Genomic DNA, 60,948 nt, shown 5'->3' on the forward strand with positions numbered 1-60,948 from the left:
AACAGGCTTGAAAAACATTTTATGTTTCCAGAGTTCTGAATCCAAACGTTTACATGAAGTAGTGACACAGTTTGAGTGTAACACACTTCTTTTATTTTTGTTAGTATATTTCTTGTAGTAGGTGTACAAGTTTTTTAAATACCCCTCTTGCTTTTTGGGATAAACATCCCCCTTCTCAGAGCAGATTTCGGTCAGAGGTGGGGAAAGGGAAATGTGTACTTCCTTAAATAAATACCTATATGTGGTTTTAGTATTTCTGGGTATTTTATTTTTTCAAGCAGAAGCTTGCCCTTTTTTATAACCATCGTTTAGTACTATGGAAAATGTACAAAGTTGTTTTGGCTGGATGAAGCAAAGCAGTGGGTTAAATTTTAGCACATTTAGTAGCACAGAGATTTCTCTTCTGTGAAAGACAGGATTGTATTATGTAACAGTCCGGCTGCCAAATACTTCTGCTGGCAGTGGTTGGCCTTCTATGCACCATTGACATCAAAACCCAATGAGGTTTGATCCAGAGAAGGGATTTGAAAGGACGTCTTGTTTTTCTTCAATCTTTACAAACTGAACTTGTTTAAGAAGACGGAGGAAAAAAAAAAAGATACAGAGTCTTGTTTGATAAATGAGGAAAAACAGTGTTTTTTCTCCAAAGTTTTGGATGTTTATTGGTTTAACAGCCATTGCTCAGAACAAGTCACTTCTATTTACGTTGTTTATCATATCAGCAAACCCGGTGTGATGGATCCAGGGGGGCTGGAGGTTGGGCCTGCATGTGTTCACTCCACAGGGGATTTCTGACAGCTAACCTTAGTGTCTGCTGGGCCCAGTATTTACACATAGTCATATTGACCATTCAATAAACACAGGACTGAACAAGTGTCCTGCTCCCTGTGATGTGCATGCTACATAAAATGTATCATCAAGTAAGTGGGGACAAGAAACATGGGAACATAACAACATGCAGGGGTACTGAGCTCTGTGGAAGCTGCCACAGTGCTAGAAGCAATATAGTATGGTATTGTGCCAGAAGTAATAATCTTTTGCTGAACAGCAATTCTTACTAGTTCACCTAAAAATGTAAGGGATGTATATTACCAAGTGAGAGTAAAGGTTTGTCTAACCTGACACACTCTCTGACAGTGACTGGCAACAAAGGCTGGTAGCAAGAGATCAGGGAGTAGGGCATGTGTTCAGTGGTCTTTCCCTTGACAGAACAGTCACTGGAAGGTTAATTCAGGATATCCTGAGTTGGAGATTTTAATAGACTGAGACTGTAAATGTGTTTAATCCCATTTTGAGCTCCTGTGGTCACAGGCTCCACAGTTTGTGTTGTGTGGAAAACTTCTTCCTCTGATTGGTATCAAACTTGCTCTCAGCTGACTTTGACTCAGGCTACTTTCTCTCAGTTGTTGTGTACAGGAACACAGGAACACACTGACTCACACGTGTGGAGCAGTGCTGGTTCGGAAATCTCCCTTTCATGTTTCCACTGCAGTGCAGACATAGCTGATTTTGGCACAACACAAGAAGCTCAGCTTATGAGCTTGTCTCATCATTATCATGTTTTAGGGTGATTTCATGGCAGAGTTAGTTTAAAGTAAGGATTTAAATAAAGAATGAGGTAGATTTACAGGTGTTTATTAGAAGCCCATGAGGGGCAGTATAGTTTGTGCATCCATGGAAAAAGGAATATGAAGCTTCTAATTCGAAATAAATCGCAGAGACAGGAATTAACATGTGGGTAACGTATTAATTATTTTACATAAGTAGAGTGCTTGCCTTGGGAATATATGGCAGAACACATCCACTAACCTTAGCCTCACTCAGGAATTTCAACATCCTCCTATTCATTTGCCAGTGGGGAAAGTGGTGTAACCAGGGGTTAAATACCCCGAATGAAATCACTGAACGAGTCAGTGGCAGAGCTGCGATTACAGTCCAGGAGCCATGTCTTTCAGTTACATATTTAGTCTCATGCCTGCATTTCTCTGGAAAAGTATTTCTGGTCGCAATGTTAGAGGTGTTAATTCAAATGAAGTTTGACAGTTTTGCTTGTATTTCTGCTTTCATCTTGAAAGTGCCAGGACACTCCTGTCTGTTCAACAAGTCCTGTCAAAGCTGTTTAAGAGAAAACTACAGAGTCCGGGATTATTGGTACTTTTTTCTTGTTCATTGCTTTAGCTGCTGGCAAAGCTCTTTGATGAGGGTCACGTGTAGGAAAAGTGCCGATAGAGTCCAACTTTGGTGTCTGTGCATATTACCAATAGTGCAGGAGTGGAATGTGAATGATAAACAGCATTGCCATCCATATGATGGACTGCATTTTGCAAGCAGGTCTCAGCATTCACTTCTCTCCCCTAGAATAGCTCCCAGTCTGCAGGATCCTGGGTAGCTACAGGGAGCTGGTTGCTTATAAGGTAACCTGTTAGAGGAATGAGGTTGTCTTCCCTGCTCTTTTTTCTCTCCCTAGATATTCCTCCAAAGGCCCAGCATGTTTCAGGCCCAGCATCAATCAGAGGAATCAATATGTGCCAATGAAAACATATCTGTATCTGAAAGTGGCATATGGTAAATGTAGTCTGATGTCACAACACTGGGGATTTCTCCTGTTAGAATGGAGTAATTCTGCTGAAAGTCTTCTGGTCCACTCAGAAAGAACCAAGTAAGACCTCCAAACCCTGACGTGATTTGGATTTTTTGAAGCGCACAACTTCACGTGGCTTTCAGGAAAGTCTCAGCACCTGTGAAGACAATGTAAATTAACAAAAAATTCCACAGAGACCATCTTGGAGGAGGGGCTCTCATGATAGGTCAGGGAACAGTGACTACAGGGGCAAGAACCTACGGAGTGCCTTGGAAAATTGTGTGCAGTTGTCTCCATTTTGCTGTTGCATCCATATCTGCTTTGCTATTCTAATCAAGATAGGGATAAACAGAGGGATTAGCAGGTTATGCTTTTATATCCTAAAAATAGTGGGTGTACCCTTATTTCAACAGCTCCTGCATTTGTAGGGATGAGTAGTTTTAAGAACAGATATGTCTGAAAACCAAGCCAAATTTATTTATCTAAAGATCAAATCTTGAAGTTTTCTTGTCCTTTGAGAAAGCTGGATGGGAACACAGTTCTTAAACTCATTCTCGTTTCTCAGCCTGCATTCACAGCAGAAGATCTTGGGGTAGGGAGGCTTGTTAAACTTCATGCCCTGCTTGCGGTTTGCTTAGGTTTGTGTGTGGGTTTAGTTCAGTCTCAAGGAATCCACACTTGGATTTTGAGATTTTTGATAATAAACGTCTTGGAATGGAATAATTTTGTAGTTCAGTCTTGTCATCTTAGTAGAAGTAGGAACTGATTAGAGGATGGACTTATTAAAAAATGTGTTGCTGAAAAGCCAGTTTTAGAACCTCAGTTTGGTCTGGCTCCACTGATTGTGGAGGAGTTGTATTCATGTCAAAATGCAGTGACAAGAGGATGAATCATGTTCTGGAATTTTTAATGCAGAAAATAAAATCACAATTTAAGTTGGAGTGATTTATAGCATGAACCTATTCCATCAGGGAAATTTGAAGAAATAAGGGTGTCCTCTTGCTTACAGTACATGGGCCAAAACCAGAGAGCGTGGTGTCCAAATTGTTTTTCACAAACCTGGCACGACACCCTATTTTTGATGCCTCTTGACAACTAGACTCTGCTAATTGGTTATATTAATGTACAGTGACACAGGAAAATGGTTGGGTTTTTCTTGGTAATTAATCCAAAAATGTTGACGTCTGTAAAACCTTTACAAGATATTATTCAACACATGTATTGCAGCAGAACATGAGAGGATATTTGTATAACACCTTGAATGCGCTCAAACTTTTCTCAAATACGTATATTGATGTGGCTACCATGGGCTTGGGAAAGTGAAGGAAAAGCACCAGACTTGGCAAAGCCCAGAATACAGGTTTGGCTTCCAATATCTGCAAACTAGCTTTAGACAGTGCCCAGTTTTCAAGGCAGGCAGTGTGCCTAGGCCCCCAGTATTTTGTTCTGCCCTCGTTCTGGGAACATGGCATGTCCCAGAAGCCAAGGCAAACATGGTGTTCACTTTTGCATGGTTATGTTTGGCTGACATTTCCTGAAGGAAAGAGTTCAGGCAAATAAATCCTAATTTTTATTGGGCATCATAATAATAGCAGCTCATTAAACAGAGCAGTTGGATTTACCTTACTTCTGAGAGGCTAGTGGGAGAAACCTGCAGCGTGCATTAGAATGGGGAACAGAGATCAGTGCTTCATGTGCCATTAGAAAGTAACAGTTTACGCAAAATTGTTTTGGGAATATAATTTACTTCTGTATCTAAAAGCCTGAGTAGGTAACCCAGATTTTGTGTAGTTTTTAAGGGAAAAAAACAACTTTCCATTACTTAGTTCTGCCTTTCAACCATTTAAAATGGCCACTTCGTAGCATGTGGCTTCCACAGGGAGCCAAATGCTAGGGCTGTTTCCAGTACCCAAGGAATTCAGTAGAAGGACACAATTTGTTGTTGATTTGAGCCTCAGACAAAGCAAATGAGGGGGTACATTATGTGGCAGTGTGGCATCTAGATTTCACGGTGATTTGTTTATTGTGAGTACTGCAGAATAAAGAATTATAATTATATATATAATTAACAATAACTGCAGGTGAATTCTGTGATAGCTGTAAATTCACCTCTTTCAACAACACGGATGCAGTAGAACACCTGGAAAGAACCATGTGTTCCACAAGCAAGACCTGCTTACCTGAATCAGAGGTGCAGTGTATGAGTCAGCCTACACCTCATCAGTTGAATTCTCAAGATTAGTTTAGCAGCTGGAATTATCTGCCCCTTCTCCTGGATGTGCTCTGTGTTTGCTTCTGCAGTGGTACCTTTGTAATTTAGATGCCACCAGATTTTACTTAAAAGACTTAATTCTCTGAGTCCTTTGTACTTACTATGTGAGGAACTCTGGATGAAAAACAGGGGAAAAAAAAAACAAGACAAATGACCAAACAAAAGAGGAAAATTATATTTTGGGTAATACATGTTATTTATTGCTATGGTGGCTCTAGAAGGGTTTGCACAGAAAAGGGATCAGGAGCTAAATCCAGTAAAAGCTGCAAACACCTTTGCCTTGTATAATTGTCCTTGTAGCTGTTTAAATCCAGTATTAACAGCCCCCCGAGGGACAAAAATTAGGCATTTATGATTTCCTATGAGCTAACATAGGCAATTCTGCACTGATCATAGTGGCTTTCATGAATCTCACTGTTGTATGTACATCCATTTAACATCTACCCAATGGTAAGCACTACAGAGATGGCCTTTGCTGTTGGGAAACAGAAGGTAAAATCTTTGTGTTTAGCAAATGTATAAATAGGCAGGATAGTAGAACTTACACTGTGCCTTCTGAAAGGGATCACAAATTAATCAGGATTTTAATTTGTGGGTTTTTTAATTTTTATTCTGCAATTCTGCCTTTAACAGTACTATGTGTTTATTCTTGGAAAGTTTGCCCTCTTACAATGTTTCAGGTTAGATGCACTGAAATTAAGTCACACTTCTCTCAACTGTATCTTCTGAATTTCAAATGAAATCCTGATGTATCTATAATTGGGGTGTGTGGGGGGAGCCCAAACCCAGCTGTGACAAATTCTTCCCTTCATGATACCACGAAGTATAAACTTTTATTGGTTTATGAGTTTGCTTCCCCCTTGTCACTTGGCTGCTTCTCAGGGTCGTAATCAGTACCTTTTAACACTAGATTGAAGCAGATTTGCTCCATATGTTTCATACTGAATATTGCTACACTATCTGTTCTAGCTGTGCCCATAGCCCAGTGACTCCCCTGTCAGCGCTGCAAGAGCCAGTGAACTGCAAGCACTTGGCAACAGCAGCAACTATCCCCCCTGAAAATATTGCATTATATTCCCTGGCAAAAGAGAACATCTAATGGAGTACAGATGATATGAATTAATCTTTGAATAACCATTTAATTTGTTGGCCGGGATCTGATTACCCTTTTTTTTTGTAGTATCCTCATAATGAACATAAAAAGATTACAAGATTTGTGAATGTAGTCAGTCCTCTGGAAGCTCTGGCAGCTGGCTAAGGTTTAACTTCATTTTTTTTTCCCCTTAGTAATTAAAAACACTTCTACAAACTGAGAACCCAACTATAATTAAGGGCACTTCCAGAGCAAGTTGTAAGATTCAGAACTAAATCACCTCACTTAGTCCCTTCTTGCCAGAGATGCTGAAGAAAAGTATCCTACTGAGAATTTGTTTGAAAAATTTATTTCTTGCACAGGCCATCAGAATTGAACAGGTTGGCTTGTCTACAAACATATGAATTAAAAGTATTGCTATAGCTGAGATACAAGACACTTAAATTAATCCCTCCTCTTGGGAAAATCCTGCTTTCATTAGGCTCAACGCAGAGACCACTGCCATGGCCTAGAATCAGTCTTGCCCCCAAACCAGTTCCAGAATGATGAACAGGATAGCAGAGAATACATGCTAGTAATCACATAAAGCTTTGGTTAAAAATACTTGGAATGTATTTGAGTGTTCACAAACTCATTTGCAAAGAAGAAGAGGAAGACTCTGTGGCTTTTGGGCAAATGAAAGGCCTTGCACCAGCAGTGCCTTTACATCATGATGGAGAGGAACTGGGAATTGAGGGGGCAATGAAAGAGAGAGGAGTAGAAAATCCAAAATGATTATTTTGAACCGGATCCCAGAAACAAATAGGATATAGGTAAGATATTGTAGGCAAGGCTTGTCTTGGATAAAAGACTTGGTGGTGATATCACGGGGCTGTGGGTGCTGGCCTGGATCCCACTAGCACTGTATGAGACCATCCTGTTACATGTAGAATCTCATATTCCTGATGCAGTTGCACCTACAAGGCTCTGATTGGGGTGGGGTTGGCCTCATTTTGCCCTTCTGTGTGGGGCAAGGAGGTGGAAAATTATGCTGCACCTGGTAGGGTCAGTGTCATGGGCAACTGGGGAGGGTCCATGGGAGAAGTGGAGTTTGCTGTTCTCCGTGGCCAGAAGTGATCGTGGCCTGCAGGAATGGGGCTGCAGTCCAGATCTTGGCACTTAAAAAAGGAGGTGGTGACAGGAAGATTTGCAGGCAACAGATGTGAAAGGAGAAGGAGAGTTCAGGGACAAGAAGGATGGTGTGGTTGGTTCAGGTGCAAAAAGAAGGTGGCTGGAGACAGGGTGGCAGGCACTGGGCCATATTTGAAAGTGTCTTTTCAAAAGGCTGCAAGTTTTGTTATTTTTTTTCTCATTGTTAGAGCATGTGGCAGGTTGGCAGAGTTCAGACCTAGGTTTACAGCTGGGGGTTCTTAGTTGCAGGGGAAGGTTGTCTTCTTGAGCACATTTCTGCAGGACTTGTTTTAAGAGGTGAAAAAATATGGTCTTGGGCTAAAGCCAAGGACTGGAGCAAAGATAGCTGGGTTTTATATCTGATCCCAGCATGGGTGTAAAGTTTGCAGGAGTCATTTAATCTCCTGTTTCCCTTAATGTAAAATAGAATAGCTAAAAGGATATTTTAAGGCTTAATTCCTTAGTAAAGCACTGCTAAGGTAAATGATGCTGGTGAGAGATGAAGAGAATTGAAAGCAGTGTTCACACATCTGGGAGACTTTTAACTCTGCCCCAAAGGACATCCACATTTTGGCATCTGTATGCCTGTTTTACAAAGTTTGTGCCAGTGTTGCATTTGCTGTTTTCCTGGTTAAACTCACGCGTCAAGGTCAGATAACCTCTCGTCTGATCCAGAAATATCAGACTGACTTTGACAGCAAACTGCAGCAGGGCCCAGCCGTGGACATCAGGTACCTTCTTATGGATTTCCCTACTTTGTAACAGAGTGCTCAATATGACACAACTAGGTCTGGATTTGGGGCAGTTTAGCTGACAGATGACTGAAAACATTGAGGAAAAGGAAAACAGAGCAACTAATTTACAGCAGGTAGGGTGACAATTTACCCATTGCCCCTGTGAATCTCTTAGGTCAGAAAAATTCCCAGAACACATGCTGCATGATTTTCAAGGATGCTGAGCACTCGTGTTTCCTTTTCTTTCCAATGGAGAATCAATCCACTAATTTATTTACTGATAGAGTGACTTCTAGCAAGAAACTACAGAAAAATGCAATGGCAATGTGATTGTCACAGATTGATATGATGCAGGAAAATCTTAAACCTTTTGAATACCTCTTTTTCTGTCAAAATTAGCATTTTTCATGTTTAGCAGGGTCCTCATTGTTCTGCAGCATTTTGGGGAAGGAAAAAGTACAGTCAGTCCAGTTTGCATTATGGACTTTGGTTTGTGTACCTTGCAACGGTACATTCACCTCGTACAGGTCTCTCACATGTCTGTCCTCTCCCAAATATAAAAACAGGTTCAAGTACCAACCAGACACTGTTGTGTGTCAGGAGTGGTCAGTGTCCTGCTGGGCTGATTACCTCAGTAGGTCAGAGAAGCAACCTGAGCCAGAAAGAAGCACTTTTGTCCAGTTGTATAAATGGGAAAGAGAGGCCCAAAACTTATGTGACTTTCTTGGGATTGTGCTGGATGTGTGTGGCAGAGCTCCATACTTGTTCTCCCCTGAGGCCTCGGCAGTGGCTAGTAGTTTTAAATCATTACTCAAACAGGTTGATTAAATTCCAGATATCAGGATCTATTTTGCTATTAGTAGAGCTGCTGAGTGTTTCTCTGGGACTCGTCTCCTCTCTCCACCCCTCCAGATTTGCTGTGTGCAGTTATGTATCCCTTAAGTTTTTCTTGAAAACTCAGATTCATTCAGTTCCATGAATGCACAATTCACAGTGGAGCTGACACATTTCATTAAGCTCAGCACATTGTGTAGAAGCTTGGCAGAGGGTCCCTGGGCTTTATTCAACCCAGACACACCGTGTGACCAGCTGTCACAGACTGATTGTAAAATTAGAATAAAACCATAAAACACAGTTGAGGGAAGGGAAAAAATTGCCCCTCCCTGGGGATGACACTTTTAGCTGTGACAAAAGATTCACAGAGCACATCAGACACAGACATACACAAAAGCTTTGTGCAGAACTCAGCTGGTTTTATTTTTCATGCTTGCACATTACACCGTGAGTAGGTGCCACAGTATAAAGGATTCACCTTGTTCCAGCTTCAGCAAGAAGTTCTGCTTTTAGCTTTGCTGTCCAGGGCATGCACCATTTTTAGTGGAACAGTGAATCCTTTTAACCAGGCTGCAGGATTAAAAACAAGCTGTGAAAGCATTGGGTTTTGCTCTGCTACATGAGAAAACAGCACAAGAATGGAGAGTTGTGCAGCCCTTTTCCATGAAGGGACTAAAATCTGTTTGTGTTCATTAGATCTGCCAGAGCCTGTGCGAGGTAGACACGTGCACTGGTTGTGACTGTTTTGCAGAGCTCTCTTTTCCCTCACTTTGTATAAGGCAGCACACTGTGGGACTCTTCACAGATGCACCTGGGAATGTTTTTTTGTGGCTCCTCTGGCCTCAGGGCTGTTAAGTGGCCCAACCCCAAGCAAAGCTCTGACTTTTCCTCTTGTCTTCACATAAGAAATAAAGCTGGGTGACTATCACAGTGTATTGAATGCATGGGAAGCAGGATCAGGAGAGAGGGATCTGCACTGCAGCTGTTCCAGGCATCTTTTGAGTGGAACACCAGGTAGTAATCAGCTGGTGCATGAACCTTGTTGTATCTGATTATATGGCTAAAGTACCATTAGAGAGTTGAATTGTAATTCAACTGCATTTGGGAGCTTGTTTGGAGTCACTGAGGGACTGATTTTTTTTGAGCATCCATATTTTCTCTTGGTGTCAGATGGAGATCTTGATTGTAATAGGACTCCCCAGATTAGTGGATATGAAAAGACTGTGACCTGAGTTGGCAGAAACAAAAGTGAGTAACAGAGCTGGGACAAAATTTCTATTTCCTGACTTTCACTGTTGCAGTTTAACTACCTGGTGTTATTTTTATTGCCATTGTTAGGTAATTGGATAATGTATAAGTAGGTCATAACTTTGGCAGAGAAATAATTCGAGACTTCAAGCCCCTGGTAGGTGACTACTGTAGATGCTAACAAAATTAGTTAATTAACAGTGATGAAATTATATCAGCATCCAGTAAGTGAAGCGTGCAACACCATGACTGGAATCTGTTCAGTGCCTGCTGTTTACCTTGATTTGTGCCAATTTATAAAATGGGTTAAGCTATTTCCATTCCAGTATCATGTTCTCTATGTGCTTGTCTAATGAAATGCTTTCAACTGAAATATTGTTTTTTGAGGCTCCTTAATCTCTTTCCTCTGTGATAAGGAGATGCAGTTCTATGTCCATGCTGAATTCTGACTGCTCTGGAGCCGAGAGGGTAGCAAAGTATACAACATGGAAATTAAATGCATGTTAAGTTCTCATTTTTTATGTGCCACACATAACCTTGGATAGAAGAACAGCTTTTTGAGGCATCTGCAATGACTTTTCCTTGCAATGTTACAAGTTGCACTCATCTCTTAAAATCAGGTCAGTATGTTGAAAAGACAGAGAGATGAGGCTGCTGAGATGTGTCAGCACAGTAAATGAAGGTTTGGGTTCAGGTCTGTTCTCTGTTGGACTCAAGAGTCACATCAGGTTCCTGTTCTGAACAGTGACACAGCCCAGTACTAGAGATGGAAAGCCCCCACAGGTTTCATGATAGCGCTGGTTCTGCTCTGGGATGGATGGATAGATGGATGTATGGATGGATTTGGGTTTGGAAAAGGCCAGGCAGCTCTGTTTCTGTAGGTACCCTGCATTTTGTTCTTCCTAAGCGTAGTAAAATGCTTTGAGTCTGATTTACAGCAGAATTTATTAGCCTAATCCTGCACAATTCACTGTGTGGGAACAGATGTGCCTTCTTGCAATATATAGACAGAGGTCCCACTTGCAGCATAATTTATCGATAAATGTGTTAAAAAACCCCACGAAACACCTCTGATATTGGGAGGCAATAGCCTTGTACCTCAATCCAAAGAGAGTGTCTTGAGTATGGGTATAAGGCTACTATGAGGAAAACTAAATTATGACATTGATATTTTAATTGCCATATTAATAAAAAGGTGGCAGTGTTCGGCATCTCAGGATTTAACCCAAGAGGGGATATCTGGCATTTCTCTTTATTTCTACTGTGTTTCTGTAAATCCTAAGCATAAGATTTTTTTTTTTTATAAAAACTTTTTTAATGGCTTTTATAAAAACAAATTTCAGGTACAGACACACTTTTACCTGATGAGTTTACGATTTCACAGCCTTTTTCCCCCCTTTTTTCATTTTTTTTTTTCCTTCCCCCCCCCTTTATTACAGCCAGGGATCTGAGGAACAAGGCTGTTTGTCAAGCAGCATTTTTGTCTAAAGTGGAATGTGACCAGCCTTCTCAATGAAAGGCTTTCAAATGGGCTGCCTGTGGGATCTCACAGCAAACTCACCCTCACTGCAATAGTAAAAGAGTGGCTCTGCTTTAGCTGGCCTGGCAAGATGGATACACAGGAGTGAAGGCCTCTCAAGGGAGTGAAGCCAGCTGGAGTGTCCTCTTGACTGAGCAAATCATAAAGGGAGTCCTTATTCTGCTGGGAAGAAATTGTGGGATTGGCTTTACTCCCAGCCTCTGGCAAGAGGGACATGTCTATGGCGGTGCTTTTGTCCCTAAGCACTGTGTGGCTTCACTCTGTCTTCAGAACAGGACTTTCTTGCTGTCTAAGGGGACTAGGGGAGACAGACTTGAAGGGAGAGTGGTCCTAAAATAGTTTCAGTGGCAACATGAGCTCAACTAGGTCCCAAAAGTATGGATGTACCTTTATGCTACTTTTCCTTCTCTCCTTTGCTTGCTCTTCTCTCTCAAAGCATTTGCAGAAAAGCCCTCAGGGGTTTTTTTACCGTCCATTTGCTGCCCTTTATTTTTTCTGACAGGTGTTTGTATTGATTTTGACATGATCAAGTGGTTAGTGTCATTCTCAGTCCTGTTATTAGGCATTTTAAGTGCTTTAAACTGCCTGCCCGATGCCTGCAGTATTGCACTGCATGTAGATTCAGATGTTGAGTTTGCATCTTCTGAAGCATCTTACCCAAGAAGATAATAGATGCACTTTTACCTTTAAACAGATAATAGCTCCAGGAAAAAAAAGAAAATGCTAATGCTGCTGTTCCCTTGAGGGTTCATATCCTGAAGGGCCTCTCACCAAATAAACTGCTGCCAGCCTGGGAAGGAGGGTTGGATCTTCAACTGTGTGATGGCTCAGGCCTTTTAAATGCAAATCCATGTTTCTGGGATCTGATTTAACAGAAAAAGATTGTGTGAAAGCGACATCTTTAAGTACATGCAGTTTTTAAAATCTGTTAACCTGAAGGGTAGTTTAGCTTTGGTAACTGGCTGTTCATATGACAATTAATTTTTCATGGTAATAGCTACTTTCTTCTAACTGGAAAAAAAATTTGATGCTTCTGTTAAGCAGGGATACCACAGACTCAGTCTAGTGTATGTGAACTTTTTGATTTCTAAGGGACATCTTGAGAATTGTCACTAGCATTAAAGAGTACGTAAGATGAAATTCTGCTTTCAGTATATTCAAGGTTTGAATATAGAGGATTACTTACAATTGCTGTTTAAGTAATAATCCCACTGGACAAAAGTCACAGGCACAAAAGCATTTGCACAGACCTGCTGTGAGAGTAAGGTATCCCTGAGTGTGCAAATACTCCCCCTGGCCCCCTAAGGCAAGAACAGAGATCAAAGCAGGGCAAGTGCATGGGAAGCCATGAGCTACACCTGTCATTTGACTTTCTGTTTCGCTACCTCAGTGTTTCCATCTGTAAGCTGGGAACAAGTAGCTCCACACTTCTCAAAACAGTTGTGAAACTTCATGCATGGGAATTTATAGAATGATTTGAGGTCCTCTGGCAGTGAGGTGGCATATTATTAGATCGGAACTGGGCCAAATACTGAGTTCATGCACGGACCCTGGGGACCATAGCTTGAGTCAGATGCTGTAGGTAAATTTAAATCCGTGCCACAGTTGCTATGTCTGCAAAGAATGGCTGTTTTCCTTTTAATCTGCTGTTCTTCAATGGGTTTCCAGCCTTTGCTAGCCTGTCTTTGTGAAATGAATTTTCACCATTCAAAAGCAGCAGTGTTTTATTTTTGTTTTAGCTGTGCTTGGGAATGCAGAGCAATTCAATCAAGAGGAAAATACACCATGAAAAGCTCTGAAAGCCCTGAGGTCAAGGATCTGAAGTTACCCACAATATTAATGACAAACCAGTGGCTGCACCATGGCAACGGACAGAAGAATATGTGGCGTGGAAACCATAAGTAGTGTGGGGCTTTGAAATAGCACAAACGGGAGAAAAATGGAAATTACATCATGTTCTCTCTGTTCTGTGCTAGGACAGCCATGTACAGTCTAATCCCTAATGCTGGTGAGCCCAAGACTTTCAAGAGGACCCTGTGAGAGACAGAGAAAGGAGCTGGAGCTGGAATTAGACTGCTGAAAAGTTTTATTGAAAGGGGGAAAGGTTTGGATGAGAGCAAGTTAGATGAAGTTACTTTAAAAAAAAAAAAGGATGCTGATGCTGTGGGATCTCAATTCTTGGGTTCTCCTCTGGGATTCCCTGCTGAGTCCAAGTGAGTCACTGAAAAACCAAACATGGGTGGTGGAGCTGATTAGCCGTATGAACCTTAGCATCTTATTTTGCATAAATACCTTTTTTTCCTCTTTTCTTCAACTGTATGAACACTTCAACCATGTAACTATTCATGGAGCTCTCTATACATGTGTTTGTTTTTTTTTTTTAAATGAAGCCTCTACTTTTCAGAACATCAGTGAGATAGATGGTGGCTCAAAACCAGGTCATGGTAAACTGGATCACTGAACAGCCCACAACTCTGTGTCGATGTAACATCTGTTGCTGCAGGATTTGTTGTGTGCACTTGCAACCAGATGACCTAATTCTCTTTGTGTGAACAGGGAGGGCACTTGGGCAGGGAGAGGGCTGAGATCTGAGGACAATCCTGTGCAGGAATCTGTCCATTCAGTCTAGTTGGCTAGAGGAACTTGGTTGCAACGACTGAATGAGAAGAGAAGCATTTAAAGCAGCAAGACTTACAAGGCTTTGTGGAAGAACATTAAACATCAGTGGGGGAGTGGGCAAGGGAAGGAAAGCCATTTAAAATCAGAAGAGGAAGATTTTAAAGTTAAAAAAAAAACCAACTTCCCTGCATAAAGGCAAGAAATGGAGAAGCACTGAACTTATTGCAGTAAATGCTGCAAAGGATCACTTAGTACCTAAAATATACCCACAAGACCCTTTTAATGGTATGAAAGGCAGTAGCTCAGGAGGTGTTAAATTTGAGAGGGGAGGGCTTTGTTGCTTCTGGGCACTCTGGTGAACAGTTTTCTTTGAAGCATTCTGATGACTTGGGAAAAGCAGGGATTAAATGACAGAAGAGGACACAAAGTTCAGCTGCCGGGACATGAGTCTGAGAAATGTGACTGTTTTCTTCAGTTGGTTGGCATTTCTTGAGTACCTTTTAATTTCTTTTTCGGTGTATCATTCAGTGGCTATTCAGCTGACCTTGAGTGTTTTTCTTCTGAACACCAGTTGCATCTTTCCATATTTTCTAATGCTTTGTGGTGTTGTAGCTCCAACCACACAGCGAACATAAATAGGATGAAGCTGCCTAGTCGTTAGTACTCTTATTTCCTGAGGGCGTTCTAGTTTCCAAAATAATCCTAATTTTACCAGTTTAACTATTTTTTAACTGCCTCCCTTGCATGGATCCTTTTCTCCTCATAGCTAGTTTAAATGTTTAACATGGTTGTGAATAGCTGGAAATGGCACTGAAGAGCGAGTGGAGGAGGGAGGGTGAAATATGCGTGTGTGCAGTCAGGGTGATCCAGTTTCTGTGGAATTGTTTTGCTGACTAGTGTCTCCAGGGCAGAGGCATGCTCTGGATTCCCTTTCTATGACTAGCCAGGACTGGCTGGCAGCAGATTATAGTCCCATGAAAGATCTTCAGGAGCTCGTCATCTGCCTTAGAGAGTGTGAACAGGACGAGACTGATGGCCAGGTTTGGGGCAGAAAAGAAATATTGTCTTTGCTGTTTACTACTGGAGGAACCTGTGTGGCCTTGGGATCCTGTTGCTTTCAAAAACTTTTAACAAAGGGATCTTCTAGGAGAATTTGCTTCCATGCAGGGTAGCTGGTGGAGAGGAGCTGGGTCCATCCATGCAAGACTGATCTCTGTGCCACTGAACATGATTAGTGTGATGGATGTCCCTATCCTTTGGACACCCTTAATCACAGAGTCACAGATTGGGTCAGCTTGAAGGGACCACAGTGGGTCTCCTTGTCCCACCTTAAGCAGCTCTAGGGTCATCCTAGACCGTATGGTGCAAGATTGCATCCAGACAGTTCTGGAATATTGCCAGTGAGAGAGACTCCACAACCTCTCTGGGCCATGTGTTCCAGTGCACTGTAAAGAAGTTCACAAAATCACAGAATTGTTACGACTGGAAGGGACCTCTGGAGATCATCCAGTCCAACTCCTCTGCCAAGGCAGGGTCATCTAAACCAGATTACTCAGGAATGCATCCAGATGGGGTTTGAATGTCTCCAGGGAGGGAGACTCCATGACCTCCCTTGGCAGCCTGTTCCAGTGCTCTGCATTAAGCTCTTCCTCATGTTCAGGTAGAACTTTTCATTGAGAGATATTTAGGCATCTTGGCTAAGCTGAGAGATGTACAAGTAGTTGGTTCCACTAAGGTTTAGGTTGAAGGCTAAATGCAATGCTGATGTGATGGAGAGAGAAAGGTAGAAATAGTGGGTGCCCCATTTTAAGTGACTTTGTAGAAGGTTGCAACAGGCAACATGGGGAGAAGTTTGTGTAACATCCTTCGTTTTCTTGTGCTATTGCTTTCTCCAGGGGCTATTTTGCTGGTCAAACCAGATATTGAAAACTCTGAGCTACTTTCTCCTCAAAAATGGCACAGATGTTACACTTGGACTAAGAACTGCGAATCTGCCTCTCTTTGGCTGCTTACTTGTCTCCTCTTGTTAATGTCTTGATCTTTTTCAAGATGGTTGTGTGGCTATGGAGCCACAGCTGCTCATAAGTACAACTCCTCACGCACTGACTATGTCACATAAGCAGCAGTGGGGGGCCATAGGGCTCTGGAGGCTTTTCTGTGACTTCAGATCTATCTGGAAATAAGTCAGGAAGGGGCTAAGCCTGCTATCACTGCATGTACAACCTGGTGCCAGCACACACGAGAGCAGTGAGACCCCAGAGGAGCTGCTATCCTTGTCTCTCTGACATATTCCTGGGTTTGCAGAATGATGTCTTGTGGGTTTGGGCTGCACAAAACTTTCAGTATGCAAAGGAGGTTTGGCCACTGCTCCTCCAGCTGTTTGTGAAGTGTTACGTGTCAGTGGTAACCCTGTGTGTAATGTCAGAAACAGCAGCTACAGATGGAAAATCACCAAAGTGCAAGTCGTACTGACATGCTCAATGCCTGACATCAGATTCCTCGGAAAGGATCCTGAGGAATCTGGGAACTGTGGCACATGATGGATTATTTCTGGTTTGGCCTGTCTCCTCTGTGCAGCTTATTGCTGTCAGTCTCTGCTCCTCTTGACAGCTGGTGGGTTGTGGAACTGCAACTCGTCTCTTGCTGCCTCTACTATTCCAGCTCTGCTAACAGGCTGGCATAAGTCTCAGTGTGACACATGCGAGTGGTGATCATATGACCTAAGGTGACAAAGTCCTGGAGTACAGTCTGCTCTGTTCTTTCCAGCAAGGATGCAAAAAATAATCATATGTGTTTGCTGGAAGCAACAGACATGCTGAAACTCCAGCTGTTATGTTCCTTCAGAGTTTGTAAGTAATTAAGCACCAACAAAAACAGCTCACATGGGTTACAGATAAGAGGCACATTTAAAGTCCATTGCTATCTTCTGATCCCTTCCAATAAAACTGTCAAACTGCTTCCAGCTCTTAGTGGCTCATTGCAGGGCATATTCTGAACTCTTCCATCACTATTCTTTCACTGAGCCTGTTGTTGCAGTCAGATGTCAGCAGTCTGCCCAGGCAGCACTGGGCAGGGCTTGCAAACTGTGAAGCACAGTGTCCCCTGTATGCCAAGCCCTCTGCAAGGCTCTTGTCACTGTGCAAGTTTGGGGTGAGAAACAGGGAGAGATGTTGTTCTGTGTAAGCACAAGTTTAGGGCCCAACCTGTCGAATGCTAAATGCTTCCAGCTCCTCAGTGCTGCCAGTGGGATTTAGGAGATTCAGCACCCAGTGCACAGAGTGGCTTGCTCAGATATGACAAGAGAGGTTTTTACTCCAGGCTTTGGCGATCTTACTTTAGTGTGGGAGGGACAGCTTAGGCATCTTCTTTTCTTTCAGGCTGTTTCCAAAAGGCTCAAAGAACAATGCTACCAACTCCCTTAAGTTCTTGATAGTTCAGCTTTCTCCCTTGAAGAATGTCCAACAGGAGGAAATGTCCCAAAACTCACTCTCAAGCACAGATTCAAAAAAATTAGAGCCCAAGCAAAGCTGTGGGATGATCCCACATCTGTAATGGGTCAAAAACCAGGGTTGAAGCCAAGATTGTAGTGGTATTTTCACTCCAGATCCAAGGTTTTTTTAAGAGTCTTATATTTATATAACCTGAGTAAAGTTGTGGATGGACTCACAATACCTTACTGAGTAGCTATTTTGTATAGTTAATGGTGGTGTTTGTATAGTTAATGCTGATGACCAGTTAATATTGGTCAGTCCTTTTCAATTACATTGAATTCTCATTTCACTCTGCCTAGAAATTTATTCCACAGTCCAGGGCTCACTGAAGGAGTCGCCCTATCTTTGATCTCATTCTCTACAGGATGGTGTTTTTCCAATAGAGACCCCAGGAAAATAATGGCACTTTTGGGAAAGGCGATCTTACCCTGAGGAATCCCACTTACACAGGTGGAAGGAACAGAGCAAGAGCTTCGGTGGCTTCCTGCGTCAGAAGAGGAGGGGACCTCACTGCAGAGACTGTTATTTTCTGGACACTGGGGCCAAATTTTGTTCTGTCAGCAAATATGCTCTTATAATACACGAGACCTCCTAGGTATGCAAAGGGGGCAAGATGAGCCATTAGCTCCTGTAACAGTTCCAAAAAAAGAGCAAAAGTCCCGTGCCGCTTGTTCACAACCTTCCTGGTGTCTGCAGAGGGGAAATCTAGTGCCATTCTCCTGCCATCTTGTTTCCCATGAGTATCTGGCAAAGAATGCCTGATGCAAAAAATAGCTGTGGCAAATGCCGTCTGTTTCCATTACTGTATGGGGAATGACTGGCTTATGTAACATGCAGCGTGAAACCACTGCAGAGATCAAATATAAATATTGCCCTATTGTGGAATGTACTGGCGGCATAGCTGGTATTTTTGTGGCTGATGAAAAATGAAAGCTCATTATCACTCCTGAGGTTTGCCCTCTCTGTGCGTGTTGGTGTGTGGGTCTATTTCTGTGTGTTAAAGGCGCTGGGTCGAATCTTCATAATTCTGAGTCTATTTTTACTTGGTTGCTACTCAGGCAAAACTTTCATTGACACTAATTGGAAAGCTGCCTAAGTAAGGGGCACCGAGGGAATTGAGAAGCTGGCTGTAACTCAGCTTGGTTTTAATTTCTGAAAATCCCTTTCTTGAGATTTTCTTTACGTAATATATACTTGTTAATGCAAGTTTAAAGTCGGTGCAAATTTACACTGCACCACTGGAGACATACATTGATTTTATGCAGCTGGGATCTCTTCTACTCTGCATTTGGGGTATAGGTGTCTTGTGTGTATGTGGATCTGTACTTTGTAGGACTTCACACATGGAAGGGGTGAGGATCTGTGAGTGAAGGCAAGCAGATGGTAGGGGAGCTGTACTGACTTGCACTGGCTGTAGGTCTGGCATGCAGGGTATTTAACTTTTTTCTTCTTTTCTTTTCCCCCCTCATCACTGGAAGCATTTGGAGTTTGATGGCAAAGATTCAAACAAGTCCCCTTCAATCTCAAAGCTTTCCTTGCTTTTTTCCTTCTAACCTGCTGCTTCCAAGCTTGTTCTCTCTGAGCTGCCACCACTATCTCACACAAAGGTGGAAGGTTGTCATTTGGTGTGGAGGGCCCCACATGAGACACTTGGGGAGAAACTGGCTTGTGGAGTGAAATGCATACCCAGCAGATGAAACAATCCTCTGGCAGTGTGTTGAAAATATTTGCCAGGTGGGAACTCTAAACCAGAGGCAGTCAGAAAGAAAGATGGATTTTCTTTTATCGTTAGCCTGGTTTTTGATTTTGGACTCGCTCAAATCATGCACTTGCTTCTCAGGAAGAATTTGGATTGAGGAAAAACAGACAAGTCCATTCTGGACAGATGGTGCCGCAAAAAAGGGTGGCAGAGAGGTGGCATGAAAGGGAATGGAGGGGTGAGTGTGAAACAGGGATGGAGAGAGTGAGTGTGTCTGACACAGGCTCAAGCAAGTCTGTGAGGGATGATGTAAACCAGCCCCTAAAGTGAACCGGGGAGCTTGTGGTACGTAAAAGTCATGTCAACAAGAAGAAACTTGTGTGAGTGCCCAGGGGCTTCCTGTTTCTGTCAGTGGCACCGATGAGAGTTGTCACGTTGCAGCTACTGAGTGGACACAGTTAAAGGTTTTGTTCTTGTCTTTCTCTCCACATCCTGAGCTTTCTTTTCCTGATGCTACCACTCAAACTAGTTTGGAGTTTGGGAACTCGGGACCAGCCCACCCAATCCCATTCTTACCTCCCTTTGATTCATCCTGTGGAAAGGAAGGAAAGGAGAGGGATTACACGAGATTTTACTGAGATTCGGGAGACTATTTCAAGCTACCTATACCAGGCTCTGATATAAGTACAGTAGCCTTTTGGTCTTGACTGAAGGCAGTACAAGGAGCACTGTGAGAGTTTCCAGCCCAGCCCAGCCCAGCCCAGCCCAGTGTGTAGTATGTGATCCACAGGAATGCACTGAGGAGTAAATGCATAGCTCTCTGCACTGAGAAAAAGGCCTGAGGGTATTTTGCCCTAGAGTGAGCTTGATCCTTTTTTTAAACAGATATGTGACATGTTTAAAAGCAAAGACAGGACTGGACATCAAATACTTTACAGCCTGACCCTGCCAGGGAATGTGTTCCTGCAAAATACAGGATGACCTCACGTCACTGATGAGTGTGAAAGCCAAAGCTCTCTAGCACGTAGCAAGACTACTGGTGTGTGTGGAGAAAATTTCCCCTTCCTGAGCCAAGAAGGAAAGCAAGCATCTTCTCCAGGCACCTCTTGCATTCTGATACACTCATTCTGTATTTCTGTATGCACCTAGTTTGATCCTCTGGACAAAAAGCTTCAGACTTAAAAAAACCTGAGCATAAGCTCCTACAGTACCTCTGTTCCCAGGCTGGTTGCTTTGCAAAATGCTCCTTCCTCTCAGGCTGCTCGGAAGTGTGGCTGATCACTCATTTACTGGGAGCGTGCCAGCACTTTAAAGGGTTCATGTTCAATTACCCCTCTATGCCACTTTCTGGTCACCAAGGAAATGTCTCCAGCAATCAAGAAGGCAGTACAGCTGATGAGGATGTTTTCAGCCAAATCCCTTAGCAGGAGGGTAAAAAGGGACACAGAATTGCTCAGAAAGCCACAAACAAAGTAAAAAGCGATCACTTTAGGAGTATCCATTCACACCTCCCCTCCACCTTGCCTTTAGGTCATAACAACACCCTTTGATGAAAGTTTTTATTACCAGGTAATTTAGCAATAACGAAATCTTTAGAGCAAAATAAATCTAACTGTACCTATCGACCCCATTGTCTATCTTCATACGTAGCTTGCAAAGATATTGCATGAATGATTGATGGCATGATTTGTATTATGCCATTGATTAGTTAGCCACTGACTGAACCATCACCCAGCCCTTTGAAGATGAAGGGCTGAATATTTATTGACGTTATCATAATTCTGGCTTTCAGTTCCATGGAGAAGGGCCAGCACTGAAACTTCAGCTCCAGCCACCCCAAACATAGGTGGTGTTAGAAAGCTGATCCACAACCAGGTTCCAAGTTTAGCAAATCTTTGTCATGGCATAAAACCTCAGGTGTGACCATCTTGGGATCAGTCTCTGGCCTCACTTGAATCACTGGGGTTTTTGGCAGTGGCTAGATTGGAAACAGGAGTGCTGACTTGAGAAGTTCAAGACAGGATTGTATTTAGATCTTGATCTTACTTTAAACTGGGACAGGAGAAAAAAGTGTTCCTTAGTTTGTACCCTATCCTAAGGACCTAAGTAGAAGCAGCTAATTAAAATTGTTGTCTTAAGTGTCTTTTCCTCAGGCATTGGGGAAAATATTAGGGTCTTGTGCCCCATCTTCTACCCCTGTGGGGTACACATCCCCTTTGAGACGTTCTCATTACAAGTGGTTTAGCCTTTTAGCCCATCATTTCTGGAAACCTGTAATGAATTTTATTCTCTGAAGGACCTTTATCCCTTTAGCCATTAATGTCCCTTAAACAGCAGACTTTCACTCTTTTAGGAAATGAATGAGATCAGATGAGTGTGGAAGTCCTTTATGGGAATGTGTTACTTTGAGGACCTCGGCCAGAACCAGCATCACTTATTGCTGTTTGTAGACAGCCTAATCTGGCAGCGTTGTCCTTCCTAGGGACAAGTTAGGTGTCTCTTTTCTTCATGTCAGTACCCAGATGTTAGAGGTGGAAGGAAAAAAAGACCTGCTTCTTTCAGTCACCCCTATTCCTTTTGCACTTGCGCTGTGGCCAAGCTTAGAGTGTTTGTCAGACACACTCTGCCAAAACACTCTGAGTGGCTGTGCTTGGGAGCACTGGGAGTGAGAGCCAGCCCTGTGCCAGCTGTGGAGCAGCTGCTGCCCACAGGCACGTTGTGTGCTTGCTGTGTGGTGATGCTCGCTGTGACCTGGGCTCTGACATCCAGCTTGCTCTCTGCAACACCAAACCACAGTAATCCACCCCTTTCCAGCTCTGTATTCCATCTCCAAAGGTTTTAACTTCTGGTGAACTTTGAGCTTGAGAATCAGTTTCTTTGGGCATAGGTAAAGGGGAAGTAACACACTGAAAAATGAACATGTTAAGAAAGTTTCTGTACTACTTGTGGAGAGGATGGACTGCCATTAGGTAGAGGTAGACAGAGAACCTTCTCCTGCCTGGAACAGGGCAGGATGTTGGACAGATCCTGACAAGCAAAACACCTTGTGACAAGGAAGATTAAGTGATCTATATTTTACTCTGACGAAGTCTACCAAGCCACATCAGTATATCTCATAGTGAGCTTAGCTTTCTCCTTCCTCTGAAAGGATCTTCGGGAAATGAATGCTTAACACTCAGATTTCACTGTGTCCTTGCACAGAATTTATTGGCATGTGCAAAAGACACAGTGACTTGAGGTACTTACTGTGTGAACTTTGAGGATTAAGGTTGTAAGGTGGGTAAATGCTGGGCAGGTTTCCCTTGAGCAGCTCTCCCAGTGTGAAAGAACGTATTCCTGTGAATGCAAACCTCCCAGCATAGCTGTAGGGCTGAGATAAGCAGTTATGCCACAAGAGTTGTTAACCAGATGAGAAGAAATCCAGCCCTGTCTGCAGGCATGAGCCCTGATGAACCCAGAAGCCACTTGAATGTTTTGGTTACTGAAGTCTGACATAAAAACATTCCTCATTGTCCTTGTTTAACCAAGACCAGCACATCCATGTCCAAGCAGAGAGGTGGGAAGTATTGCTAGGCTTTGTTTAGTTCTGAAGATTTCTTCCAAGATTCATATTGTCTGTTACTGCAACTTGAAATTTGATGTTTAAAGCAGATTCCTTCAATAGTCAGCAGAGAACGATGAGCACTTTTACTGGGTCCCATCTGAAGAGAGGTGTTTAAGATGGATTCAATGAATTGCTCCCTGAGTCTCTAACTTTCCTAATATTTAGTAGGTTTAATCCAGCCTGTTTCAATTTTGACATATGCAGTCAGGGGCTTTAGGCACTACTCAAGTTCTGCTGGGTTAGCAGTGCTCACAGCTCACATTTTCTCTCTCATCTGTGAAAAACAGAGATTTATGTAGCTCAGCTGATGTGCAGTAGCTCAGTAAACCAGAGTAACTCGATCGAGTGTCTGAGAGTGAGAAATGCAGTTAACTGCCATTCATAAAATACCCAAGGATGTACCTCCAGTTGCTGATATTGGATGATTTTCAGAAAGTAGCTAGTCGATGTTTATCATAGTTAGTTAAATTGTGGAGTGGGAAGGGACCTCTGTAAGCCATCTCATCCATCCTCTGCTGTAGCTACCTGTGTGTAGACGTTTATTCCTGTAAAGATCTCCATTACTGGCCTAATGCTTCATTATCTCTGTAGTCTGAAAGCTCTTCCTAAGCTGAAGTCCAATTTTACATGTCTTTCTGGATGCTTGTTAGCATTTCAATGTAGGCAATTAAACTAGTGTATTAATGAACAACAAAATCAACCAAAAATTCCCAGAGGATGTTTAAGTGGGCAAGAGATGAGAAAGGAGTTTACTAGTACATAGCTAGATTTTAACAGTGGCTGTCTACAGTGTTCAGGAGATGTTTTAGGAGGTGCTCTGTTTGTGGAAGTGAGGTCCAATTGGAGCATTTACATTTTTTTAAGCCAGTTTGCTTGGAAAAACAGCAAAGGACTTTTGAAGGGCTCTTCCAGATCAAGTTAATGAAATATATTTAATTATATATTGATTTGAAAAGTAAGGAGAGCTTCAGCAAGATCTTTTTTTCACCTGTACGAGATTCTCTCTGACACCTGTGACCTGGTATTTGTTCAGTTAGTGTGATAGTCCCTTGGTGTTACAGAGGGGATGGAAGTTGTTTTAAAGCTCACTCACAGCCAGAGTTTTCTGGGAGGGTGCAAATTCTTCAGAAGCTCATTAAATTATTACCTTCACCTCAGACTGAAGACTGCAAAACATTTCCCCCCTGGTCTTAATGTCACCGTCTATTCAGGCTTATTATTACAGAGCACATCACAAGATGTAATGTACCAACAGACTGTCACAAATATGGAAAGCTCAGGGCCCAAATACTTATTACGGCTCCCATTACTCCAAACCATTTTGGTGCCAGCTCAGAGTTTCCAGGCAGGGCAGGGCAGAATTCATTCACCAGTGTCTCTCGTGGCACAGGGGAGCATTAAGCACACGGTGCTCAGCAGCCTTGCTAGGGAGGCTCTCCAAACAGAGAAACCTGTTTGTCTGTCATTTCAAGGACTCTGTCTTTTTGCTTAGCACACAGATACATAAATAGATCTCATCTTAAGATATCAAAGCTGGTTTGCATCCTATTTGTGGCAGAAGCTTAACTACTAATGGAATAAAAATCCATAAATGCCTCTGCAGCTTTTTTCATTCAAATGTTTAAGGAAGCTTTACCACAGATTATGCTCAGTTGTTAACTGTAATTATCCTGGTAGCATAAATGAGAAGACTGAGGCACAAGAGACTAAAATGCTGCTCAGACTAGCAGCATGTGTAAGTGTAAGCTTTGCTTTGTCCCCTCCAAACTTGCTTTTCCAACAGCTGGACTGTGCTGCCTCTGAAGTCAGCAGCAGTGCCAATATCCTTCAGTCATATCAGAGCTTTTGGTAAACAGATTAAAGAGCCACTTATCATATATTATGTGCTATGACTTCTTTTTTCTGAACCAGAAAGGCTCTGCATCTGGTATTAACACTGCTGATAGAGGGAAGCAATAGTTCTCCCTATGGCCAGAGGCATATAGAGGAGTGGGTAATGTTGAGGGTACAGATTCTTGAAAAGCCAAGGCATGTGATGGCTACTCTCAGCATGCTGGAATGAGACTTAGAGACAGCACATGGGTTGTATCCCGATGGACAGGCCCCTCACTGACAAAGCACTTCTTGCATTCAGGAACTGAGAGTTTCCTTGCACAGAATGAGTGGTGGTATGCAAGTAAGGACATGCTGTCTCTTCTCTTTGTCTAGGCTGCAAGTTAAATGGAAAAAAACAAGATTTCCTAGAATTATATTTGCCTCTGGTGTTGTAATGTTACATACATACTCACAGTAATCAGATTTTCTAAGCTACTTTGACAGAGTATCTGGGCTTGCCGTGACAGGACAAGATCTCCTGCATGGCAGTGAACATGAACCCTCCAGGTTGGGGTCTGAGCCTGGAAAGAGGCTCTTTGTTATTAGGAAGAAGGCACAGGAGAAGAAGAGATCAGGGAATAATTAAAGGTGATAAAGAGGTTTAAAGGTTATAGAGTTTAAACAGGGAAAATTCTTTTCTGCTTTGAGACTTCTGCTGATGTGCCCACAGCTTTGTGTTCATTAGATAAAGCTCCTTGTGTTTCAGTTTCCTTAAATATACCACAAGAAGAGTGCAACCCAAGTTGGAAAGGCAGATCCGTGTATATTTTTTAGCCAAGTATCCCTAAAATATTTCACAAATAGAAAGTCAGGTTCAAAACAAGCTGGTTGGGGTAGAAGGAAATACACAGAAATAGTGTCCCCTGCTCAGGAATGTGCTCATGTCTGGAACTGAATGTTACAGCAGTACTTTTTTCATAGCCTGGCAAAGCAGCTCACAGCAGGGTAGAGAGATCAGGCACTGCATACCTTTGAAGAAGCGATGGTGAGGCAAATTTGAAGAATGTAATTTACCCAGGCTGAAGCTAGGAGATCATGTGTGTAAGGAAATCTGTTCCCTCAGTTTGCACACATGCTTGAGAGTCCTTCTCTCACGGTGTCCTTTGCCTTTGTGCAGTGGTGGCAGAAGACTGATTCCAGAGGCACCGTGTTGAGTTGGCAGAGCAGCTCCCAGAGCAGCTGTGAGAGAAGTGTCTGCCTGCATCCAGCTGTTGGACATCACAGCCACTGCATCGCCTCGCTGGGTGTAGCTGGTGAATTTCCACCCCTGGGAAATACTTGGACAAAGTTACTTTGGGGTGTGTGTCCCCCAAAAGATCTGATGCAGTGTTTCTAAACTTGCTGTTTAGATGTGAACATGCCCTTCAATTTGTCCTCAAAAGGCAGAAGTGATCTTGCTATAGCATCACAGAACGGGGGTTCATGTGGTACCAATGGCTGCAGCACAAAACACCAAGAGTGTGCTCCAACACTGATTTTCTTTTTCAGATATGAAATGAGACTCAGCAAAACCTTGAGAGTTACTGTCTTCCTTTCCTGTTGACTATACAATTCCAAGTCTGAATCTTCTGACAGGTTGAGAATAAATTACCCCCTGTCTAAACAGTAAACAATTATGCTATTGGACTCTAGCTCTGTGGAGGATTAGGCCTGGAAATATGGTAGGTGTACTGGCTGATACTCAAATAGAACCCAGCAAGTCCCCAAACCTAATACTACCAGAGTTAATCTGCTAGGAGCACTTCGTTTCTAGAAACCAGTTTTCCATCTAACAAGCCAGTTATAAATAAATACCTTTTCCTTTTTTTTTTTTTTTTGTCAGTAGAGCCTGGCATGGCCCCAGTGAGCCTCATCAGCCTCTGTTGTGGAGCTGAGTGACAGGCAGCTGCAAAGCTACTTAACACGTGAACAGGCTGACAAGCTGCAGCCCAGCTGCAGAGCAGGGGCACAAGTTTTCCCCTCATTTCTCTCTACCTGTAGGTGAGGTGCTCTGAATAGGGCTGCAGAGGCTAAGGATGAGCAATGTCCCTTTCTCCTGCCTGTGGAGGAGAACACAGTGATGGGGAAAAGAAACTGGATCTTTTGCTTGGTGTGTGGGAGAAAAAGGAGAAAAGTCATGACTGAAACAGAATTGAAAGTGCTGAAGAAGTTGTTGCTGATGGTTTTCAGTGAGGAGAGTTTGTCAGATTTCTGCACATATAAATGATACCGTGAGCAAGAGTTTGCAGGTATGCAGACCTACAGCCAGCTGTGTACCCAGGGAAGGGGCACGTGAGTGCATGGAAACCAATGGGGAGAGAAAACCCTCAATATCTGCATTTTGAAGGAGACCGAGTCTGGTTCCACAACCTGCCTTTTTGGGCCTAATAACAGCAGAATCAGGACACTTATGTAATGTTTATCATCTTTTCAGAATACTATTTACCAAATAAACCTACTTTAGGAAGCTTGTAAATTGCTCAAGGATCCATGGAGAAAATGCCTCTATTATTACCATGCTACTAATACATCTTCCCTGCTACACAACCCGTGAACAGATTCTGCTCTTAAGAGGTGATTCTGCAACACTTCTGTGTGTCTATTCTACAGCAGATGGTCCCCCAGCTGACCAAGGGCTGGCTGAGTAAAGGGTGTTGTCAGAGGTGTGCTGGTGTGTGCCCAGGTCTTGTTCAGACACTGAGTGGGGAGGAGAAAGGCCACATGCACAAGGGTGGAAACTGGACAGTGGCTTTGTTGCACTGCTAATACGGGCATAGGCAAATGTCAAAATTGTCCTTGCTCCATTTCTCTTGTTGCAGCACTTTTGCAGGACACTGGCAAGGAGAACATGCCTCCGAGCACAGAGGTGTACTGGGGACAAGCAACCCTCACGCCAGTCACAGCAGGAGACCTCCACTGGTTAGAGAAGCTGTAGGTATGTTCCTCTCCAAGAATGCTTCTGCTTGAGTTTTTTTCTCTGATCATCTTCATCTCAGAAGTACATGCATGTCAGTCTCAAAATCCATGGAGCTGGGTTGAACTTGGTCCCTCCCATGATTTCCAAAAGGTCTCAGTGCTGTCTTATGAGAGTTCTGCATTGAGATGTTGGGGGATTAAAAGGCATTTGCATGATAACTATGTGCAGTTTGCATATTCATTTGGCAGGTCTTGAGACAGGGTACACAACCTGCAGCTGCCTTGTTTGACAATTCCTTTGAAAAAGTGCCCATGAAATTCTGTGGTTATAACCACCCTTTTTAAAAGCCTGGTTTTGGTAATGGATGTGTCCATGCTTGGACTTCATAGTCCTCTTTAAGCCCTGAGTTTTCTGCTAAGACTTGTAAGCTTGGGCCAAGCTTGAGGCCATTTCTTACAGTGATCTCTGAGACACCTCTGGGTGTTTTGTCAAAAAACATTGCTTGGACTTCCCAGATCCTTTCTGCAGAAAGATTCAGCTTTTCTGGAAAGAGTTCAGGCAGAAATGTTTGCTGCTATTTGCAGCAGCAAACAGCCAAGAAATCAAGTGCAATGATTCATAATACAGATCAGCAAAAGGTAAGAATGAAACAGTTTCCTGAGGAAATATCCTAACAAACCGGAAAAAATTTTCAAAATGATAATTTGTAAGTCACTCAATAAAATTCATTTCAGCACAACTGTGCCCTAAGGATAAGCATCTACATTTAATTCCTCTTGAGTAAGAGATGTTTGTCTGTAGGGAAGGTTTGCTGGATGAGAGCTTTGTTCATCTTCCTTGGGGGCAATGACACAGCTTCAAATACATTCAATGATGCCCAATGTTCTGCAAAACTGAGTGGCTTTGAAAGATGGTTTATTTTCACAGTTATAAAGAAAATTTAGTAAAAGGACCACTACCTTACTTGAAGATATCACTTCCAGGCAGAACTGAATGGAAGAAATGATGCTCATGTTGCCTACTTTTGGAGCTGCTACATCCCAGCAGAAAGGTTTCCTCCTGCCTTCTTCATCACACTCAGAGCACCTAAAAAATCAGAGAGCTGCCAGTCGTAAGACTGTGTCCTGTATCAAGACTCTGCAAGTGTAACATATTCTTAAATGGTTCTACAAGTTATTTTGAAGTGATGACTACAAACTGGGAACCCGAGGAAGACTGAGTACAGCTTTTATCTCACATTTTGGTGTTCGCTACATGGAACTAATTTTAGCACTTAGCATAAATACATCCTCTTGTTTCTTAGCAAAGGTGCAGTTATACTAAATTAAGCATGCTGGGATGACTAAGAATAATTATTCATCATGACATCTTACTGAATTTTCAGGGGTCAGGAAGATGACTCCCTTTTTAATAATAAAAATCACATTAGCTGAACAGACCATATTTGGCATTGTCATTAGTAAGTTTGGAAGATGAAGCACACAGAATAACTACTTTTTGGTGGCTAGAAAAGCCTCTACCTGTGGCAAAGGCGTTGGAAATAGATCATCTTTACAGTCCCTTCCAACTCAAACCGTTCTGTGATTCTACGAAAACACTGATTTATTTTTTTTCCTCTCCCTCTTACTCAGTAGCCTGAGCTGTCAGTGGTGGTGAGAAATGGACCCTGCAAGGGCAGCAAAGGACAGGTATGTTCCCGGAGAACAAGAAAAAAGGCTGTACTATGTGTCACTCTTTGTGACAGTGTTATTAGTCAAAATAATGGAAGAACTTAGAGCTGACTCATGAATGAAAATAACTGGGTAATTAGCAGCAGTGAACATTTATTTAAGAAAAACAGGTCCCTTCAAATGAACCCGGTTAAGCTGACAGCTTACAAGCGGTGATCTATTGCTTGGCTGACAGTGACACTGTAATGCACTGACAGTCTCCTGTTGTACAGGCAAATACCCAGCATTTTAGTTAGGAAAATCCATGGGCCAATGTGCCCATCTTTAGAGGTCTAGAAAGGCTAGAATGGTCACTGGATTGACAAAATCTGCTGCTGGTGGAGATGGTTTCAGTTCTATCTGTATTCAGCACTACTGCCTAATATTGGGCCCCATTCTGTAGCACACTGTTTAGAAATTTGTTAGTTAATTGGGTAAGTTTTGAGGGGAGCCACATGAGTGAGTGGAAGCTGATCTGCTTACCTAAGGGTGAGAGACCCAAGGAGAGCCACAAGAAAGGAAAGGGCAGTTTGGAAATGAGCTTATGTAGTCATAAAGATGCAACCGCATTTAGGAGCTGAGAGAGAAGTGCATACTGGATGAGCTGTTAACCTTTGTGGTCAATTCTCCCCCATCACTGGCTGGTTTTTTTGCAGGTTGGGTACTTTTCTAACAGAAATGCTGCAGTCAAACCAGGAACTAATCTAAAGACATGCTGTGTCCTTTGAGTCACACGGGACAATGATTCTTTCTGGTCTTGCGAGGTATCAACCACAGGTGGGCTGAAACCACAGAGTTCCACTCTGGGATCTGAGCTGTGTATTCAGGTTGGTGAGGCTTGGGTTAAATATAATACAAAATGAGTACATTATAATGTGTTTTTTCTTACCATTTTTCTTCAGCACACTAACTGTGGGAAAGCCACAAAGTGTTTGGCTTCTTCCCAAGCTCGGGCAGTAGCCCACATCTCAGAGGCAAACGAAACATTTCCTGTTTTCAGACATTCCCTGTTGGGGTATCAGGTGCATCTTTCCTGCAGTCATGTAGAGCTGTGCTGTTAATTCAGCATGGGAGCACTTTAGCAGCCTGTTAGCAGAGCTTGGTGAGGAAGGACAGATTCCCTAATGCATGTCTGTGTTTTCCTTACTATATTGCTCATGATACCTAGAAAGTTCAATGATGTAAACATACCCAGAGTTGGGAAGCATGCCCTTGGTCTCATCTGCCATCCTGCTCTGGGACTGTTGTGAAGCATTCCCATTCTGTTACCAGTTTCCATGTGAAGGAGGCTTGGAGAATAATAACTGTGTATGCAGAGGGCCTGGGTGTGTGTCCTTGGAATGAGGCAACTGGATCCCATCCCTGGCTCACACTGGCATTTTCTGTTGTGTGGTGGCACTGGCACCATGAAATGTCAGGGCTCAAAATGGAAATGGCCTGGCATTGTTTAGGACTGATTCCAGGAAATGCCTTTTGGATGGAGGCACTCTCTCTTGCTGCCCCTTCTCCATGACCTCCTGAGGAGAAGTATCTAAAATAGGTCATTGTTATGCATGGAGAGAACCCTGCTCCCTAAGCTCCCTTGGTTTCCAAGTAAATGAGCTTTGGAGGTAAGTTAGCAAAAGAGGCTGATTCATTAGCAGCAAGGGAAATCTGTGTGCTGGAGGGGTGCCCAGCTGCCCAAAGGGATTTACATAGTGACACACTGCTCAAATCTTAATAGAACAAGCTGAGTGATACGCACACAGACTTGAACTGTATCACAGTCACATGCTTGCTCGGCTCATTTCTTATCTCATGAGTTTCTCTGGAGAGTATCTGTTGCTCCAGTCCTTCATAGGGATTTAAATTTGTAAGGGAAGGAGTCACAGTGAGGTATCTTCTAATGTGAGAAAATTCTGTATCTGTTTTCTTTTCCAAATTAGGTCACCTTCTAAGGCAGTTCTGGATGGAGTTTGTCCCTGCAGTTATAGAGGCTGTAAATAACATAGGTGTTACAACATGTTTGACAGGATTTCATTGCGCCATCACTAGTCTATCTGAATATCATATCTCAAATTAATAACAAATTAATTTTATCTGCTGAAAGACCCCAACTGTCGCCCTCCTGTCTGGAATGAGATAATTTTGGGCAGTTATTTGCTTAAAGGAGGAATGGGGCCAGCACATTCTTCTGGCATCATTACCAAGGGCAGGCTTGTGCAGAGAGATGAGTGCTCCCCTTTGTCGAATCATCTGGAGTTCATGGAGGAGAATTCAGTCTTTTTGGAGCATCTTCTGCCTCTTTGTTGGTGTGTCAAGCAGGAGTGGGGGTGCCAGTGGTGAGATGGGCACTCACCTACAAGACCAGAAGCGGAAACGTGCAAAACTGCTCTCACACAGGACACTGAGCAGCTGTTGGATTATAAAGATCTCTGGCCCCTCCTGACCTGGGCCAGATTTGAACCATTGACCTAGAAGTGAAAAGCTTGAAATCCCTGCACAAGCCACGGGATAAATGGGACTTGCAGGGCAGTGTGCTCTCATTCCACATTCAATTGCTGCCATCTAATGGTAGATGGAGAGTGGAAAGGCCTCAAGCAATATAAATATCTTATCCTTGGATGTCTAGGGTGTCGGAGAACCTGCTCAAATAGTTCTCATCAGAGTGCTGGGGAAGCATGATGATTTAGGCTGGCTTTATTCCTCTAAAGAATTTATTCCTCTAAAGAAGTGTTGTGCTGCAAATCAACAAAGAAATGTCCCACTACAAACACTAGGTCTTCACACTGCTTTTGCTCTTCTCTGCTGGGTTATTTCCATATGTGAAACCTGAGGGAAAGTCTGTGATTGTAACCTAGCTTAACAACTGTCTCAAGGGCAATGGTAACTGAGTGGTGAGTGCCTGTGACAAGGGGAGGTGATGAAAGAAAGTAGGTAGGAGATGGGACTTTTAATTTCTCTTAGTACCAGTGGTGCACACAAAACATCTGGACTTCCCATTGTTGGACTTGAAGGTTAGCAGACACTTTTCTTCAAATATTACATAGAGAAAAAAGTAAAGAGAAGGAGAGATGTCTCCTCCTCTGCCTTACTCAGCTCCAGGGCTCCAGGAAGTTTGTGCATTGTTTTCTGTCTCTAGAACTCCAGATTTACAAGGCAAAAAATATTGATCATATATCAGTTTTGCACTGCCTGTTTCTGTCTGTGCACAGATCTGCAAATAATTCTTTTAAGCCACACTAGCTAACTCTGTCTCACAGAGGAGAAAGGTTAGAGACTGGATATTTCTTTATGGATCCCTGAACTGCAACATCTGGGTATCCAGAGGCATGTTCCATGATGGAACTGCAGCCCAGTGAGCCATGGAGCAGACTCCAGCAGCCTGAATACAGCCCCAGTATGAGAGCTTGCATGGCCCAACAGTCAAACAAAGTCTGTCACCAGGGCTAACTGAAATCATAAAATAAGCTTTAAATTTAAGAAATGTCTCTAGTAGTCCCTAGTCACCTGAGAAATGTCATTTTATAACAGAAAACTGGGAAGAAAAAAAAGTTATGTCTTCAGACACAATACTGGAAAAAGCTGTATAATTCCACTCTTCTTAACTGAAGGAATATCTGTTGGAAAGAAAGTCCAGTAGTGAAGCAATGTGGAGGAGAGAAAGAGAACACCAAACTTATTCTCTTTTTCCTGCTGGAAGAAGCATTCTTCCAAAGCACTGTGGAGAGAAAGAGAAATGAGTATAGTGAATCCTCAAATGCCCTTGTACCTGCTGGTGCTGCCTGCATGTCTGTGGGAGAGCAGAGGAAAGCAGCACACGTGAGTTGTAAATCCGTGGGGAGATAAAACATTTTATCATGAGGTTGGTCAGCTTTGTGCCAACAGGCACTTCCCAGGCTGCAGGGAGCAGCTGAGCTATCATATCTAAAGAGTCACGGGAGCTCTGTTTGCAATCAAGGTCCGGCCACCGTTCCCTTACGTCAAAGCCAGGATCTATCTAAACACTGCTGCTGCACTTCCGAGAAAGTGCAGCTTTGTGCCACTGCTGAAAGGCAGCCTACTCAAATATATACCCACTGGGGATGCACCAGGGATTTCTGCCTGGTACATGAGATCATGGTACACGAGATCATGGTACACAAGCCAAACAGGTCTTGTGCACACAGAAAGAGGCCTGGCAGGGAGCTGGGAGCTCTTGTTGTAGCTCCTGGTTAGACTTAGGTAGGAGATCCCTGGTAGAGTGGTTACATTACTGAGCTGGAACCATTACCAAAATGCCCTTGTCAATCAAGTTCCCCAGGAGACTTTCTGCTTGCCCTGTAGATATTTTTCTTTAAAGCTCAGTGGTAAAGTGATAGGAGAATAACAGGTCTAAAACTGTCCTGGCAACGTTGTTACTTTTCTAAACTGCGTTCCTTCCCCTCTTATTTCTCGCACTAAGACACCATCTTCTGACCACTCTCAGAGAAGCATCAGTTGCAAATTGAAGACATAAAATTACACCAAGTGAGCTGAAATTTGAGCCTTGCCATTACAGAGTGACGTTCAACAGTCAACGTGCACCCTCAACACGCAGCAGCTGCGGGGTTTCGTTACTGCCACTTACAAAAACCTTCAACCCCTTTTGGTGTGCCCTGCTTTGAGCCACAGGCACCGTTTTATCTGTAAGAGCCCTTTAACGTAGCATGACATCTGAGAGACTCCAGCAGGATATAAGTTTGCTCTGGTGCTGAGGTATGATTTAATGTCCTCAATTGTTTTGGAAATTAAAGCTGCATGATTCAGGAGACTTGCATGAGTATGGTTACTTCAGTGCTTAATGAGATTTATGTGCCTAAATGTGACAGATGCTGCAATTACATTTCTAACACGCTGGTTCAAAATGGAAGGGAGAGAAAAACTAAACCAAATCAACAGGAGTTTTAGTGGAGGCAGGCTTTTGCACAGGAAGCTTGCAACGTGAGCTCTTGCAAATGCCAAAACAAGGAGGGAAAAAAAAAAAAAAGAAAAAGAAAAACCAAACCCAACCCAAACAGAGGAAACGTCTTTCCGCAGCTCGTAATTGCAGCCTCCTGTTTGCGCTGCCCACGCTGACAGCTGTCACCCTTTCCCCACCATCCGCCACGGGCTCTGGGGGCGGCAGGAGGCCCGGAGGGATGGGGAACGGGGGGTGTTCGGGACATCCCGAGCGCTGCCTTCCAGGGGGCTGTTTCCCCGAGCGGGATCCGTCCCAGCCGGGAATCCTCCATCCCCGCCTCGGGCTGTCCGCCCTGGTACGGACAGGGGGATGAGCGCGTCGCGGGGCTTGCGGCAGCCGCGGTGCGGGAACGGCGCCGGGGCAGGACCGGCGGCTGCCACTCACGGCACCGCGCCGCCTCCGCGGGCGGGGGCCGGGCTCGAACCCGCGGCCGCCGCGCAGGGCGGGCGCCGAGCCGCGTCCGCCGCGCCCAGATGTGGCGGGCGCCTCCCGCGCTCGCATCGTCCCGGCTGCGCCCGCGGGCCTGCGGGCACAGCCCCGCCGCGGGCAGGGCACGGGCAGGGCACCGAGCCGGTAAGCGCCGCGGGGCAGCGGGGGCCGCGTTTCCTCCTCCCGCCGAGGAGGACTTTTGTCGTGTCCATCCCTCCGCCCTCCCCCTCCCCAGCCGTGGTTGGGGCCTCCTAGCAGTTTCCTCTGCTCGCCAGATGTTGGGCAAGAAGAGGATTGATCCCTACCTGGGGTAGCGCAGGGGCTCAGAGCGCTGGGGGCCCATCCTGGCAATGAGAGCATCAGGGAACATCTGGCAGCAGGTGATGGGGAAAGATTCAGGACACTGCCTGGGCCAGCAGTGGGACAGGCAGTATGAATGACAATTTTATCAAGGAATGTGATGGCAGGAATAGGGCTAATGGTAACAATTTTTCATGTTTATTTTTTTCTTATAAGATGGTGTGGGGTCCCTGCAGCTTCAATATAGACAGATGAGTCATGTGGCGTATGCATGTCAACTAAGGCACAAAAGGAAGGAGAAGTATCCAGATTAGAGAGAAGATCAAAGAATTACCTTGTTACTGAGGAGTGGTGGACATCTAGATGTACTATGCTAGGTACTATGCATAGTACATACCTGGATGCCAGTCCTTTGTGTGACTGTAGGATGCTACAATATAAGGATGTCAACTGCTCCTATTTCTTGGCTAGGGGTCAGACCCTGAAAAGGATTGAATTCTTCTGGGTTCATAAGTTCTTGTGACTCCCAATGGTTCAGGAACTCCCAAGGGTTCAGGCCATGTGCAGCACCTTCTGAATTCTTCTACTTGTTCTCAGGGTAAGAGCCATGATGCACAGCAAGCACTCCAGGGTGAACACAGGCCTGGGATGAGATGCTGTTACAGAAAAGGAGATTGGTTGGACGCTATACAAATTTGAAAGTACTAGTAATTGGGCCAGCAGAGTGTTTTGGGTTTGGGGAGTAGGTGGTTATTTGCCTTCAGTACACAAAATACCAAAGGATTTCCTGTCTCTCACGTGCCGGATACTTCTTTTTGTTATCTCATTGTTTCTCACTTTGTTTTTCAGAAAAACTGTGATTCAAGGAAGCCACCATGAAAGGTGAGGAAGTTCGGCAGAGGAGGAAAGAGGGCAGGACTAAGAATGGAGAGCGATCCAGGCACAAAGGAAGGAGCAAGGGTAAACACAGAGAGAGCCGACTTGGCAGCCAGGAGGCAGGGGATGTCTCTCTGCATGCACAGCAGAAGCTGTTGGCTGAGGAGAAAGTGGCCACGGCAAAGTCACAGGAAGAGTCAGCCATCTCAATTTGCCTACAAGTGCTCCTGCCATACCTCCTAGCTGGGCTTGGCATGGTCTTGGCAGGCATGGTTTTGGATTATGTTCAGGTAAGGGAAAGAAACTCATCTGACATACCTGATATGGGATAGGTGGGGGACTTTTCTTCATAGGCAGAGGATTTGCTCTGTGAACGGCACAGTAAGGGAGAATTTGCAGCAGTTGCACATGCCACCATGTCCTTCAGTCAGCTACTAAGTAGTTCTATGTGGCTCTCAGGAGACAGCATGTGGGGCTTTTTTGGCTCCTTTTCTCCCCTGAAGAAAAAAGACAATATGATGCTAAAGTGTACACAAAGAACACGAGGTATCTATGTAGAAATGTGCAGCCCTGTGCAAAGATCTCACCTTGGTCCTTGAAAGAGGGTGGGTGACCTGCAGCCCCAAGGACTGTGGTGACACAGTGCTTTCCTGCAGTAGATAGAGCAGTATCACTCATGGATGTAGCTCTGGATAGTCCTGCATCTGCTGCTTCATTGTGCAAGGCATCAGCCAGCCCAGCACTGTTAACACTTCATACAGCCAGCCCAGCCCAGCCTGTACACCACATCCTTGACTGAGGCCTCATACAGATGACTTGAATTCTTCCAGTTCAGGTTCTGATTCTATGATGGTCAGGATGAGAACTCCCCTCCTATGGTGCAGCAGTACAGAGCTTTAAGATAGTGGTGAGCACCTGATTTTAGACAGTTTAAATAATTTCCAGATTATAAATTACTGTGCCTTTGCACTCTGGGTGACTCTTAACTACTGTATGCCTTTTTATTAACCCTTGTTATTTGACTAACTAGCTGTGAGGTCAGACTATTCTGACCTATCTGATACAGTGACACTGAAACTACTGTGCTTGCATTGACAACTTTCACAAATCTGGGGCTGTGTTACTTTGTTCTTAACCCGGGGTTGATCTCCCTAAGCTAGAAGAGCTGTAAAGGCTTAAGAGCGACACAGTATCCTTAACTGACCTTAGCATGTACTCAATACCCAGCAGAATGTCTCATCGGATCACAAAATGCCAAGGCAAAGCCAGAACCCAGTGACAAACTACTTTGTGTCTCCTTTGACATTATTCTGAGACTCTTGAGTGTTGAGCAACCACTTCCGATTTTATTTTTTAGACTGTTTAGACCTGCCCAGCCTTATGGATCTCTGACATTAAATGTATGTTGCTTCCTGTTGTGAGTTATTAAAGTGTGAAATAAGTTGCAGATGGGTTTATGACGTTGAAGGAGTGCTTTTCTTTCAATGTTTCTTCCCTGGGAGTTGTTTTTGGTTTTGGTTTTGGTTTTTTTTCTGGGAAGAACTGGGCCGCTAATACAAACAGAATGCGAGGCAAACCTCACTCTCCTCTGAAACTGCAAAAGTATGCTTTCTGTTTTTGAAATAAAGAGCTCACAAAGAGCTGTCATGTTAGTGCTTAGAGTCTGGGAAATCAACCCATGCCACATCTCATAGAAAGTACAGGCCTTTGGCAACTAGCACAGAGGTTGTTTGTGCATGATCGTGGGCTACTTGAGCGTGTCTCATCATGGACTTGCTGCTACTGGAAACTGCCCTTCCTTCCTGAGCCAGTCCTGGCCTTTGCCTTGCTGCTGCTGTTGTTTCTGTGGAACAACAGTGGATGCTGTGGGGCTCTGCATCTGCCTGCTCTCAGTCTCCCCACTTCTCTTCTCTGCCCTTTCCCAAAGTGGGAAGAGAAGAGTCAGGACTGATAGTACTCGAACAAATGGGATGTGCAGTCCCTGCAAAACGTTGTCATCCCATGAGTCCAAGGTGTTGGAATAGTGCTGCCTGTTGCTAACAGGAATGTTGTAAAAGCATTCACTTGTCTTCCTGTCTCTTCTTTGCAGGGATGATAAGGTACATATGAAACTGTGTTCTTTGGCACTTGTCATCTTTCTGTTCCGTGTTTTGTACCGTGGCAGTGGATGGAGGCCCTAGGTCAGGGTCAGGACTCACCCAAGTCTGCTTCTGCTTTGACTCCTCCAAGGCAATGCTACTTGTTGGCTAGTTTGCAAGCGTGGGGATACAGTGTATCTGTGTGCAGAGAAGGGCAGCAGTGCACCTCCCCAGGCTTTGCCTTGAAGAGTGGTATGAAAATAAGGTGGTTGGTTTGGAGTTTTTTTCTCCAGCTAGTTATAATCTTTTTCCCACTGTTGAGCAACTCTCTCTTTCTTCCCAAACCTGATGCATCTCTTTGTGGACAAATATGGTATATCTCTTTGCCAGGAAAATATGAGGCATCTCTCTGCTGACAAATACGGTGCGGATCTTTATCAGAGGCTCCTTAAATGCATAATAAAATGACCCAGTGTACACACGCGGGTCACCTGCACCAATTACCTTCTCTGCATACTGATTCATCAGTTGAGAGCTTTTTATGGTGCTTGCTTAGAAACAGGGAGAGCCAAAGCGTGATAAACTTATAAACCCTGCCAGGCTGACGCTTTGGTACAGGCTGTGTTGCTGCTCTGTTTTTTAATGGCATTTGAGTCATTCAGACTCATTAATATTTTCTTTACCTTAATGTTTCTGCCTGACATCGATCCAGTTGACTGATACATCAGCGTGTGGGACTAGGTGTGCATGTTATTAGACCTTGAAAACCTATGGTAGTTTTCCAGAAATTGTCTTTTGTTTCCTTGAAGGAAGGCCCACAAGCCATTAATCTTTATGTCTCTCTGCAGAGAGTGTTTGGGAAGGGGTTGATCCATCCTAAATTGTGTTTTTAAAACTTTTTGACCCTCTAATTGAATTAGTCTACCCAAATTAATTATTAGAAAGGATCCCCAACATAATATCCTGACTCCTTTCCCCACGTGTGTGACTTAGAGCTGAAGCCTTTACTGAACAGGATAAGACTTTTTGGTCGTATGTGGCCATGGTGCAGCTGATTTTTGCCCCCGTGTCAGATGCTTTATCATGGAGTCTCTGGGATGAGATCCCCTCTCTCAAAGACATCAGCTTCCCGGGAGCATGCAGAAGCAGTGTGTTTCACTTTAGGACAGGCAGGGACACCAGCTCAGAGAGTGTCCTTTCTCTCCCTTGCCTGCGGTGTAGTGAGATTATGGAGCTACCTTAAATAAGCTCTGGCTATGACTCTTATCTTGGCCTTTGCAAACTAGCAGAAAGTTGAAGTGATGACAGCAGATAAGGGTGTTCACTTTTGAAGCTTATTGGCTGGTTCTCTGAACTTTTTTTTTCCCTGAGAGCCAGTCATTCAGAGGTACAGCTGGCACAGACCGATTGTTATATCCTGCGGAGACCACGGAGGGGACACGAGGGGCCGGGGTCCAGAAGTGCAGATCTTCTCTCACCAGCTGGCTCAGCCGTGTCACTTGCCTGAGGATGAGACCTGTGTAATATCATCGGCTGTGAGAAACGTGGCCCCATGTTTTCCTTGACCTTTCTTCACCTTGAAGAAGCGCAAAATGGATCAGGGTTTTTAACTCCCCACCTCCTCGACTTTGGGACAGTGAGAAAAGTTCAGTGGTGCTTACGGTGGGAGTGAAGGGACTGGGGCCAGTTCAAGCAGGCTTACATATTAAACCATCGTATCAAACGCAAGCCACGGTCTGACAAGAAATGTAACCCGAGGAGAAAGGACACCAGTGCGTTTGAGCAGGCTGAGGGATTCTTGCATGACCTGTCACTCTTTCAGTGCCGTAGCCTGAGCAGGTCTTACTGGTTTTTGCCGAAGTGGTGGGAGCTGAATGGGGTGTGGGCTCATTTCTATTCATCCTCAGACGTCTCCGCAATCTTCTCTTCTCTTTTTTAATTTCCCCCTGGATACAAATCAGAGAAATTGTGTCCATCAAGTTTGCTGCCACCTGAGCTCAACCCAGCTGAATCAATTTTGGAGGATACCCTTGCTGCAATCCTCTGGATGTGCTCCTAAGAGAAGAAGAAGCTAAACCAATTTGGCATTGTTGCTGTAGTTTGAGGAAAAACATTTCTGCTGACTTCAGAGAGAGCTACAAGAAGGATCTATATGATGTCCTGATCTCCCTCCATTTTCCCTGCTGAGCATGGGGTAACAGTGTGTGACCATGGTGGTCACTCAGTTACAATTGGAACTGTGCTTCCACGGCAAGAAACTGAGAGGTTTCACCTGCAAGTTGACCAGATCAGCCAGTGGATTTCTCCCAGAGACTTCATTCTCCATTGCCTCCCAGATTTTTGTGCCATTCCTTCTGGCTGGCTTGGGAATGGTAGCTGCTGGCCTCTTGATGGATGTTGTTCAAGTAGGTGCATGTGGTTAGGAAACCTGTAGTGAGGGGGGGGCTAAGACACTGACCTTGAGTATTTGTGCTTTTTTGTTTTTAAATTGTGTGGTCCTAGCAGCCAGTCAGCAGGATGGCTGTAGGCTTTTTCCTGAGCTAGAGAGACACTACCCATATTCTTTAGATCTGTAGGTGGGCTCCTTGTAAAGTGGGATAGCGGCTTTCAGACAGACTGTGTAGCACTGCACTTGGTGCATTAGACTGGGTGCTCCCTTTTCTGTATTGAGCTAAAACACTTCGGGGGTGACTGCTATGAAGCAACTGGATCAGAGTACAGCACATTCCCCTGTTGCATGATATTATTTTTTTCCTTCAAAAATTGCTGATAAGGAAATCTAGGTCAGGGTTGTTATTAGCTACCTGTCTTACTTAGAAGAAAGTTCATGCTTTCAATTCTTTGCAAACAACCTAGTGTAATATTTGGTCTAGAAGGCATTTAGATACTGTTATGAGAGGCTTGTCAGCATAAAACAATTAGCATTGCCTACAAACAGGGCTTCTCAGGCAGCTTCTGAAGTGGGTATAAATTTGGAATAACTTCCATTGACTTCCAGGGAGTGCTGCTGCATTTACACCATTGTGCCCACTACCAGAATCTATCCCATCTGTCTTTCCTTTGTACCAGTGGTACAAATAGAAATGTAAAATTTGATCTAGTTTGGGTGTCTCATGCCAGTGGATTTACAAATCAAAAGGCTGGCAGAGTTTCCCAAGGATATATCCTGCAGTCTGAGCTCACTGGAGTACATTGGATTCTCTGGCATTAATACCACGAGAGGAGCTAAATATGGATACTTGAATGTTTGGAAAGACAATACCTTGCTGGTTTTTTCTTGCATTAGAAGAAACAAAGAGGACAGAGAAGTTGAATTAAAGGGAGTATGAGGAATATCAAAGAAGGGTTAACTGAAGTGGCACACACTGTTGCTGTGCTGTTTGTCATCTCCACCTTGTGCCGTGCTGAGGCACAGACCTGTCTTGCAGCATTACAGAAGTTCTCAAAGTACCCAAGATGTTAGCAGTTATCTCAGAGAAGGATAAAGACACAGTACGTACCTTGGAGTAAAGAAATCGAACACACTTGCTAAGAACTGGTCCCTGTTCAAAAATGTAACTGTATCCAAACTGATGGAAAACACATGTATACCATGTTGCATGTGTCCTTTAAATACCAGTGTGCAGCCCAGTTTGTGTATTTGTTCATTAGACTCTTTGAAATGGAGTCACATATAAAGCGCAACCAGAGGAGCTGTATTTATTGGTGAAGGCCTTTCCAACTATATTGAAAAAGAAGCCATCATTCCATGGGTTCAGTTCCCAGAGGAGGCAGCCCAGTGCATTGAGAGTCACGGATGGCATAGGAGAGATGTTAGTGAGGTGAACTGTCACAGTGTCAACAACCGTGTATCAACAACATCTAAAAACAAAACCAGTAGCTGGGAAAATCCAGAGATCTTAGCCTTTAAAGGTTTGCAATACTCTTTTGTGCTTCTTTGTCTCTGAGCTGTTATTTTCAGCTTTTCTTGCTGCAAATGTGAGAGCTAGAAACTCACTGTCCTGCCCAACTAAAACTTGAGTCTAAGTTTGTTTGCTTGAGGTACTGTAAGACTTATATTGCCTATCATGAGGGCTCACAATACTAAAACTACAGGTTTTTCTGGTCCTGGAGTCTGTGATTTGCCCATTTTTTCAGTGGTTGGTCTGGCTGAGGAATGCTTTATCCTATTTGCATTCACTGCAAAATGTTCTTAGGAAACTCTGTGTTTGCCTTTGACAGGGAGAAACATGAGCAAGCTCAAGGATTGTATCAAGAGCATATGTGTGAGTTTAATGCAGCTGCCCTTGTTTTATTACATACAAAATATCTTGAAATAATTTGGTTCTGTGCTGGGAGTCAAGCTGACACTCTCTTTTTCAGGGCTGATGTTGCTATAAAGAGGACAACAAAGTGGAAATTGCTAGTCTGTGTCCTATCAAACTTGCCAGGATTTTAGCAGTTTCCGATCCATCCTGGGATGAAACCAAGAACTGTTCATGTTACTGTTTACAAGAAAAACCAGCAAGAGAGATTTGTCGAACCCAGTTGACTCTAAGGCTCAAACCTGAGTCTCTCATGCTGTAATAAAAAGATACCCAAAGAAGTAGCTGTTTGCCATTTTCTCTTCCTGGGTGTGCAGATGATGCAGTCTCTCTGCAGGGCTGATAGCACTGGTCTTTTCTTGTTGGATGTTTCTGCATCTGCTCCAGTGATCCCTGGCCAGCTGGTTGATCCAGATTCTAGGCTGGTTGGCATTGCTGGAGACCTTACAGGGCCCTGCCAGTGTTTGGCCCACTCTTTTACAGTAAGGTGAAGAATCATATTGAAGCTGCATGATCAGATTTCAAACCAGAGAATTCAGGAGAATTCTGTCACAGACATAAGATATCCCTGTCCTTTGTTGATAAAAGCCCATGAGATGATGGGCATTGTAAAGGATTTTGTAATGGCTTCCTTTTTTACTCCAGGATATTTTGATATTTCTGTTGGCTTGTTCAGAGCAATGAAAAACCTCTGAGGCTTCTGAGCTGCTGCTGTGGGAGATGGATGTCCTGGAGAGGTAACAGGACATGTTTGGGACAGTGAGGACAATGTGAGGATCTACAGCAGGGCTGGACTGCAGTTGGGGAGGCTGGCTCAGTACATCACAGCTTCCCTTCCTCTGAGGGACCCCCTGGTCAGATCCAGCTGCTGTGGGGACCAGCTGCAGGGGAACAGGGGGTTAACCAAGTTTCTTCAGAGCTCAGTTTTAGGGCTGAAGCTCCGTTATGGAGATGTGAAGTTGGAAAGAGTCTCTTTCTGGCTCTGTGTCCCTGTGTGGGTTTGCAATGCTGCCTGGAATGTTTCTGTTCCTTCTAGGCCAGTTTTCATCTCCAAGGACAGAGACAACTCCTAGACTTAGTTCAGCTGTCTTTATTCAAGTAGTTCCTTGCCTGCATAGCTCTAACCTGCCCCACTCACCCACTCCTCCAGGTGACAGTCCTGACAGTCCTGCAAGTCAATGGCACAGGCATCATCTGTTTATTCTGTATTTCTGCATCTGCTAACATGATGGAGTCCTGGATACTGTGGTAGAAATCATTATGAATCTGTCCTTAGGCTGTTGGTGAGTCACTAATGAGACTCAAATAGAGGCAATTAAGTCAGCTTTTTTTATCAGTACGGTTGTGTGATTATTAATTGTTCAGAGCCTTTAAGTTTAATGGTATATAAAGCAGAGTCCCAAAAAATCATACCTCATATGCTGAAACTTCTGTTATGATGGTTTGAGACCTGCAAAATTTATCATGAACAAAAGTGTTGGAGCTTACCTAGATATACTGAAATCATATTTCCCGAAGGTAACATGCACAGGAAATACAAAGAGTTGAGGGGTTTTGTTATTTCTTATTTATACATCTTTTTATATGCAAGATATGCAAGGTCTTAAGTATAAATGTCTTCACATCTCTATATTTTAAATGGGTGGGGGTTTTAACATTGTGACTACAAAGTCTGTTTTTTCTCCTCTTTCTTTTGAAGGATTCAAAGATTGTTTGGATCTTTATTCTTAATCAAAAAGAGGAGAGACAGGGATATTAATCTTTAAAAGAGATGTCCACCCCTAGCTTTCCTCAGGTATTTAGGTTCCACGTTAAGAAATTTAAACAAAATTATAGTGTGTCAAATAAGGTGATTATTTTTGTGTTGTTGATTATTTACTCGACAGTAACTAACTTACCTTTAACATTTTGAAACATGCCTGTTTCCAGGCCACTACTACCAGGAAATATGCCTTTTTTACATTGATAATAATGTTTTGCGTCTTATCTGCACGTCTGAGGGGTGTCTTGCACCACGTGCTCAGGACTGGCTCAGCCCCACTTTCATGCCAGCTTCCTGAGAAGGAAGCTGTGAGGTCTTCCCAGCAAACAGCCACACCACTGGCTTCCCACAGCTTCCCATGGCACAGCCAAAGCAAAACACCAAGCTGTTACACCCTGCACATATTTCCTAACAGGCAGACAGCTGAATGTGTCAACATTTATTGAGTCTGTCCAACCTCCTAGACTTTCAGGTTTATAGAATCACAGTGGATGTGAAACAGGTGGGCAGGGATCTCTTGTTTGTTTTGTTCCCTAGTGCCAGATTTCGGGACCATCATGGGATACTAGAGAGTGACAAGATGAAACTAATGAACACATTGATCCTTCACATGACACGTAGCTAAACTATGGAAATTGTTGCCACGGGATGGCACATGGGTTGGAGGGGGGAGATTGGATGAGCACCTGAAAGAGCAATCCTTTCATCAGTGGTAAGTGTGCAGAAAAGCTCCACCAGCTCTGTACCCTGTGACAGACAGTCATAGGCTGGAAAATACACAGGAGAATTATCCCATTTACTTGTCATATTTGTAGATGTGTTTTATACACCTGAATTTGACTACTGGTAGAGCTAATCATGGGTTAGATGAACCTGTGACCTGACTTACAGCAGTCTTTTTTTCTTGTGTTCTGCTCTTAAATGGTTGTTGGTTTTACTTCACACTGAGCTGCCCCATTCTGTGATTTCATCCTGATGTAAACCTCTCTGGCTACAGTGGGACTTTGAATGCACAGAGGGGGGAATGAATTATGTTCCAAAGCACTGTATGGTCCATAAATTAGAGAAGACATGTCAGTCAACTAAGTTTCTTAAGGTTTCAGATCATCTCTAGTGTTGCAGCTGATCCAACAGCTTTCTGTAGTTCAGCTTCAGAGAAGCAACAACAGTCAAGATACTGGCTCTGCTGTTTGGCTTATGAGATATCTTAATTCAAAATCCTTTTTCTAGCTGTGCTGGGAACATACTTGGTAACAGGAAGATTTAGGAACTGCCTGTGGAGAAGAGATGCACAAATCTCCTTCCCTTCCACCACCAGTCTTAGATGCTTAGTTTGAAGTTTGGTAAGAGAAGACAGACACAACTTTTTGTTGTTAGATCATTTTCAGATCTTTGTGTTTATTTTTATGAGTCTATTTAGCAATAGATGTTCATGTATCCAGTGTAAGTGCAAAGGATGAAGAACATGCTGTATTTCATTTGGCTTGTGAACCCTAGTTATTTTCATGTTATTCTTGGCTAATGCAAAAGGCACATTTTAATTTGTGGCTTTCCAAAATCTTCTGTTACCCTCAGGAAGAAAGACCCTTCCCTGTTAGGATAGTGCTTTATTGTGCATGAGATGAGAAAGAACACTGCAGGCTGAAAATTCCTTCCTTCACTCCAAAATGCAACAACAAATTGCAACAGGGCAGCATCTGCCCCCATGTACAGATACCTGTGGAGCAACAGCATTGGACTGGTCAGCATCATAAACTGAAGTTGTTGCCTTTGTTTTTTTCCAGCACTGGGACGTGTTTCGGACAATTACCGAAGTGTTTATCCTGGTTCCTGCCTTGGTTGGCCTGAAGGGCAATCTGGAGATGACACTGGCATCCAGGCTCTCTACTGCTGTGAGTGTTAACAAGGTGGTGGCTGTGTGGGTGTGGGGAGGGGGGTGATTAGCAGGAGACATCAGGAGATTCTTCATTTTTATAATCACAATATGTATGAGATATGCCCTTTTCTGCTAAGTGGAAACTAGTGGTGTGTGAGTTTTAAAATAATGTGTTTGCCCTCATTTTGTAACTGGAACAGAGAATTTCCATCTGTGCTTTGAAGGTGAATTAATCCCTGGATGGCCAGTTGCTGATATTTGGGGCCCTGTGACACATGAAGGAGACAAAGACAGGACTCCACAGCTGTCAGCTTCAGTATTGGATTGCTTTTCTGTGGGTATTGATTCTTGAGAGGCCAGGGCTTCCCAGCTATCCTAACTCGGGGGGAGCAGACTGAGGCTTCTTGGAACGTGCAGCAGCTTTTGCTACTCTATTTGATCTCTTGTATCTCCCTAAGCTGCTTTGTTTACTTTGGGCTGTTTATGTTACATGTCTCAGGAGAATTTGGAGCTTAACAGAGCAATTTAGGGGGAACAAAGAAGGAAAATTAGTTTAGTTTGTTTAGCTTTTGCTCTGTGTGGGATGTGATGTATATGCCCACTCCACATTTAGCTGGGTACCCTGCAGTGCCTCTGTACCTCCAATGTGAGCCTCTGATGCCCCTGGGACATTGGGCTAGAGCATGATGGAGAAGTGTCAAGTGCAGGGAAGCACTTGAAGAAGTACAGGGAAGAAGCAAGTGCAGGGAAGGCTGGGGGATGATGACCTGCAGTTGCCTCTCTCTGACTTTAACAGCCTCTTTTCCACAGGGACCAGGTGAAACTGCCTTCAGCAGCCACCTGTGCCACAGAAACAGGCTTTTAGGGTATCTCTCTTGACTCCTAGGCTAACACTGGACAGATGGATGATGCTCAGAAGCAATGGAAAATGGCCACCTGCAATTTAGCCCTTATCCAGGTGAGTCACTTCAGCTGGGAGATGAAAAAGTCCCTCTTCTCTTGCTATGCTGCAGACCAACAGCATCTCTTCCCAGCAGTGCTGAACCCAGAGCAGGTGATTTGGGGTGGGTATTCTCAACAGAGCCAAGCAGAGCCAGGGCTTTACTTCCAATAAAGCTCTGTGTGACCCAGAGCTTGTAGTTTAGCTGCAAAATACATCTAGACATTTGTTGTCTTTGTGGGCAAACTGAAACAAACAATAAAAAAACTCCTTTTGCAGGGGGAGCTACATCACAATCCCTGTTTCACAACAGCCCCCAGATAAAGCCTGTCATTTACTGACAGTGTTTGGGAAATCAGCCTTGGGCAGGAGGGGGGAGGTGGGAGAAATGTGCCTCTTGTAGCTCTTTCTGTGTGTTAAAATCCAGCAATTAGACTAGAGTTTTCACATGGCAAGACCCCAAGGCTTGCAACGTGTGTCTGTGTGCTTTCCCTTATCTCCTTCCTCAGCTTTGAGGAGCACTGCCTTGATGGGGATCCCATTTTTGTGTTGACCAGGGCTACTCCTTTGCTGATGGACTCAGTGTCCTTTGTTGAAATGTTATCTGGCCTTTGCAGGCCTTCAGAGTTTTTCTCCAAACTTTGTCAGGATTTCTTTTGAATCTAGTGGAGCCTCACAGGGATGCTGCTTAAATACATAAGCAATCAGCATCTGTGCCAGGCTGTGCCCTCTGAGCTATGTGACAGCACTGCAGTCGTGTGGAGCCAGGGCTGCCTGGAAACAGAAGTGGATGATTGCTCACCAGCTGTCTTTTGATCCCCAGGTCCAGGCCACTGTGGTGGGACTGCTGGCTGCTGTTGCTGCTGTGATCCTGGGGGCCATCTCTAAGGGCTCTGTGGAGCTGAGCCAGGCTGCTGTGCTGTGTGCCAGCAGCGTGACCACGGCCTTCATAGCTGCACTGTCACTTGGTGAGTCTTTTTGGTTCCTCAGATCAAACATGCAGCAGTCAGGTGTGGAATAAACTGCCTCTTCTGCTGGGGAGACCCAGCTGGCATCCCTCTGCTCTGGCAGAGGGAGGAGGGATGCAGGGAGCATGAGTCCTATGTGTGCTACTTTCATCCCCTCTGCATCCTCCCTATGCTTTTCTTCTCCTGTGATCTGTTTTTCTCTGGGCTCTTGACATCCACAGGAGCAATCAGAATGTCCTTCACCTGACACACCAAAAACGCCCCATGCTGTGCATGGAAGTACATAAACATACACATACTTATTCCATGTCTCTTGGGTGACACATGAGCCATCTACACTGGCCCTTTCTCTAGGGGAAGGTGAACTAATATCATGCACAAAGCAGGAAATGGAGAGTCTGTTAGCAGAAAACTCTAGACCATGCTCAAGATGGACTTCGGTTACCCAATACCCTGGGCAGGGTTGTGGCCAGCCCTGTGGCTTGCCTGCTATGAGCTCACAGCTGGGCACTCCTCCCCCCTGGCTCTTCCCCTTCAAGGGAAGTGTGATGGGCTGGATGGTAGGATCTGTTCTGAGCGGCCTGAAGATCATCAGTTTGTAGGTCTGCCATACGAGGGCAGCATGATACCCTGAATACAGTCAGCTGGCAGAGTCAAATAAAGCAAGTTTTCTAAATGAAAGGAACAAATTAGAACAAGTGCATATCCTGAAGCTGGAGTCAAAGGGTGATTGTAGATGCCTTTCATGAAAAGCATGGCATGAGGCAGTTGTTAAAAACAGCTTTCATTACTCTTCCCTACAATCTCCCTGCTTGGTGTGATACAGATAGGCTTTGTTGCTGTACTGTCACAGGCTTGCTGCTGGCATTAGTTTCTTCCCTGGACATGGTCACAGGCAGCCTGTGTGTGGGTGTGCACAACGGGAAGCTGCTATTTTTATGGCCAGGGAGGGAAACAGCATGAACTGTGCTGTGGCGAGGGGAGTGTGGGTGTCTAGGATGACTCTTGTGGAAATGCCATGTTGTGTGAGGATGTGTTTCTATATAGGGGATTTTGTATCAAGGAAGGTGCACATGTGGCATTTCTTATGGGAGAGCTGATCATCCTCTGTATGGTCAGCTCTGGTGGGGCTGTATAGACAAGCACAGAGGAGTTGTGAGCTGGAGGGAACCACTATCTCTTGAGCTTTCTTTGCTGTGTACTGTCAACCATGGAAGGACTTTGCAAACATGTCATTTGTCTTGTCTCAAGGCTGCCCTTGCTAGTCACACAGCAGTGGAGGCTGGCCAGGCAGGGTTTATTCCAGTTAGCTTATCTGCAGGCCTGTGGGAGGTCTGATGTCTGAGAGATTCCCACATGTTCCTCAGGGTTTGGGGTTTGTATTCCTTAACTCACCTGGGCAAGCAAAACTTCCCTTCTCTCCAAGAGTGCCAAAAAGCAGCTGAATTTTCCAGATGCAGCTCAAAGGACAAGGGAAGAGAGGTGATGTGGGCCATCTCCATAATGCTCAGAGCATCAACATCCACACAGTGCAAATTAAAGCAGCTCCAAAGGCTCTGGGGCATGAGGGGTCAGTTTGATGGATAGACTGAAATGCTAATGCAGGTTACTGTAAAGAAGCTTGTTTCTCCTTGGTGATTAAAACTTTGAGAAATTTTGGTCTAATATGGAAAATATCTTTGTGGTGGAATCCAGAGCAGGGGATGGCACTAGGGCTGCATGCCTGCTGTGTGCTTATCTCTGAATGTGCTTCGTGCTTGGTCCTCCTTCAAGGCAGCCGAGATTAGGCTGCTCAGGAGGGAAGCTTCTACATTTGGGCTGCCTGCTGGTATCTCCTTTGATCCCTGGAATTTGCTTGTGTGCCTCTGGGCCTTTGGAGCAGTTCATAAGGGCAGTCATGCCCTTCAGGTTGGTGAAAGCAAGAGGGAGAATTCCTGAGGATGTCCAGCTGCGTGGTGCTGGTATGGGTAATCTGCTTCTCACTTTTCTTAGACCCCCATGTCCCTCTGGGAACCAGAACAGCAGCTCTGGGGTGAAACACAGCAGGATACATTCTCTGATGCTTGTTCTGTGTCTTCTCTAGGTCTGGTGATGATTGGCGTGATCATCGGAGCAAGGAAAGTTGGGATCAATCCAGACAATGTTGCCACACCCATAGCAGCAAGCCTTGGAGACTTGATAACCCTTTCCCTGCTGGCGGGAATCAGCAGTACACTCTTCAAATACATAGGTACAGTGTTTAGCAGGGAATTGCAGCTCAGCAAGGAAGGGACAAATCCTTGTGAAATTACTGCAGGGTGCTTCCCTGTTTCTGGCCTGGTTCAGAATGGAGGCTGTTGTGCCACTGGGGTAGAAAGGTGACCAAAGAGGCTTTTTCCAGTGTTTCTATTAGTAACAAACTGGAAGGCAGAGCTCTAAGAAACACAACTGAGATCTGTCAAAGAAATGACCAACAGATACTGTGCAGCTTTGGAACAGAAGGTTGGCATATGTGAGACTGACTCTGTTCCTGGATCTGTCACTAGCCAAGCATAACTATTTTCTGTGGGTGGGTCCTTTCTCACAAAGCAATTTCAGGGGTTTAGCATTTGTAAAATATTCTCGTACCTTCTTACATGGGGAGTCATGGATGAACAAGACATCAAATTGGAAGAAGGCAGGCTGCAGTGTTTCATGTTTGCAGGACTCTAAGTAGGACTTATGGCTATGGTGTTAAGCTGTGCTGCTGATTGGCAAAGGCTTGGGCATCTGTTGATTCTGAAAAGCCCAAAACATCTTGCTACTTGGTGATATATGCCTGACTGTTGCTTTTAAAGTGTTAGGCCATTTACCATGAGCCTAACCTAGAACAGAAATGGGAAAATAAAAAGATCAGCAAACTCAAAACCATTTGACACTCAAACTGTTGCTTCAGACTGAGCAGAAGCAGCGAGGCAGCTGTTCTCAGTTTGCATAACTGGTTCCATATGTAAGCGCAAGCGAGGGAGTGAAGGAGCACACACTGAAGGGAGAGGCCAATGAATTGCTTCTGTCCAATCCTCCTTGAGCTTCAGAGTGCATTTTTTTTAACAGGCTTTTTCCATGATGGCATCGCACCTTCCTCTGTAAAGCTAGGTTGTCTTTCAGTCAATACACCTCAGATAATATCTCCTAGGGAGCACAGGGCAGAAGAACATAATAACCTTCATGGCTGTGAGCAAAGGGAATTTGTGGAGTTTTCAGAGTAGTTTAAATACCCTCTTGAGATTGAAAATACTCATCATACGAACACCAAGTCATTGGGAGCATGAAGTGAAGCAGGTAGGAGGAAGGCATTGCTGATGGTGACTGAATAACTTAATTTCCCTCCCCAGTGTGTAGGAAGGTATGGTCATGCTGTGAAAACTTCTGGGTCCTACCAAAATGTATCCTTCAAAAATGCTGATGAGACTGTAAGTTCGGAGTACTATGTGCCACCTGATGCAGCACTATTCCCTTTTGCAAAATACCCTTTTGCCAGTGAAGATTTTAATTTTTTTTTAAATTGACTCTGATCCTTCTCAGTCCTGCATAATGGAGGTACAAACTGTGCCAGAGGGTTTCAGCTTGTTTATGGGCTGTGTGTGAGGGAATGTGGCAGAACTGGAATGTGGAGACTGAAGGCCATTCGTCCCACCAGGAGTCTCTCTGTGGGCTTTGATAAGGTTTGGTAGACTCCAGTGCTCTGTGTCTGCATTATTTAAGAAGGAATTAATTGCTCAAAACATCAAGGGGTGTGGGTAGGAGACCCAGAATAGCAGCTAAGTTTGTCATACAGCCCATCTGCCCTGAATGACTGCAGGGGGTTCAGTGCACTGACACAACAGTTTTTACAGCTGTTTACACCCCAGAAGTGGTTGCGTTTCAGCGCCAGCTAAAGCCACTCATAAAGAGTGCACCTCCTTGTGTAAGAGCCCTTGTTTCATGGAAGATGTCATCACATCAGTGCTATCTCATCCAGGTAGCCCAAGGCCCTGGCAAAGACATTTTAAAAAATGCACACTTTGAGTTTGCTTTATCTCCCAGATTACCTGCAAAGTCGGCATTACATCCCACTGCCTTTGGCCCCAACACAGGGACCAGATGGAGAGCTCTGTTGATGGAGCAGTTTTGTATCGAAAGGGTTGGCATCAGCCCCATTGCTTGAAGGTGTTTCTCGTGCTTCTAAGTCATATTTATTTTCTTTTTGTGCTGCATATTTGCTTATTTTTTGATTCCTTTGCTTCTAAAAATCACTTCAATTTTATGCCTCTGCCTAATGGAAACACATGTAAGCTAGCACAAAAGAAACCCCAGATCTTAACTGGCTTGTACGTGCAAGAGAACATTTGTTCCTATAGAGCAGACCAGCTGTTCAGCAATTCTGCTGGCTTGCCACCTAAAGTACCTCTTATGTCTTGTTTTAGGTGAAGGTGTGAGGCGTCTGCCCTAAGTGTGATACAGGAGTTTCCCCCTTGCCCTGCTGTTTGATCTGTACCCTGGAGCCAGAAATTTTGTAACTTTTTATCTTTCTTAGTTGGAGATGGAATTGGAGACTTGTTCATCTTCAAATTTAACTTGCTTTGAATCCTGCTGATTTTCAAACAGCATCCTCCAGCAGTGAATTTCAGGGATTTAGTATGGATTTCTGTGGTGGAATGAGGTGGTTTTGTGGGGAACATCATGGTTCATGTGATTTTTCTGCTAACGTAACTCAGTTGGAGCAAGAGTCCCGCTGCCTTTCTTCCCATCTTTGTGCAATTTGATTTTGGCAACCTCTGAAGCTATGGGCGTTTAATTCAAGATTTCTTTTCCTTGCCAGATGTGAAATACCTTTCTCCTCTGATCTGTGCTGTCTTCATTGTCATGATCCCTCTCTGGGTTGCTATTGCCAAGCAAAACCCTTCTCTTGCTGAAGTCCTGAAATCTGGATGGCAGCCGGTTATTGTTGCAATGAGCATCAGCAGGTAAACCAAGGAGCAGCTCCCAAGCCCACACGTGTATTCACACTGCAGAGAGACCCTGTGCTCACTTAGAAGGCCATCAAAAGTGAAACTGGAAGAGAGAGCAGAAGGGTATTTGTCCAGAGCTTCTGAGCCACTGGTGGCCCTCCCACAGACTGTGAGATAGCAGATAAGGAGCCTCCAAATCACTGGAAAAAGCAAATCATTTTAAGTCTCACACATCCAGGCACCACATGGGGGCAAGCTAGGAAACAGAAAACAGAGGTGATGACCATCACAAATTGTCAGGCTTCAACTTCATTTTTATCCAGCTGTAAAAAGAAAAGACTGGTTAATGCAGAGCCAGGTAGTTCATTCCTCCTGTGCTGCATGTTTCAGATCCAACTGAGATCCAGGAGAGAATTTTTAAAAGCTTCTGAAGCCAGTATAGAAGTGTGAAAAAGGTTTGGGGGAGGGTGATAAAGCTTCCCTAACTACCAGTTTTGCCTACGGGTGGGCCAGGAGGTCTCTGTGAACTCATTATGCCATTAACAAAAACTGTAAGGTTATCTGTTGGTGGAGACTGAGCTGTAACAGGGGTACCTGGGCAAATCAGTCCAGCCCTGGCAATGGGGAAGATGCAGTAACCCATCTCAGTGTGCTACTTTCACAGCACAGGAATTGATCCACACTCACTGCCTGTCCTTTTTTTAACAGCATTGGTGGGCTCATCCTGGACAAAACTGTAACTGACCCAAACTTTGAAGGCATGGCAGTTTTCACACCTGTGATTAATGGTAGGTTGGGCATGGGGGGATTCTCTGCTTTTATTTATACCTCCTCCTCCTCCCCAAGGGTTGTGGTATCCACTGTTGCCCCTACACAGAGGTCAGAGTTCAAAGTCCCTCCTCCCATCATGAGTGGAAGCAAAGCTACTGGTCCCTGTTACATCCTTGCTTACTCATGTCTTGAAGCATCTCTGGAGAAAAACAGCAGGCAGGGCTGGAAAATACTGGCAGAGCTGTGGGAAAGGTTGACAGCATCTGATAGTTGTCTCTGAGAGCTACATTGACACTGTTCATAACATCAAACCTATTAGGATGTCACAATAAATCCATTTTCCCTTGTCAGTCTCCCTCCACTTGGTAATTTGAGCTGTGAAATCATCCCCTATACAGGTTGTTGAAAAAGATCAAGATCAATATGTTAAGATTAGATATGTGTATGTATATAAAAGATTATATATATGGATTGCATATAGAGGCATTTTTATATATTTATCTCTCAAGACCTTTTGTGTGTATATTTATATTTATTGGAATCCTCACGGTACTTTTATACACACACATATCATTACAAACTGCTGGGAATCCTGGTATCATTGAGGATCCACTGGTTTATTTTTCTGCTGTTATAATGTTCCTGTATGACAGGCCCATTCCAAGGGAAACCCATGTTCCTAGGGTAGGCTTGGCCTCATGCCACTCTCAAAGCATGGTGTCCTCTTGCAGTGTCAGAGGGTGTCACCCAGCTGTCACCTTACTGGATCTGCGTAAAGACAGCCACCTCGCTGACAAACCCTCTCCAGCAAGGTTACCCAAAGAATCTGATTGGGAGAGTATGTCAACAGCAGTTTAGTTGAACAATGATTGACCCAGACATCGCCCTGTGGGGGCAGGTGACCTGTTTGGCAGAGCTGGTGGCAGAGTTGCTCAGTGCTCTCTGTCTTTGCACAAGAAGCTCTTCACTTCGCCTCTGCAGGGGAGTCCTGCAAAGTGTGGCAGTGCAGGGTTCAGAAAGTTTCCATCTTCAGCTACGGTGACATAGCCTTAGTGTTTGCCTTTTGATTCCCATCTGGAAAATCTCATATTTAATGATGGAGAACTTTCTTCTTCAAGGAAGGGAAAACATGAGAAGCCTGAAGCATCTGGCTCCCTTTTGTCTTTTCTGTGGCATTTCTACCCTGAAGATACTCAGGGTGGTGGAGGTTTACTCTGTAGATCATTATTCTTCTATTTTCTACTGGAAAATGTATCTGCTTTTTCATGTTTTCTAGAATTAATCAGTCTGTAAGGAATTAATTTCCTTTTAATTAGCTAGCATATTTGGGCTCTAATTCATTCTCGTGATTTCTTCTCATTTGACAAAGTCAGATGCCTTAATACAGACATGTAATCACTCTCTGTGATGTTTGTTGTCTTTTAAACAATAATGGTTCTCTGGATGACTAAATCCAAGAAGTTGCCATGAGCAGCATCTGCCACTGCCTGCACTGCTTTCCCCAGGTGTTTTTAAGAGGCTGTGTCAAACCAGGTGCAATTACATCATCTCCAGAGGCCGTGTGGCATTTACACCCAGTGCTGGGGAGCAAGGGAAAAGGTTTTCAATACAGCAGTCAGAAGGAGACGATCGCTGGAACCTTCTTGATTTTTAGGAGCTGTTCCTGCAAAGTGAATAGTGCAACATCACCTTGACGTGTGGGATCAGCTTTCCTCTTTTTCTCACTGCTGCTCTCTGTGAGCTTGTAAGTGAGTGCAGATCGACTCATCTTGGGCTAGGTTTTAGACTGATGATTCCTGCTGTGCTGAACGTGTTTTACATGTTTTCTGTGTTTTGCCCCCATAGGTGTTGGAGGGAATCTGGTCGCCATCCAGGCCAGCCGAATTTCTACATTCCTGCACTTCTGGAGCATGCCTGGAGTTTTGCCGTACAAGATGAGGCAGAATTGGCCCAACCCATGCACCACATTCTTCTCATCAGGTAGACCCTGAACCCTAGGTCTCCATGTCTCAAGGCCTGTCACCACAGATAGCTCCTTTACCAAGCCTGGTTGGAAAAGGTCTAGGTGGGTTTCAAAGGCAGAACTTCCCTCTCACAGGGAAAATACTCAGATCAGAGAAGAAGCATCTTTGCAGTGGGCAGTTTGAAAAAAAGGTTTGTTCACTGCTCACTGGCATGGAAAGAAAGTAGCCTTCAGGGAGCACTAAAGAAAGTAATTGAAAAAGAATCTTAGATTCGATCTAATAGAAAGTCATTTTAACCATGGCCAGCCTAGAGCCATAACCTGTGGATAGAGGGGTGAATAGACCATAATCTTGCTGAAAATCAGCAATTTCTCCGTCTTTAGCATTGGATAAACTTAAGCATCAGCAAAATTTGATTTGGGTCTGTTGTCTTTATAGATTGCAGATTCCTCTTGATTTTCCCTGCTGGGTTAGGAATCAGTGCTAGATCAAACTATCATCTGGGAAAATGTGTTGCCGCAAGACAGAGCAGAAGCTGTGGGAGGCAGAGAGCAGCTGAGAGGAGTGTCTGTGAGAATTGGAGTGGATCTGCATGGAGCTCACAGTCCCTGACAGTTTCAGTGCTAGACAAAGCTGCTGGGCTGATCCTGCAGATGCCTCTGATTGCTGTGTGATCTAGAAAAGGCATTAGCAATGTTGCTGGTGGGAGGGGACAGCCCCAAATCTATGCAATAAATATGGGTCCTATCTTCCCTCTACCCTCTGCAGCTGCTGTTACCCCTCTTTCTGTCTCTGTCCTCTGCAGAGGTGAATTCCAAGTCAGCCCGGGTCCTGTTCCTCCTGGTTATCCCAGGTCACCTCGTGTTCCTCTACACCATCCATCTGCTGCAAGGAGGCCACACGTCTCTGTCCTTCACCTTTGTGATGTTCTATCTGACTGCTGCTTTGCTGCAGGTAAATGCCAAACTCTCAACAAAAAGGAACCTCTCAGACAGCAAGAAAAAAAGCCTTCTCCAGGCTAAACAGGAGTCATGGTAAAACATCCAACAGCAGCCACCCTTTTCTGTCATTTCAGGTGTGCTTCTACCAAGCATCATGTACCTTCTGTGGGTCCAGTAATACTTCACCCAAGTTGTGAGGGTCTAGTTTCCCATATGAGCATGACTGCAGTTTAGGGTGAGTGAGGGATCAGATGTGAGATGAGGAGCAAGTTCTCGTCCTCCACTGAACTGCAGTAAGTGTGCAGAGACACATTTAGCAAGGAAGTACCTTGTTTTAAAATGTTCACTCCTTGAGTCCCTAAGCTCCAAGTATTTCTAGGCTGCCACTTGTCATTCCAGGAAGGGGCAAGTGAGAAGCAGTGAACTCCAGCCAGCAGGTTTCCTCGCTCATTTTGGAAACCGGTGTCACATATTATGGGAATCCATTGGGGCAGGGCCATGTAGGTCAAAAGTGAAGGGAAAACCCAGGCCTGAGCAGTTCATCTTTGAAAATAAAAGTTCTGGATAGGCAATGGGCAGTTCATTCAATTTGTTGTGCCTGTTCTCTTTTGCTGTTTTTCCTGCCCTGTAAACTTTTTCATCTCACCCAGAAATGCATGTGGCTGTTGCCTGAACTCACAGAGGCTCTAAATTCACTTGCCCTTTTAAATCAGTGATTCATTAATTTGCAGGGTGAGGTGGCTGACTCTCACTTTGCCTTACAAGCAGCGACGTGTCTTCGGGTGAATTCCTTCTGTGTGCAAACAATCAGTTTCTCTCGACCTTTGCACAACCCTAAGCCCAGCAGCACAGCCACAGTTGTAAAGGAAAATATTTATTCTTCTCTTTATGCATCGAGGTAACTCCTCAACTAAAGCCAAGCATGAAAATACACAGAATAAATGACAGCGTAAAGAGCAGCATCCCAGCAACACCACTGACCCTGAAAGATTCCCATGGAGGGCAGTGGAGGAGAATGCATTCAGCCGGTTTCTTTTTCCTCCTCCGTTATACTTTATAAAGAAAGACAGAAAGAAAGATGAGGGGGGAAGTTTAGGTCAGCTGGAGGAAGCCCAAAGAGAAAGATCAGAAGCCTAGAAAACATGACCTCAGAGGAATAATTGAATGGACAGGGGTTAGCTAGTCCAAAGAAGAGAGGCTTGAGAAAAATATGGTTAATATCCTTTAAACTACCAAATTTCTGGAGGGAGGGACAGAATAACATTTACTATGTGGTCACTAGGGAAGAAATACGAAATCATGGATTTCAAATGGAAAAAGCAGATTTATGTTAGACCTTGGGAAAAACAGAAACAGAAAAAAAAGCCATGGGAGTGATTGCTTAGAGTGGGGCATCTCCAGCTCTGAGGGTTATTTAGCATAAGTTAAGCAAATTTTCCGTCAGGCACATTTGATCCTGAATTGAGGCAAAGGAATGATCTGCGTAAAACTCTTGAGTTTCCAACCAGCTTTAGTTTCTGTGATTCTGTTATTTAATTTGCTTCCCCCACCTCTCCTCCTCCCTTTCCCTCAACCAATTTTCACCTTTAGAAATGGCACCTTCGGCTTTGGTTCCTGATGTGCTGTGGTCTCCCATGGAGGGACCACAGATGTGGAGAGCAAACTCCTCTCCCTTCTTAATTCAATTAACAAAACAGTCTTTAATCTTTAACTGAAGCATTTTTCTTCCATCTGTTTATCAGAACTGGGAATGAAATAGGTATTAAAAGAAATCACAACAAAGATTTTTAAACTGTTGAGGTGAAAAAAAAAGAGAAATTATTTTATTCTTTTAACATGTCAGTGCTGCTCGGGATAACTTTGATGTAAAAACTGCCTCAAACTCCAGTTGTCCACTGAGACTTTTAGGAAAAACAAAGTACATGTGATCTGAATTTCTAATGGAAAAAAGAAGTTATCCTTTGGGGTTGCCTGCATATTCAGAGCAGCCCTGTATCTGGTGGAATGAACGGGAGCAGTCCAATTCAAGGCATGGGAAGTAGGAACTGTACCTTTGGGAGAAGCTTTTGGTGTGGCCAGACTCGTATTTTGAGCAGGAGATGCTGGTGAGCAGTTCAAGTGGGGTTCTTCACACTTGTGGCTGGCAGCACAGGGCAGTGGCATCAAGGGTGATGCCAGGCAATGCAATGCCAAAGGGTAGGAACCAGATACATCCATCCCAGTACTGCTCCATCCTGCAGGGGAACAGCGTTTCTCTGGGGATGGTGAGAGCTCTCAGTGATCCCTGTTAGCTCTGGTACTTTGGCCATGACCATGTCACTTTGGCTGTGAGCTGAAGGAGATTGGATGTTGCCTTCTTGCTGCCTCACAGCAGGACCTTTCTTGCCTCTACCCAGGTGGGAATCCTGCTCTACGTGGCTGACCTAATTGTGCGTCTGATGTGGAGGAAGGCTCTGGATCCGGATAATTTCTCCATCCCCTACCTCACTGCCCTGGGGGATCTCCTGGGCACTGGATTCCTGGCCATCTGTTTCCGCCTGGTTTGGCTCATCCACGGCGCAGACATGAACCCGGGGAACTGAGAGACCACGCGCAGACCCGCATCCCTCGTGCTATACGGTGCTTTCCTCTGGGACAACGGGGTACTTGGCGATGACTGCTGGGTCACCCAGCTGGATTGGGCCTCCCCTGCCACCCTGCCACCTCCCCTCCCCATCGTGCCTTACAGCTGGGCTCGCCCGCCCTGAGGAATCAGCACCCACAGACTTGCACCCTGGCAAGTGAGCGAGCCGGTTTTAAGAAGCGCCCGCTGCTCACACCTGCACCCGGCAAACAAGGGGCTAAGGAGCGTTTGGGCCATTGGTAATGAATGAGCATTTTGGTCGGTGGTTTCAGTCCACCTACACAGCCCTGAGGCTGCTCCAAAGCCTGCCGAGGTCACTGCACCTGATCCTCCAAGTGGATGTTGCAGCCCCTCCGTGTGTAACTCTGACTTTCCCTCAAGGGAAATTCTTTATTCACCCCCCTTTCCTTTTGCTGAATCCCTGGAGGAGGAGAGCAACTAGGTCTTTAAACTCGTCTCCTCTCCATGGCTCAGACAGACGCTCAGGATCTGAGGCAGTGAGCTGCTGGCTCACACCCAGCAGGAGGTTATGTAGGGATACCACCTACCTGCCCTGGCAGCATCACTGGTGTCTGACCGACAAGCTGGTCTGATTGCATTTTGGGGGTAGGAAGGTTTGTTTTTACGGTTTATGAAATACCCAGTAGTTAAAATGTTTATAGAAACACACACATAAATAAAGTGGGTAAAAAAAAAAAAGAAATGCTGTGTATTTGGGGATTGTTTTTTTCTTGCTATGACTCTGCCTGTTTCTAGTTCTGACTTGTTGGGTAGAACTTCCTGCTTCTTTCTCATCCATTCAGGTCGGACAATGCAATTTTAATAGAGCTTCTGGAAAATCAGTGTTTCCTAACCAAGAGCAGCCTTTTGCTGACCACGTTTCAGGTTAGAATTAAAGCCCATTCCCTCTCCCACAGCTGCCATCCACTCATTAAAAATTGCTCTGGGATGAGTCTTGAATCTGTGTAAGGCTTGTATTGGGTTGGGTGACGACTGGGCACAAGGATGTGGCCAGTGACTCCTTCAGTCCTCACTCCAGGGTGGCTCTGGTGCTGTCAGGGACACGTCAGGGAGGGGCTGTGGGGCTGAAAACATCCAATTCTCACTGCAATTGAAGAAGAAATAGGGTCATCTGGATGACAAGATGCTGAAGAGTCAGGAGTCAAGGACATGGATCAAACCTTTGAAAAATGTCACTTGGCCTCAACTTGAAGACTAATCTGCCACCTTCTTGTTGGAGAAGGGAAATGGGAGGTCAAGTCCCCCAGCCTGCTGGCAGACAGGGGCCTTGATCAAGGACCTGCTAGCTCTAAAACACTTAAATCTGAGCTGTGTTGGGTGACTGCTGGTGTTGGGTGTCTCTTTGCTCCCAGTTCCGCTCTGGTTTCCCAGAGCTGCTGCAAAGCTGAGGCCCCTGCATGGCATCAACACATGGCTGAAGGTCCCTGAGAGCAGAAGCTGTTCAGCTCTGGGCTGCCAGGTGTGGGGAAAAGCACTCCTTAAAAAAATACTAAGCTGTTGCCTCCCCCTTCCTCAAGCTTCCTCTTCCCATTTTTTTGTTTTGAAGGATAAATTGCCCCCTGCTGGCTTCACGATGGGGAGCTCTCAGCATTCGAGGCACACACTCCCCCAGCTCGGGCCTCGCTGCTTTATCTCCCGCTGCAGCCTGAGTGCTGTCGGCTCTGCTCGGCTGCACCATCAGCCCCGAGCACCCACGTGTGATAATTGCAGCCCAGCAGCTGAGGGGGCTTGCGGGGAAAGCAAAGCGAGCGTCTGATTGCCAGCCCCAGTTTGACGGTGCTGCGTTAGGGGAAGTGTACGTATATATTTTAGTAACTTGAG

The 60,948-nt window shown here is 44.4% G+C and overlaps 1 protein-coding gene across 4 annotated transcripts; it reads left to right on the top strand.

Moving 5' to 3' along the window:
* Nucleotides 1-33,947: 33,947 nt before the first annotated feature.
* Nucleotides 33,948-59,805, top strand: SLC41A3 (solute carrier family 41 member 3). Of its 4 annotated transcripts, none has more exons than XM_032698777.1 (11): nt 33,948-34,081; nt 35,904-36,220; nt 45,859-45,966; nt 46,837-46,908; nt 47,714-47,858; nt 49,942-50,088; nt 52,678-52,822; nt 53,516-53,595; nt 55,424-55,558; nt 56,348-56,496; nt 58,880-59,805. In XM_032698777.1, exons 2-11 carry the CDS (start codon nt 35,930-35,932, stop codon nt 59,063-59,065), a joined length of 1,458 nt encoding a protein of 485 aa, XP_032554668.1. In that variant the 5' UTR covers nt 33,948-34,081; nt 35,904-35,929; the 3' UTR covers nt 59,066-59,805. The 4 variants fall into 4 exon arrangements, with proteins under 4 accessions (XP_032554668.1, XP_032554669.1, XP_032554670.1 ...); XM_032698778.1 differs by lacking the exon at nt 33,948-34,081 and adding an exon at nt 34,821-34,898; XM_032698780.1 differs by lacking the exons at nt 33,948-34,081; nt 35,904-36,220 and adding exons at nt 40,301-40,413; nt 44,612-44,786.
* Nucleotides 59,806-60,948: the final 1,143 nt, after the last annotated feature.

Source organism: Chiroxiphia lanceolata, chromosome 11 (genome assembly GCF_009829145.1).
Source record: "Chiroxiphia lanceolata isolate bChiLan1 chromosome 11, bChiLan1.pri, whole genome shotgun sequence".
In the NCBI taxonomy this organism is placed as follows: domain Eukaryota; kingdom Metazoa; phylum Chordata; class Aves; order Passeriformes; family Pipridae; genus Chiroxiphia; species Chiroxiphia lanceolata.

Excerpts from the sequence above, each read along its gene's own strand:
- SLC41A3 (XM_032698777.1), top strand. The coding sequence starts at position 35,930 with ATGAAAGGTGAGGAAGTTCGGCAGAGGAGGAAAGAGGGCAGGACTAAG. Across the intron at positions 47,859-49,941 it reads CATAGCTGCACTGTCACTTG|GTCTGGTGATGATTGGCGTG; the intron begins GTGAGTCTTTTT and ends TGTCTTCTCTAG. Across the intron at positions 56,497-58,879 it reads TGACTGCTGCTTTGCTGCAG|GTGGGAATCCTGCTCTACGT; the intron begins GTAAATGCCAAA and ends GCCTCTACCCAG.